Raw genomic sequence first — 70440 nt, 5'->3', positions numbered from 1 at the left:
CACTCACCTCAGCCTCCCAAAGGCGCAGGATTACAGGCTAAGCCACCGAGCCCGGCTATTATGGAAATTTTTAAACATACACAAAAGTAGAAAGGGTACACATTTTTTAAAATGTGCAAGGAACTACAAGCACTATAAAAAACACTGGATTTATCTTCAAGGAATGTCTAGAATGTTTGCTGAAAGAGATGCCGTTTCTTCAGAAGTAACTATAGTATGAGGTGGCCTACGTTTCTTGCCTTTAGCATGTTACCCACAACAAATCCCATAGGAGTGCTAAGCACAGAGAATATTTCAGTCCTGTCAGAGAAGGCTCCATGGAACTGGTAGCATGGAACAAGATTTCAGGAGGGTTAGAAAAATGATGAAATGCTTATTTATAGTGCTCCCCCCCGCACCCCAGCCCATCTGTATTAGCCATCTGTATTTGGTTATATTTGCAGTGCCTAACAATTTGTCATTGGCTGCAATTTCCATGCACATCCTTTCATCTTCTGGATCTTTATTAATTAGGAGTAGGTATAATATGGCCATTCACACCTTTCCACCAGGCTTCAGAACTTCGAGAAGTGTTTTTGCAGCTTTTGACCTAGCTTACGGTATACCCCATTTGATGTGTCCTGCAGCAACTTAGCATTCTTTACTCAAGATACTGTATTTGCTAAGCAAGCTGTATGCATCATCCACCTGTAGTCTGAACAGATAAAGAGTGCCTAGATTGCAGATCCAGACACTTAATTTGCATCAGTTGTGGTAGTGAGGCTAACTCACACAGACTAAACCCAAAGAGACGAGTGTATAAACCAGAATGCCAATTTATTAATTTATAATGGGAGTTATTCATTTTCCAAAGAGAAGAGTGTATAAACCAGAATGCCAATTTATTAATTTATAATGGGAGTTATTCATTTTCCATAACCAAAAATTAAATATATGCTATCAAACACATGTACATTACCCTCACCAAAAAGGCTACTGGTAAGTCATTAAAGCCAAAAAAAAAACCCCGGAAAGACACTCCCTCTCCTAAGAACTGAGAACATTTTGCACAGCTCCTTCATTTTATAAGCAAGGAGATTGGGGCCCAGAGAGATTAAGCGACTTGTTCAAGGTCATTGTGCAAAAAAGGCAGCAGGGGAGCTGGCACTGTTATTACAAGCATTTATTTGAATTTTATGTCACCATTGCTGACACTAATTCTAATCTTTCCACAGAGAACAGAAAAAAAGCAAGTGGCAGAGAACAGGAAAGGGAAATCAAAGAGGCAGAAAGAGACAACAAAATACAGAACTGATGATGGAGCCTCGATCACAGATAGAAAAGGAAATGATGGAGAAAGTACTGGCACCTACAGTGAAAGGAACTGAGCCACCTGGGAGTGTGTCCAAAGGCCTCCCCCAAGAAGTTGTGCCTGAGGAACACTTTTCTGAAATACATCAAGAAAGCATTACACATCAGGAAAATTCTAAGTACCAAGAAACAGCAGTTCAAAAACATTCTTCTGAAACATGCCAACATATGGCAGAATCTGAAGACTTCTCTTCCAATATGTGCCAAGAAATAGCTGTACTTCAAGACCACTCTTCCAAAATGTGCCGAGATATGGTTGAACCTGAGGATCTCTCTTCTAACGTGTGCCAAGAAATAACTGTACTTCAAGATCCTTCTTCTAAAATGTGCCAAGATATGGTTGAACCTGAAGACCTCTCTCCTAACGTGTGCCAAGAAATAGCTGTACCTCAAAACCATCCTTCCAAAATGTACCGAGATATGGCTGAACCTGAGGACCTCTCTCCTAACATGTGCCAAGAAGCAGCTGTACCCAAAGCTCTTCCTTACTCAACATCTGAAGACATAGCTGGCCTGGGAGGATGCTCTTCAGAAGTATACCCCAAACCAGATGTACTTAAAGGCTATAATCTTGACACATACCAAAAAAGAGCTGAACCAGAGGAATACAATGCTGAACCAGATCAAGGAACAGCTGAGACTGAAGGCTTTCCTAAAACACAACAAGAAATAGCTGAGCCTAAAGACCTTTCTACAAAAACATGCCAAGAAACAATTGAACCTAAACACTTTTCTCATAAAATATATAGTAAAGAAATGACCGTGTCTAAAGGCGCCTCTCATAAAACAATCCAAGAAACAGCTCAGCCTGAAGAGTATCCAACTGAAATATACCAAGAAACACCTGGGCCTGAAAAATATTCACCTGAAATATGCCAAGAAACACCTGGACTTGAAAAATATTCATCTGAAATATACCAAGAAACACCTGGGCTTGAAGAATATTCACCTGAAATAAACCAAGAAACACCTGAGCCTGAAGACCTCTCTACTAAAACAAATAAAAATAAGGATATACCTAAAGGATTCTTTCCAGAACCACACCAAGAAACAAGTGAGCCTCAAGACCAGAATCCTAAAGCACACCAGGAAGATGCTAAGGATGTTTATACTTTTCCTAAAGGTAAGGGCTGTTTATAGCACCAAGGTAGGTATATTGCCCTCAGAATAGTGATTTTTACAGCCTTCTTTGACAGTCCTAGGCTACCCCCAGTCATCTCAATGGGTACTATAAATATCATTTGTGAATTTCAAGTAAAAAATATCTTCATACAATCAGTGTCTATCTTGGCACGTTTCCAAAGAATTTTAAAATATGGAAAAAGCAAGCATGTACGGTAGGTACTTACAAATACTATTTTAAGAAGCTATAGCTAGTGAAATGAGCCCAATATAGAATGAATTATGTGCAAAATATTTTAAAGGACGATTAGGTCTAGACTAACAAGAAAGCTTGATGAAAGAAGGTTTTCTAGGAAACTTAATTTTTCTGATAAGCTAAAGGCAAGTGAATTCTTACTACAAGGTACTGAGAGAGATATGAAAGTGCAAAATATGAACCTGTTACTAGGAAACTCATTATTGTAGGATTTATTGGATTTACCAAAAACCCTTTCTATTTCAGTATTTGTTCCTGAAAAGATTTTTCCTAAGTGCAGCATTTTGAAAATAATGTGAGCTTTCTTTAATTTGACTTGCCTCAGAGACATAACTGAGAACCTCGATTCTCTTTATACAATACTGTAGCCAGTATAAGAAATGGGATGAGTCTATCAGACCATCCTTATCTCCAGGAAACCATTTTCTAAAGAAATCCCTTTGGCAGTTTACACTCTTTCTCCGAAAAGACGAATGCAACAAAAAACATGGCATTAGTTGGCTTCCAAGTAATACAGGTTTTTGAGGAACTACTTTAAAGAAATAAATTACAGTAAAAATCAGACATATAAAATACTACTTGCACTGACAGGGTCCCCCGCTGAGAAGTAGCTCTAATCAACCCAGTGCTCTGATTTTGAAAGTTTCATTACTTAATTATGGTCAATTAATTAATGCTTATTTTATTTTTTTAACAAAAATGGGAATATCTAGTTTTTGCTGATTATAGAAGAAATACATGTTCATTATAATAAATTAAAGCACTATGCAAGTGACTGTAAGTAAAAGTCCACTGTAACACCATCTCCTACTTCCAATCCCCAATGTTTAGTTTTGTTTCAACAAATGAGATAGTATACATCCTATTCTGTAACTTGTTTTTGTTTTCATTTACAATGTATATGGTAGCCAAATGACATATTTTGTAACAACTGCGTAGTATTATACTATGTGCATTTGCAATATATATAGGGATTCAACCAATCCATACAAAAATGAACATAGGTTACTGTCAACTTTTACTATCATAACAATGTTCAATGAACATAATTGGGAATAACATTTATTTAGCTAGCATTTATCATTAATTTGGCACTTATCTATGTGCCAAACACTGTATTAAATATTTTTTGTGAGTTATTTTATTCAATGTTAAAACCCTTATTGGATAAATAATATCCCCATTTTAAACATAAGGAAACTGAGGCACTGGAAGTTTAAGTTCATCTGATTATTTCTTTTGTTGTTAAGAGACAGGCTCTTGCTCAGTAGCCTAGGCTGGAGTACAGTGGCTCAATTACAGCTTACTGCAGCCTCCAATCCCTGGGCTCAAGCAGTCCTTCCACTTCAGCCTCATGAGTAGCTGGGACTACAGGCGTGTATCACCATGCCCTGAGAATCATTTTATTTTTGTAGAAACTGGGTGTGTGTGTGTGGATCTCTATGTTGCCCAGGCTGGTCTCAAACTCCTGACCTCAAAGGATCCTCCCGCCTTGGTCTCCCAAAGTGCTGAGGTTATAGATGAAAGTCACCACACTGGGCCTTCGGATAAATTCCTAGAAGTGTAATTGCTGGGCCAAAGGGTACCCACATTTAAAGTTTGGATATACTAAGTCAGACTAGCCTCCAGAAATGTTGTAGTAATTTACACAAGACAAATGCCTTTCTCCACACCCTTGTCAGCCTTGCACATGATGACATTTTAAAAACCTTTGCTTATCTGCTAGGTTAAAAAAAAACAACTCACATAATGATCTTAATTATCCCCTTTTGATGATTAATGCTACTGGGCATCTTTTCATGATCATTATAAAATAAGGTTTTTTTTCTTTTTCTTTTTTGAGAATTACCTGTTTGAATCTTTGTCTCATTTTAAATTTGTGATATCTGTCTTCTCTTGATTGATTAAAAGTTTCTTTAAATAATAGCTATTAAAGCTTTACTAACCTACATATCTGTTGTCAATAATTTTTCCCAGTTGTTTGTGATTTAATTTTTTACAGTACTTTTTGTCAAATAGAGTTTTAGTTTTTAGGTATTCAAACGGTCAGTCTTTCTTTATGGTTTCTAGTCTCTGTGACCTGCTTAGAATCCTAGGATTATTAAAAACACTATTATTTTTATAGCTTTATGGTATTTTAATATTTAAATCTTTAATCATGTGAAATTTGGTTTTGTGCATGTTGTAAGGTAGGGTTTTTTTTCAATTGGATTGTCAATTGTCCCAATATCTTCTATTGAATCTATTTTTGTATTTTATTTTTACAGAAATGAAAGAAAAACCCAAAGCAGAAGAACCAGAAATGCCAGCAATTCTGAACATTCCTGAAGACATCCAACCAGAAAATGATGTTTACAGTTATGTTTTGTTTTAACAATACTTGACCATAAATCTGTATTCCAATGGAATCTTAATATTTTATGTGTGATTTTCCTCTAAATATTGTAGACATTTCTAGACTGTTCATTAATATTTTAACTTAGCCTTTTTACTATTTATAGACCATATCCAAAAAAGAAAACTAACATTTTTTTCCTGCTACTACCACATAGACAGTTTCCTGCTAGTGTGTGAGTGTGCGTGTATATGTGTACGTTTGTTGGGAGGATAGCGTTGGGACGAAACAAATAAGGAAAGGGGGAGGACTGAATAATTGATCTTTCCTTCTAGGAACAAGCATTTATTTAATTCTTCAGAGCAGATAAGTGATGAAGTCTGAACACTTAAAATTTAGGGGAGTACATAGCTTTCTTATAAATGCTATTCAACTATTAATGTAACAATAGCATCAAAATTTCATTTAGGTTTCCATTAACTCTTTTAGTTAATTTTAACAACTTTCCTTAAAGGTATTTTGGAGTGGTGAATGTAGCTTCCTTTTGTATTTGAGTTTTGATTTTCCATTTTTACTTTTTATATATTGTATTCATGCAAAATGTATATTAAATCATTTTTACACACTTAACTGTGCAGATGACATCATGTTAAGCACTGTGGGGCTTAGAAGAGCTATGTAACACATAGCCCTTCCCCACTGGGGGTTTATTCTAGTCTCATGGTGGAAATAAAACACCAAAACAAAAAATTACAAAGGAAAATAATAAATGCTAGTGCTATCTGAATAGTAGATACAATAGAGGGGAGACTCACTTTTTGCTGAAGTGACCTGAAAAAATTACACGAGTGAAGTCTTGAAAGATGGGGAGAGGATTTGTATAGACGAGGATAGCCACATTGCTGTATGTGACACTGGGAAGGGAGAGTTCCAGACCTGCTTAAGAGAACTGCATGTAGACTATTGTTAATGTAGGGTTCACATGGAAATAGCAGGCTTACATGCTAAAAAGCTCATATTATTAGCTATATCGAGTGTAGAGAATTTTGTATACCTTACTAAGAAGTTTATCACTTATTAGGTAATGAGGAATGATGTAAGGTTTTTAAGCAATAGATTGGAAATTTCAGCACTTTAGGAATATTTAAAATAGGATGATAATGGTAAAGATTAACAGGAAATGATATGAAACAAGGGATGCAGGAATAGAAACTATTCTAGATGGGAAGATGTCTGAAAATCTCCCCTGTTATTTTGTGTTTGTTTTCAATTTTCCTTCTGTTATTCCAGAAGACTAAAAACAGATTTTGGCAAATAAAGGTTCATTCAGCAAGGACACAATTGCACAAGATCTCCATATTAGGCACTGTGCTTGGTACTAGGCTACCTCAAAGAACAAGACAGGATCCCAGTCCCTCAGGCACTCATGGTATAGAGGAGTGGTTCTCTCAACCCTCATGGTACATTGAATTCATTGGGGGAAGATTTAAAAACTACAGATGCCCAAACTCCTCTCCCAGGGATTCTGATTCACCTGTTCAGAGTGATGTTCAGGCACTGGTACATTTATTTTTTGTTTTATGCTTTAAATAATATTTTTGGAAAAATAATTTTAGAATGATAGATGGATTGTAAAGATAGTACAGAAGTTCCTGTATATCTTTTACCTAGTTTACTCATAACCATGGTCCATTTGCCAAACTAAGAAATTAAGATAGTTACATTGCCATTGACTAAACTACAAACATTATTTGGTTTTCATTAGTTTTTCCACGAATGTCCTTTTTCTGCTTTAGGATTCAATCCAGGATACAGTTTTGCATTCAGGGTGTTTTTAAATTTATTTTATTTGAGATAACATCTCTCTCTGTCATCCAGGCTGGAGTGCAGTGGCACGATCATAACTCATTACAGACTTAAATTCCTGGTCCAGTGAAACTCCCAGCTCAGTCTCTCGAGTAGGTGGGACTAAAAGCACACACTGCCATGCCCAGCTAATTAAAAAAAATTTTTTTTGTAGAGATAGGTTTTCACTATATTGCTCAGGCTAGCCTTGAACTCCTGGCCTCAAGTGATCCCCCTGCCTTGGCCTCCCAAAGTGTTGGGATTACTGGTGTGAGCCACCACACCCAGCCTGTTTTTATTTTAAAAGCTCTCCAGAGAATTCTAATGTGAAGCTAGGGCTGGGAACCACTGGTATAGTGGGAAGTTACAAAGCTGTTCCCACCTGTTTGCTACCTATTAGGATACAACTCACTGTACAATTACTCATGCCTCATTATATTTATTATTCAGTAACACACTGAGGGCCACACAACTATATAATAGTAACTTACGTCTGGACAGCACTTAGGCATTTATTTATATTTTCATATAAACTATTTGATCTGACAAAAGTCTATGAAATAGGCTGGGCAGTGATTATTATTCCCATTTTACTTACATATGAGGGTATAACCTCCGAGAGACTGGGTACTCACCCAAAATCACATCTGACTTTCTCAGTGCCATTCGCAATGATGCTCCTTCTTTGGAATGTTCTTTTGTCTTAATTTCACCTGCCAAAGTAGGTCAAGATCAGAGGAAAAAAAGAGTAAAGTGAAGTCTCAGGGAGAACCTTAAGATGAACCTTAAGAGATTTGTATATGTACAAAGTACAGGGGTACAAAGGTGAAAAAGATGGGGCAGTAGATGGAGAGAGGAATTCGGTATATCAGAAGAAGCAAAATCTCTCTCTACCTGCTAGGACCCTTTCTGCTTGCCCTCTTACACCTTTTCCTAAATATTCTCACAACCTATGCTTTGTTACCATTCTTGTTCAAACACTAGCATGCATCTAAAATTCGTCCATTGTTCTCCTTGGTTTAGAACCTTGAGGTGACAGGCAGAATCAAGGTTTTGCAAGAGTTCATCTAGTCTGATTTTGTGCTGCACTCCTCTCATATTAGGTACAATGGTCGCTATTAGAAATCCATAAACCCTATGATAGTACATCCAAAATTATAGGTGAGAAAGTTCAAAGCTTTAGTTGATTCTCAAAGGGGTCCTTCATCCAAATGAGAGGTTAAGAATCACTACTGAGAAGTGTTTCTCAAAGTACTACAAACCAAGCACCACAAGTATTTAGGTTGCTTTGTTTAAGGCAGATTCCTAGGTCCAACCTCCAAAGAAGAAGTTAAGTTTTACAAGTTAAAAATAATCAAACATAACTCTAGATAGGATAGTAAAAACTTCAACTCACAGAATATGAAAATAAAAGTGCTACATATTTAAGTCCCTGCTTCCAATACAAAGAAATTTTACCTTTAAAACAAGTAGCAATCAAATATGCTAGTGTCCCCAAGGCAGCATGGCATTCAGTAATTGTCACACTTGGTAATTACATATTTTCTGAGTATCAAACGTGTATCATGCCCTCCAGGAGGGCAAATATCCCTCCTGCAACACTAGTCTGTACACAAATTAAGCCAGGCTGTCACTTTCAGCAACACCACCATCTAGTGGCAAGTGCAGTTATTCCCACCTAGTTTTAAAACGTTTATAATACAGTCCCAATGGTTCTCAAAATTGTATCTTCAGCTAGACGAAATGCTCTTTCCAAAAAAAACAGAATAATGTCAGGCAGCCTTTTCCAAATTGTCGTGTAGAAAAGACCCGCCAGAAGATATTATATATATTTGATCAATTTTATTTTATTTATTTTATTTTTGGGGGGGCCACAACGCTTTATTGGGGGGAAGGACGGGGTGACGGGGTGGGAGGCAGGCGAGGGGGTGAAGAGCGTGGACCTCTACCGGGTAGACCTCCTAAGACCTGCCACCATCGCCGAAAGCCAATTTTATTTTTTAAAAACCACAGTCTTCTCTTTAAACCTTTGGCTCCTATTGCTGGTTATTTTCTACTAGCGATGGATGGCAAACAGAAACAAGTTTTCATGTTTGTTAGGCTTTTTCATCTGTGGACTTGTATGCTTCTGAATGTTTTATATTGCAGGTAATATACTTCTTTCCTCCCCCGAACCAACAGCATAAAAAACCCAGAAACATAATCATGTATACAGAGAAACTTGATACAGGTGAGAGATGGCATTACAAGAAAGTGGGTAAAAGACAGGCTTTCATTGTGCAGGGACAACGGACCAGCGCATGGTGCGCAAACATGACTCTTGGGGGCCCTCCACTTTTCCAGAGCTGCCCGGAAACCACAAGAAATTCCCCCCATGCACATGGCATGTTCACTCCCATAATCTCACTCTCACTTCGGTTTCGGGGAGGCACAGAGCACAAGGAACAGTCCCCATTGCTTAACCCCTATCACGGTGTGGCGCTCCCTTGACATCCATTACACCTGAGATAGGGAGGACTTGGGGTTCTTTTCTGACAAATCAACATTTTTATTTTGGAAAAACGGGAGCATCCAGAGTATAATCATCTCTGTACTCCCATCACCCAAGGAGAATTCCTAACATTTCTTAACGCCCAGTCCTTCCACTCTGTTGTAATTACATATTAACATCCTTCTTCTTTAAAAGCTAGGATCACTGGCTGGACTTGTGGGCTGCTTATTAATAACGTTTCGGGAGTGACATCTTGGCGCGTCATTCTTCATCCATGTGTGCCGCCCTCGGAAAGGGCGGAACTCGGAGCCGTGGGCTTCCCCGAGAGGGCGGGGAACGGCAGCGGCTCCGAGCAAGAAACCGAGATCAAGATGCACAAGGGGAACAGAGCTGGGGTAGGGACTCGCAGCCCCAGAGAAGACCTCCCGGCGTCCAGCGTCGCCACCCTCTGCGCGCGCACTCTCTAGGGCCCACCGGCGCGGCTACTGCGCAGGCGTCAGGCACGGAGAGCGGAAGCGGAAGGCTTGACGCGTCGGTTGGGCGCCTCAGGGACTAGTAACCATGCGCGGCTTGGAGGAGTCGGGATGTGGGTCTACAGCGACCCCGTGCGGCTGCGTGAAGCCATCCTTGGAGACAGGTAATGTCTGAGAGTGGCAGTGCCGCTCAGGAGAGGCCTGGGCTCAGGCAGCCGACTTCACTGCCCTCGGGTTGTGAAATGCGAGATCTTAAACTAATATGCGTCATTCTATCTACGACAAAGGCGCGGGTCACGTGCCCCGGCGACCACGTGATGGGTCCGCGGCGAACGGGATGACGTCACCTCGCATATTGGGCTGTTGATACAAAGCACGTACTGTCTGCCTTGTCTTGGCACAATGGCCGGAACAGCCACGTGCGGCATAAGAGCCTTTCTCTTAGGAGCTTCTCCCCGCCGTAAAGGAGATGGGATGTTTTCAGCTGGCGTTAGCCGGTTAGGAGTTAGTAAATGCCTAAGAAAGGCATCTTGGCGCCTTGGGAAATGAGGAGGGGGAAGAGAGAAAGTTTAGCGGGAAGAAATAGTTTAAAATTGGGCTGGACCTGGACTGATAGGCATAGGTTTGTTTCTCTTTATTCACACCTGTTTACAGAGAGCAGAATATATTAGTTTTAGAAACAAAAAAGAAGCAAATGGAAGCAAATTAAAATAGCCTGCTCTCACCTGGAGAAAACCACTGTCAGTATCTTGGTGTCGACCTTCCATACTTGTTTCGAAGTATGAGGTGCTATGCGACCCCGTTGTTCTATAACTTTTTTAAAAGTTTAAATTTTGTGAAAATCTTTCCATAGTTATTTCTTTTAATTTTAAGGAGTTGCCCGCTATTTTGTTTTAGACATGTGCTCTACTTTTTTAAACCAGCTCCCTATTGGGCATTTAAGTATTGCCAGTTCTTGTTGTAAATGAAAGTCCTTGAAACAGAAATCTTTGTGTACATTCTAAATGTTGAACTTTGTTAAATTTAAGTGCTATTACCTGGTCAGACACTGTGCTGATTTAGAAAATGTGTTGCACATTGCCAGACTATGGGTCTGATATTTTGGTGGAGAGGAAAGAGCAGAACCCAGGGCTTGGAGGTTTGCAGAGCTATTGGGTTAAAGTGTTGGATAGAACAGGGAGGTGGGAACCTTTGATTGGATTTAGATTGTGGAGAACTTTGAATACCAGGCTCAGAAGTATAAAGTCTGTTAACAGTGGGGGACATGGAAAGTTTAAAGCATAACATAACACAAGAAACAGTGTTGAGGAGGTTGGTCTAAAGCAGGAGTCCCCAACCCTCAGGCCACAGACTGGTTAAGAACCAGGCTCCAGCCGGATGTGGTTGCTCAAGCCTATAATCCCAGCACTTTGGGAGGTTGAGGCTAGAGGATTGCCTGAACTCGGGGTTAGAGATCAGCCTGGGCACTTTGGTGAGACCTTGTCTCTATAATAAGTGACAAAATTACTTGATAGTGCCGGTTCCGGCTACTTGGAAGGCTGAGGTGTAAGGATCGCCTGAACCCAGCAGGTGATGTTGGAGTGGCAAGGAGCATGTCACTGCACTCCAGCCTGGGTGACCAAGTGAAATGCTGATTAAAAAAAAAAAAAAAGAGCTAGACTACACAGCAAGAGGTTAGCCACTGGCAAGCAGTGAGGTTTCATCTGTATTTACTGCTGTTCTGCATTGCTGCCTGAGTTCTGTCTGCATCCAGTCAGATCAGTGGAGGCATTAGATTCTCATAAATGCTAACCCTTTTTTGAACTGTTCATGCGAGGGATCTAGGTTGCTCACTCCTTATGAGAACCCAATGCCTGATAATCTGAGGTGGAGCTGAGGCGATGATGCTAGCGCTGGCTCCGGCCACCACAGGTGGGACTGTCTAGTTGCAGGAAAACAAGCTCAGGGCTCCCACTGAGTCTGCAGTATGGGGAGTTGTATAATTATTTCATTATATATTACAATGTAATAATAGAAATAGAGTACACAACAAATGTAATATGCTTGAATCATTCCAAGACCATCCTGCCTCCACAATCTGTAGAAAAATTGTCTTCTAAGAAACCAGTCCCTTGGCATCAGGGACCAGTTTTGTGGAAGACAGTTTTTCACAGATGGGGGGATCATCAGACATTAAACTCCCATGAGGACTGTGCATCGTAGATCACAATAGGGTTCATGTTCCTGTGAGAATCTAGTGCTGCGGATCTGACAGGAGGCGGAGCTCTGATGGCTGTTGCTCACCTTCTGCTGTGCAGCCTGATTTCTAACAGGCCATGGACAGTACGTTCATCATATTTAAATGAGGAAAAAGCTGAACCTGTCTGTGGCCTGGGGATTGACCTCTGCTCTAGAGTGTTTTGAAAAGGTGAGGGACTTGCATTGGGGAGAGGATGTATAACAAGGGTAATTTTATTGTTCAGGCAGAGATGAAAAGGACCTGAACTTTGTTTCAGAGCAAGACCCATAGACAAGCCTTGTGTACCAAAAAAACCACTGCATTATTAACTTGCTGGCTTTTTACTTATTATATAGTTATAATGTTCAAATGAGGAAAAAACCTGGGCAGGGACTTTAAAAAGCTCTCTTTACTGGGTACTTTCTATTGCACTAGGTGCTTTACGTGTTTAATTAGTACTCTCCTAGCTTTCAAAAGTAGGTGGTATTATCCTTGTTTTATAGTCAAGAAAACCAATTCAGAGGTGTTAGCTAGTTTTGCTCAAGGTAGTGTAGTAGGGTCTTCTGTTGTTTTTATCCTTTTTCTCTTCTGATGCCAGTAATAAATCTCCCATGTTCCTTTGGAGAACCACTTCTCTCCCTTTCCAGGTGGTTCTTTGGCTAGTATTACTGTGTACCTCTGTTAGTCTCTGTCTCTGCATATAAGGTATCTACAAGAATTGTTGATTTACTTGTTCAACTCTGTCAATATACAGTATTGGAAACCCTTAGGGGTGAGAACTAGTTCTTGTTTGTACACCAAGCACTTAGCACCTTGTTAGTTTTTTTGTTTTTGTTTTTGTTTTTTTTTTTGAGATATGAGGCAAGAGATCAGAAAATCAGAATTTCCCTGGGTAAACATTCTCAGGGTTCTGCTTCAGGTAGGATTTATACTTCATAGCACTTATCCCAAGAAGGAGTGCACAGAAAATATATAAATAGGTTCCAGAAGAGTTCAGACATATTAGAGGATGAATATTTAATGTTTTGAGAGTGGTCCCAAACATTTGAGTAGCGTAGTTGGAAGAACTCCTACAAAGTAGTTCCTGAGTTTGCTTTCAGTTCATTGCTAACCCAGTTTATCTTGCTTATGCTCTTATAGAGATGCACAAAGAATATTGGAGTAAATCTAATTGGTGGCTACTTGTATTTATCATGGCATATGTATAATCAATCTGTGAAAAGCAGGCGTAGACTGATTCAATGAAGTGGTAGACCAGTTATCAATTTTTAGGCCTCACATCAGAGAGTCAAGGGCAGAAGTCTTTGATAATATGGCTGCTGTTGTGACATTTCTCATGATATTAAAACAGTGTAAAATTTTCCCCAAATGTTAATTCCACTATGGTAAGTGTTCTTTCCCCCCTCCTCCAAACTTAGCCCAATGTCTGGCAATTGTAGATACTTGGAAAATGTTTCTTGAATAAATGAAAACAGGACACAGGGATCCTGTGATTAGGTTAGGAATCCTCTTTGGGCCATTTTTCTTGACAATTTAAAAACACCAGATCATTTGGCCTCAGTTTCTTCATCTTATCCTAAGATGTTTACTATATCTGTTCCATAGAAGCATGGACGAGGATTTTTTTTAATGCCCATAAACATACTTGGAAAAAACTTAAGGTTGTCGAAAACATACACAGTACAGATGGATCTTAGACTAATAATATTGGAAGAGAAAAAACAAGTCTTAGAAGAAAACTTAAAGTTTGACACCAGTTTTTACAGATATTAAAGACAAAATAAATGAAACATTGTTTAGGCATGCATATGCATGTGATAAATCATATTAAAAAATAAAATGATAAAGACTAAATTTAGGCTTCTGTTTATTTCAAAGGAAAAGGAAGCATATGGGATAGGAGAAAAGCAACCTAAAAAGATGTAAATTGTTGGTAAAGCTCTAGTTCTTGATAGATGGTATGTACATAGGGTTTTGTTATAATATTATGCTTTATGACTTATATGTTGCATATAATCTTTTATATATGTGTTAGATAATATTGGGGTTTTTTTTAGTCGAGGATATCACTGTACACGGGCTCGAGCACAGTGGTGATCCTAGCTCACTGCAACCTTGATCTCCTGGGCTCAGGTGATTCTTCCACCTTAGTCTCCCAAGTAGCTGGGACTACAGTTATGTGCCATCATGCCTGGCTAATTTCTTGATTTTAATTTTGCTTTTTTTAGAGACACAGTTTTGCTACATTGCCAGTCTGGTCTTGAATTCCTCAGCTCAAGCAGTCCCTCCACCTTGGCCTCCCAAAGTGCTGGAGTTACAGGCATTAGCCACTGTGCCCAGTGGTGTTTTGAATTTTTTTGTAGAAACAAGGTCTCCTTATGTTACCCAGGCTAGTATCGAACTCCTGGGCTCAAATATTGCTCCCACCTGTGCCTCCCAAAATGCTGGAATACAGACATGAGCCACTGTGCTGACCAAAATACCACTGTTTTTATGTGAAAGTAATGAAGGTTACTATAAGAGACAACTCCAAAACTATTGTCTCACTGCTTGTCCTGGTAGGGTAGATTTAATGGAAATGGGAAATAAAAAGAAGATCTTTATATCATCTCTTTTTTTTTTTTTTGAGTTGGAGTCTCACTCTGTCGCCCAGACTGGAGTGCAGTGGCTGGTCCCAGCCACCGCAGCCTCGACCACCTGGGCTCCAGCGATCCTTCTGCCTCATCCTTCCAAGTAGCTGGAACTACAGGCACGCGCTACCACGCCTGGCTAATTTTTTTGATTTATTGTAGAGATGAGGTCTCGCCAAGTTGCCCAGGCGGGTCCTGAACCCGCAGGCTCAGGCAGTCTACTCACCTTGGCCTCCCAAAGCGCGGGACTACAGGCTGAGCCACCGAACCCGGCCTATATCATCTCTTAAAAGAAGTTAATAAAGTTCTAATGAAGGGAGGACAAAAAGTTGTAAATTCAAAATGGTAGTCATGAAGACTGTGGACTTTATATTAATATGTCTGGCTAATTTTGTCTTTCAAAAGTTATTATTTTTAAAAGATAATTTGTGTTTATTGCAAAAATTTCAAATTTTATAGAAATTACAAATTAAACATAAAGATAATTTAAAAACTCACCATACAGGTTAACCACTGTTAACATTTTGGTGAATATCCTTCCAGATAGTTTTCCAGACATACAAGGAGGACAGAAAAAAAAACCCAGAATTATCTTTTAGGGGGCAGGAACACTCGGAACTTGTTCCTCCAGATAAAATGGTCAACAGAAGTTTTTATCTGGAAGTTTTGAGACGGTTGTGTCACGATTTAAGGAAGAAATGCCCCAAGTTGTAGCAAACAGTTGACTGGTTCTTCCACCATGACAACACACCTGCTCACACCTGCTGAATGTTCAGGAGTTTTTGACCTGGCATGACCCCAGGCCCCCCCTCCCTATTAACCTGATCTTGCCCTGAGCAACTTTTTTTTTATCCTGGATGAAAAAAAGTCTCAAAGGGAAACATTTTGCTGATGTGGAAGAGGTGAAGCAAAAAATGGCAGGGGCACTAAAAGTCATCAAAATGGATGAGTTCAAAAACTGTTTTGCGGAGTGGAAAAAGTATCTTGATAGGTATATTGCACTTTGAAGGTGGCTGAAATTTAACATGTAAGAATAAATATACAGTTTAAAAAATAAATTCCAGTTTTTGGGGGGTTCCTTCTCAAATATATGTATTTATTTATTTATTTATTTTTGAGTCAGAGTCTCACTTGTCGCCCAGGCTGGAGTACAGTGGCATGCTCATGGCCACTGCACTCTCCCCCTCCTGGGCTCAGAGAATCCTTCCACCCCAGCCTTCCAAGTAGCTGGAACCACGGGTGTGCGCCACCACACCCAGTTAATTTGATTTATTGTGAAGACAAGGTGTCACTAAGCTGTCCAGGCTGGTCTTGAACCCCTTGGCTCAGGCAATCCTCTTGCCTCGGCCTCCCAAAGTGCTGGGATTACAGGCTACAGGCATGAACCACTGCACCCCGCCTTGTACATATTGAAATAGATAAATATATAAGCAGATTTTCATAAATGGGATTATGTTATACATATTGTTCCTTTTCATTTTCCATTTTAATCAGTTTAGACTTATCTTTTTTTCCATACAACATGAATTTTTTGAGTACCTACCCCCTTACAAGCAATGCACTAGACAATGGGAACACAGCAGTAAACAAGACCAAAAAGCAACTGCCTACATGGAGCTTACATTCTAGAGGGGCAGCGGGCTACTGTACTGAGCCTAACTTGAAATCTACCCTGCCACTCGATATTTCAGCAGTATGAGCCTGTGAACTCCCTTCATTGCTTAAACTACTTTGTTTCATATGTTCCGTTGCTTTCAATTGAAGGCATCTTTGCTTCTATGTAATCACTGTCTCCTCATCTTTCATTATTCTCTGCCTTGTATTTCACACTCCAGCCAATCAAAAATAGCTTGTTCACTACATATGCTATGACATGTCTCATTTATTTTTATGCTTACTGTCTCCTCTATTTGAAATACCCTTTAAACCGACCAAAAAGTCACATAACTTAGTAATGGTAGCATAGAATTTGAATTACGGTCATAGTAGTTCTTCTAAAAATGCCCCTTTCATTATTTCTTTCTTAGACTCCTAGTGTATCTGAAGCAATATATATTATGCATGTAATGATACTAAAGTGTTCTTTCTAGTGTATCTAAACAGATAGTATGATGTATATATAATGATGAGGATATTTGTATGTATTTCTGAATACTATAAAAATAATTTTTTATGGTTGCATAACACCTAGTACATTTTTAAACTATGATCCAGTGCATTAGAGAAAACATGTTTTCTTACAGCTTGGTTTGACCTTTGGACTAATGGTTTCTTCTCCAATTTTGTCCTGTAGGGAATCTTTTAACTGAGCCTATAGGCTACTTGGAATCCTGTTTCTTGGCCAAGAATGGTACTCCAAGACAGCCATCCATTTGTAGCCATTCGCGGGCCTGTTTGAGGATTAGAAAGAGCATCTTTAATAATCCTGAACATTCCTTGATGGGCTTAGAGCAGTTTTCTCATGTTTGGTAAGTTGGTTTAAAGTTAGAAGTGGCACTTTGGGCCAGAACTTGCCCCTGAGTAAAGCACTCCAGTTGCAACAACCTTAGAGTCTACCATCCAGACCACCCTTATCTCTTGTGTGGAATTTCCATACTGCGTTCCTGCATGTGTTGTCTGCATCATTTAGGTATCTCAGGGAAGTTTGGGATCCACTGAGGGAGCACATTCCATTTGCAGTTGGTTCTAATTGTGGTTAGCAGCCTCTGTTAAGCTGAAACTATATACCTCCTTAATTCTGCCCATGGGTCTTTATTCTCTAGACCAGGGGTCAGTAAACTGCAGCCTGTGGATCAGATGTGACCCACTGCCTGTTTTTGTAGGCTAGTTTTATAGGAACCCAGCCATGTCCATTTGTTTATGTATTGTCTCTGACTGCTTTTGTGCTGCAGTGGCAGAGTTGAATAGTTGCAGCAGTGACTGGTTGGCCTGCACATCTAAAATATTTTCTCTCTGATCCTTTACAGAAAAAGTTTGCAGACCTTGCTTTAGACCCATGCAGAATTAAATCTCTTCCTAAAAAAGATAAGAGACCTTAGAAATCTGGATACTTTAAAGTGTTACCTATATTAAGGCCTGTGTTATGCTAGTTTACTCACTGTCATTTGGAATTCTTTCTCTGTACATTCTTCCTCACCCCAACATCAGCAGCCTAAATAGGTGGAGACCTAAAATTGTTTATAATTAAATAGTTTATTTTTCATGTTAATTTGGGGACATGGGTAAAAAAGAAGTTGGATGTTCTGACCTAGTCTGTGTCTTGATTGAGTTAAATTTAAATATTGACTATGTAAAAAATGGTTTCAGAAGTATATAAAGAGATTTTTCCCTTATCCCTCCTATTTTTCTCCTTTCTTGCCTCCAACCCTAACCGCTCCTCAGAAGTGATCACTGTAAATGCTTGGCATAGATCCTGCCAGACCTTTTCATGTTTTCTTTTTTAATACACTAGAAACAACTTTATACATACAGAGTGGGTATTTGTTTAAGCAAAACCAAATGTTTCTTTACTTAACAGTATATATCAGAGAGAACCTTCATGTCAGCACATATAGATTTACCTTTTTTGCTTCAATAGCTGTCTATTATTAGAAAATATAAACGTATCATACATGTTCTTGTTAACGGAGAACTATTTTGCTGTTATGATAAGTTTGTCACAAATCCCCTTGGGTACATATTCTTGGCCACTTGTGTATTTTTATAGATAGGATATCAGATTTTGATATAGTAGAGGGTATGCATATTTGTAATTTTGGAAAATTACTTCCAAATTACCGTCAAAAATTAAGCAACTTCAATAGTGTATGCAAATCACCTTTTTCCTGCGTTCTCCCCAACACATTATCAGTGTTTTACATTTTTGTCTCTTGGAGGAAAATGGTATTTTGATTTTTAGTTCAATTTTTAAAAGTCGGTGAGGCTCAACATCTTTTCATATAGTTGTTAGCTATTTGTAATTTTTTCTGTGAATTGCCTATTCATGTTCTTTGCTTAGGCTAACGTTTTGTAGTACATCAATGTAATGATTTAATGAATTAAAATTTGTTATTGTTTTTCTTCATGGCTTCTTGGTTTTGTATCTTGTTTAGGAAGGCATGGTTAAGTTATTAAACATTTCTAAGCTTTAATTTTCTCATCCCTAAAATGGAGGATAAATTATACTATTAAGAAGATTACATGAAATGAATATAAAAATATCTAGCATACTGCCTGGTAAATAGCAGACACTTAGTAAATAAGGTTTATTCAGGCATTTGTCGAATGTTTGCTAAACTTCTGCTGTGTGCCAGTCATTATGTTAGGTGTGAATGAATGTGGAGATAAGAGTGTCTTCCTTCAAGGAAGGGGAATGGTGTTATTTTCTTCCCTACTAATAATAGTTCAACACCACTAAAAACATTCTTTCTGTTCATTTGTGGGAGAGTACCTTTTCCCCTACAAAGCTTATGCTCTTTTCTTACTCAGTGGTTTGGTTTATTTTCAATAGGATTTTGTTTGTTTTTCACAAAAATGGCCATTTGAGCTGTAAGGCAAAAGTGCAACCTCCTAGGCTGAATGGTGCAAAGACTGGAGTTTTTTCCACAAGGAGCCCTCATCGTCCCAATGCTATAGGACTGACCCTGGCCAAGCTGGAAAAGGTAGAAGGTAACCCATTGCATTTCTACTTTTGCTTTTCTTTTTCTTACTCTCCAAAATTCATATAAAATTAACATAGTGTTTATTACTGGCAGTTATATAGACAGGTACCAGCACTGTTGACTCCTGAGAGCTACCAGACACTGAAGAAAATGCAATGATTAAAAGAATGTTAGCAATGAAAGCACTTTGAAATAAACTCTCATAGGATGTTCAGTTTATTTATATCATTGCATATATCAAAAGCTGTTACATTATTTTGAAATAACTCAGATGTCGTAATCATTAAATTAGTAACAAAATTTTCTTTGGCTTGGAATTCAATGAATACAAAATGATTAAAAAATGGCTGTGTATGGCAACTCATGCCTGTAATCCCAGCAATTAGGAGGCTAGAGTGGGAGAATTGCTTGAGGCTGGAGATTTGAGACCAACCTAGGCAACATAGCAAGATCTTGACTCTACAGACAATAAAAAAGTTAACCAGGCATGGTAGCTCATGCCTGTAAACCCAAGCACTTTGGGAGACCAAGACAGAAGGATTGCTTGAGGCCAGGAATTTGAGATCAGCTTAGGCAATCTAGCAAGACTTCGGCTCTACAAAAAAATAAAAAAAATTAGCCAGGCATGATGGTGTGCACCTATAGTCCCAGCTACTCAGAAGACTGAGACAGAAGGACTCCTTGAGCCTAGGAGGTTGAGGGTACAGTGAGCCATGATCATGCTACTGCACTCTAGCCTTGGAAACAGAGTGAGACCCCCTAACTCGAAAAAAAAAAAATCGGACTCTTTCAAATTTAACATACAGCAGTTAGTTGTACATGCACATATGGTAAACACATAGGGTGGTGATTTGTCATTCCCTCCTTGCAGCCTTGAGGAAATGGACAAACATCATGGCTGCAGTGTAACTGTCAGCTGTTGGATGTGGCAGAATTCTGGGATGAGTCACACTACAGAACTGAACGTTGGTTATAGAAGTACTTGTGTAGAGTTCCAGATTGTGTTAATATGTTGCTACACATTTTTGAAAAGCATTCCATTTTTTTTTTTTGAGTTGGAGTCTCACTCTGTCACCCAGACTGGAGTGCAGTGGCCGCTCCCGGCCACTGCAGCCTCGACCTGCTGGGCTCAGGTGATCCTTCCGCCCCAGCCTTCTGAGTAACCGGAATTACAGGCACTCGCTACCACGCCCGACTGAGTTTTTGATTTATTGTAGAGATGAGGTCTCACCAAGTTGCCCAGGCGGGTCTCGAACCCGCGGGCTCAGGCAATCCACTCACCTCAGCCTCAGCGGGCTGAGCCACCTAGCCCGGCAGCATTCCATTCTGACCCAGTAAGTACATGTGTTAGAGAGGCAGAAGATGATGCAGTGGGTAGACTAGGAGTTGGAAGACCATTCTAGGCTTTGACTTGTTTGTAAAGTGGGCAGAGGAGAAGGACCTGCCCACTCTGTGATTCCAAGGATTCTTTTTTTTTTTTTTTTAAGGATCTCATAAGAATAAAGCTCTAAGAGTACTTTTCAGGCTACTGGACACTAAATAGATGAAAATGGTTTTTTGGGCCAGGAGCAGTGGCTCATACCTGTAATCCCAGCACTTTAGGAGGTGGAGGCAAGAGGATTGCCTGAGCTCAGGGGTTAGAGACCAACCTGAGCAACATGGCAAGACCTCATCTCTACAATAAATAGATAAAGAATTAGCCAGGCGTGGTGGTGTGCGCCTGTGGTTCCAGCTACTTGGAAGGGTGAGGCAGAAGGATCACCTGAGCTCAGCAGGTCAAGGCTGCAGTGGTGCCACTGCACTCCAGTCTGGGCGACAGAGTGAGACTCCAACTCAAAACAAACAAAAAAAGAAAATGGTTATTTTGCTTGTACTTTCCCAGAACTTGGACTTCCTTACTAGACTGAACTCAAGTGGGCCTTAGGTAATTTTCCACAAAAGTTCAATAGTTGACCCACCTTGAGTTTTATCAATTTGTAATTGCTAACCAGCTTGGGTAAAAGTATTGGAGCATTTTATGATCATTCATGCAACCCACACATATTTTCTAGTACTGAATACATGCCAGGCATTGTTCTAGGTGCTAGAGATATAGTGGTAAACAAATCAGATAAAAATCCCTGCCCTAAAGGACTTAATGTTCCAGTGGGGGAGGCCAGATCAGAAAGGTTAAAAGGCAAACATATTAATAGTTGCACTGTACACATTCTATGTAAGCTTTATGGCAACTACTAGTGTTTGAATGGTGCTTTATAGTTAGTGAGTGCATTACTGTATATTATCTCACAGTGGCTTTGTGGGTTTGATAGGGTAGCAATGCCCAGTTCATGGATGAAGAAACTGAGACTTTTTAAGGTTAATTTGTCTAATAGCATCCAGCCACATGTTTGACTCTAAATCCAAAGAACTTTTACCTATGCTACAGTGCCTTTCTTTCTCCTGCAGACTTTGTTAGGGATAATACATCATTTGGAAAACCCAGAATCATCTTTCCCAAGTTCCAGGCTCATTCACAGTAAGCATATTTTAGAAATCAAGGTCCTGTGTTAGTCATGTTTTTCTTAAATGGAGATGGAATCCAATGTGACTGCATGCAGTTTTTTGGTTCTTGTTAGACCACTTTCCCAAGGGTCATGTTAGTAGATCCTGTACCGGTAGCCGCTGTCCAAGTGGGACAACCTCAGGATGTTGGGCAAATTCATTTCTTTGTTGTTGTGGAACTGAAGGCCCCAGCTTCTTGCTGATTTTTGGCTAGAGGTCACCTTCAGCTTCTAGAGACCACTTGTAGTGCCTTGCTACATGGGCTTTCCAATATGCCTGCCTACTTTGTCAAGCCTGCATGGAAGGTCGCTTGAGTGAGTCCACCAGCAAGCAGGAATCTTATATAAAAACATAATCACTGGAGGGATATCACATTTCTTTGGTTATATTCTCTTGGCTATAAGCAAGTCACACTCAAGTGGAGGGATTATTCAAGAGCGTGAATATCAGGAGCGTAGGGGGCTTGGGAACTATTCTTGTCACCGTAGAAACCCTCACTGGTTCCACAGAGATATAATGAGGACTTTATGTGCCTGGAACAGAGTTAGAAGCACCACTGATACAAAGATGTTGACCCTAGCCCATGCTCAAGGCATCTGCCTGCTGTCTAGGGAAGGAAACTCTGAGCAGGTGCCTGATTATGGGCAAGGGCTCCAGCAGAGGTTTGTGCACAGACTTTTCTTTGGGGACAGGAAAGAATACCTATGTCTGGAAGAGCCCTTTGTAGATGTGTCCTATGAGGACCTTGAAGAGCAAGTAGGAGTTTGATGGGTCAAGAAGTGGATGGGTTTCCAGGTAGAAAGAAAAGTGTAGTTGGCACCAGGTGTATGAAGAGAATCATGAGTAAGCTCGATGGGACATAAACAGATAGTGTTGCAGAGATGATTTGGGGGTATAACTGTATTCTCCAGTTTGCACTATCCTTCATTGTTTTTATATCATAGGTGGAGCTATATACCTTTCTGGAATTGATATGATACATGGCACACCCGTACTAGACATTAAACCCTACATAGCTGATTATGACTCACCACAAAATTTGATGGAGCCTTTAGGGGACTTTAATTTACAGAATAACCAGCAGAAACCAAAAGCCACGTTCCATTCTGATGGCGAGACCAATAGCTGTTACCAGCGACAGTGCCCAGGGTGCGGTGAGCCAGAACCCTACCACAGCACTAAGGGGAAGCCTAAATATCCTGAAGGCAGAACTTCAGAAGAAAACTGCCTGAAACACAGAGACAGAGCAGAACTCCAGCGGATCTTGCCTATGCACAGGGAGGTAGCAGCAGATTTTGGTTTGGAATCAAGAAGTGATCAGAGACTGAGTGTGGCAGAAAAACAAGCTGGCCCACATTGCCTGGAGAAGAGCTTTTCAGAGGGAGGTACAGATAAGAAGCTAAGGAGCGTGGAAGGAGCAGCAGTTCTACCAGGAAGCAGTACAGAGGTGCGGCCTGCAGCTCGCTACTGCCCTGCCAGGGTGGCTGATGGATCCCCCTGCAGCCTGGTTCCTGCCTGGGTGAGAGAGGCCCCCGTGGCCACTTTAGAAGTGCGATTTACTCCTCATGCTGAAATGGACCTTGTACAGCTCAGTTCAGCAGGTAAATCGGGTACCTTGGGTTTCTCAGTTCTGAATGAGATGAGCTTTTACTATGAGATTTAGCTAAGCTTGGTATTTCTGAGAGCATTATGTGGAATATGTGTCAGTGTGATTGGTTTTAAGAAACATAGGAATATAAAATGATATTTGGGCAACACCATCATATGACAACTTTCATTCGATAACTGTGTATTAGCACAGTTAGCTTCACGAGGTGACCTATGATGTACTTGTACGGTAGCCTGTGTCTACCTGGTTCAATAGTTCTTGGAGTCTACTGACAGCATTCAGAAACTAACTTGTGCTTGTTCTGTTTTGTTTTTTTGTTTGTTTGTTTGTTTTTTTGAGTTGGGGTCTCTCTGTACTCAGTCTTCACCCAGACTGTAATGCAGTGGTATGATCGCAACTCACTGTAGCCCTGCCCTCCTGGGCTCAGGCGATCCTCCTCAGCCTCCTGAGTAGCTGGGACTATAGGCATGTGCCACTACGCCTGGCTGACTTTTGGATTTTTTTCTAGAGACGAGGTCTCGCTATGTTGTGCAGGCTGGACTCGAACTCTTAGACTCAAGCAATCCTCTTGACTTGGCCTCTTCAAGTGCTGGGATTACAGGCATGAGCCACCACACCCAGCCTATTCTATTCTTTTTTTAAGATTAGAAAGGAAAGTTTATTTAGAAAGTAGATCAGAGATCAGAGGGTGGATCCACCTCTTTAAGATTAGAGAGGGGCCAGAGGCTTAAAGAAAGCATAGCCTTTTAAGTTTTCTCATCTCTTTTACTATTGGACTAGAGAAATGTTGCATTTTATCCTGACAGGTAACTGATAACTTAGCTTCTGGCACAGAGACCTCTAGGAGCCCAGAGTAAGAGGGAGGTGTCTTAGCACAGAAGTTCCCCCACAAAGCCCCAGCACTAGAGTCATGCACTTTCCTGCAGAAGAGAGGCCACAGGGCTCTTACTTGGAGCCGGTTTACTTTAACACATGGTTCTTAGCACATGTAAAGAGGTGAAAGGTGTTGAAATGGGAGGAAATTGGTGATGGAGCAGAGGTCTGGGCAGTGTGTTGTGGGCATGCCAGAGAATTCTGACTTGGGTTGGAGGAGGGAATGTGGGAAGGCTTCCTGGAGGAAATAGCATGTGAGCTGAGCCCAGAAGAATGAGTATGCAAGGAATCGGGAGTAGGGCACTTACACGTGGTGACTGGCCAAGCAAAGGCTTAGAGCCTGTACCAGAAACACTGTCACCGAGGAGTGTGATAAATCTTTTTAAATTGGCTTTTAGAGCTGTTTCCTATGAGCCATGCAGTAAAGAACTCCTAATGCGATATAATTGATTTTTGACCAAAAATTGTACTTCATGATTTCATTTACCCAACCTGATCGTTAGATATGGCCTAGGGTAATTTTGGCTGTTTGTTGAAATCAAATCCTCTCTAAGAAGGATAAAGATTCACCACCACTCTAGATATTTTGAGCAGGGACAACATTTTTAAGTGTATACCTTCCTGGAAGGAGCTGGGCATCCTTTGGATGTATCCGATGTTGCAATTATTAAAAACTCGGTCACAGTTACTTTTAACCATTTGTTCTGTACATACTGTATTTTTAAAAATTAAATACATTAAAAATGATAAAAATATAGGAAGTTTTGCCACCAGACTGGGTAAGTACCTGTTTACCTGAAATATGCACTTGAGTGGAGCAGAGTGGTCAGTTCCTGGTGGTGACACAGAACTTTCTCAGCATATCTGTTTCACTTTTGTCCTGGCACTCTCTCATGTCCTTGTTTCTTCGGGACATAGTGTTACTTATAACACCAGCCTTCTGGTGCAGCCTCTCTTGCCTATAGCTAGTGTTCTGGTATGTGTGGGTTTAGATCTTGTGGCTTTTGAGGATGCTGGGACTGCCATGCATTTCCTTGTCTGTGTTCTGAGAACAAAACGACAAGGAATTGCATTCAAGACTGCATTGAGTACAGAAAAGTGACATTTTGGTTGACAGAAAATGAAAGCTCACCTCTCCTGGTTAGGAAACTAAGGGAAAATGCCACCATGATGTTTTTGTTCAGTAAAACAAAAATTTGGGGTTACATAGTTAAATCTAATGACAGTAAATACCACTTGAAGGTAACCTTCTCTATAATGACCAAATAGACTTCCAAACACTTTTGATTTCAAATGATGTTTAAGGAACCAACCAAAATCCATATTGGCATTCATTCATTGTGATGAAATTTGACGTGTGTAATACTGAGCATTAAGTTGTGGTCTTCTCATTGCAGAGGTTGGTCATTCCTCATTTAAATATTTTCAGTCAGCAGAGGAAGCAAAGCGGGCCATCGAGGCTGTGCTGTCAGCAGATCCTCGGTCTGTTTACCGTCGGAAGCTCTGCCAGGACCGCCTTTTCTACTTCACTGTAGACATAGCACATGTCACTTGCTGGTTTGGTGATGGCTTTGCAGAGGTTCTGAGGATCCAGTTGGCATCTGAACCTGCTCAGATAACTGATTCTGTGGAGTCCTTGTTGTCTTGAGGAGCCTCCATCATGTCTTCAAGGTGGCCTCGCTGACCTCTGAATGTGGCTTTTGGATTTTCTGGACAAGCTAATGATGTGCCGAGAAGCAACACTTTGAGATCCACTGCTTTGATTGACTTGGGCTGTTGAGAATATGTATTTTAATAAACTTAACTGAACAGTATAAAAAAATACACTGTATACTTTTGGACCTGTTGATATTAAAGAATCCAAAGCTGATGCTTTCTTGACGATTTCTGAAAGAAACTGATTGTTCTTGGTGCACCTAATAAAATTAGTCTGAGACCATCCTAGCAGAAACTTTCAGGTTGAGGGGATCTGTTCAACAGCTCACATTGGTTTTCCGGTCTGGGAAAGCCTGACCTCTCTATTACTGTATCTCAGGAAACTAACACATAACAAATTAGTGGATATTGTGGATATCTTTAGAGATTAATCTACTGTGTTTCAGAGACTTTGTGACACACACGTGTATATATAGAATTCTTATTCTAAAAAAGCAATTCTGAGATTTTGGATGTCTTTGTATCAGAAAACAAAATCACCCCTCAAAAGTTCAAAAAATAATTACTGTTTTTTTTGTTTACTCACTCAGTGACTATTTATTGAGAACCTACTATAGGTTAGGTTTTGGTGACAAAATGAGATGAGCAAGATGTAGTTCTTGCTGCAAGTCATGGTTAGTGGAAGAAGTAAGACAGAAGCAAGTTATTGCAGTTTGATGAATGTGGCAGTTAAGTCTGTCTATGGTTAGTGTGTAGTACCTAATAGGAAGCATTTGTAGGAATGCATTGCCTATAGGTGATTTCAGTGATGTAATCCCAGATAACAGGATTTACGATCAACGTAGCCAAATTAGACACCTGTCAACATGACACAGGCTTTCCTAATCACAGCTGTAAATCTTCAGAATTGATTGATCATGGTTTTGAAATGAGCCACACTGCCTGTGGATACTTGTGCAGTCTTTTGTGGCTGATGACACAGTACTCCTGCACCAAACTGGTTTGTGGTAGTTGTCTTTGATGTCACTTGGAGTTCCTTGGGAAAGCATCTCTAATTTGACTCTTTAAGCTTTCTATTTTGAAATAATTATAGACTCACAGGAAGTTGCAGAAATAGTAGTGGTCCCATGTACCCTTCACCCAACTTCTTTGACTGGTTACATCTTACATAGCTATGGTATAATGTTAAAGGTAGCAAGTTGACATTGGTACAGTCTGCCCTTTAGTTTGATTTCTATGTCTTTTCTCATGAAATGTTATTTTGAAGCTGTATCAGGGCTTGAAGCACAAAATGTCAATGTTTAATATGTAAATGACTCTGGAGACAGTAATCAACCAGCCTTCTCACAAGAGTACTTGTAAATTGTTTGGTGTTTTAGTGTACATTCTCAGGATTTTAGAGCTGAAAAGGATCTTAGATATAATCTAGCTCAATTTTCTACCAGTTCCTGAGTCTCTTTAATATTCCCAGTGTTTGGCCTCCCGGGTCCTGTCTGAGCACCCTCTGAGGTGAGGTCTTCACCCCTGACCTATGCAGTTCATTCTATATGGGTGATGCTTGTTATTTTATTTTTTACAGCAGGATTTATTGAGAGGACAGAAAAGCTCCCACAGTGGAAGGGGACCCCAGGGGGTTACCTGGTGCTTGTTATTAAAATATTCTTCCTGTATTTGAGATCAACTCCTGTCATCCGTTAGCTCCCCAACTAGGGAACCACACAGTGAGGAGGCTGTTGCCCTCCCAAGCTAGTCTATCAGACCACTCCTTGGTCTTTCTCTAGGCTGAGCACCCCTACTTTCCTCAGCTGTTTCTTCTGCAGGGCGTCCCCATCTGTGACCCTCCACTTTTTGTGGGGATCCTGCCAATGAACTGTTTCTCATATAACATGATCTCAAGCCCCTTCCCACTCCAATCCTTCTTGGGTCCCCATGTGAGCATTTCTGGATACATATTTCAAGAGGCCTTTGTGGTCTTGAGATTGTGAACCTCCATCTCTTAGAAATAGTTTGAAGCACAACTTTGGAACAAGCTGTTCCTTTTTATCTTGGAAACTTTTTCTTTTTTTGTAAGATGATTTATTTTCATTCTCTACTGTTTGCTTCTTCTATCCAAGCTTATTCCACAAACACAGAGAATTAAATATACTTGACAAAAGATATCAAAGACAAAAGTTTGCTCAAATCTTCCATTAAGTGGTTTAAAAATTGTCACTGATTTTATGTCTTGAATCAAGGTTCTTTTGGTGTACGTAGGTACATTGTACATCGGTGTTTATGTGCCCGTACACCTGCAAACACAAATGCTAATCCTAAGAATGAGATGGAAATGAGCAACAAGAAGATAACTCGGAAATGCTGTAATTATGACTACCAAATACAGTGTTGCCGCTGAGGAGTACTTTTGTGTTCTGTTTGCATGAGAATCACATTTGGGAGGCCCTTTTTACTTGGAGGTGGTGTATCAAAAGGAAGAGGTTGCTTGATTCTTGGTTCCTTAGGCTGTTAGACTCTTTGATCAGAGTTCTGGAAAAGGGATTATGTCACAAGTAAAGTTACGGTTCAGGACTGCTTTAGAAACTTTTTCAAAAAAAAGGGAAACAATTCTCTGCTGGGCATAAATGACACCTACTTAATTTTTAGCTTTTGCTTTTTGGTACCTGCAGGGGGAGCCCTTGGTAGCAGACTTTTTTTTTTCCCCTCCCTCACTAGCTTGGAGGAAAAATTAGGACTTGCAGCCCTGATTTTGACTTTTGGCCCACCTGCCCCAGTGTTGAAGAACAGTAACTTCTACAAGATATGCTGGTGCTTATCAGTCCCATATGGGAAAAGGCTAGGAGGATGAGTAGCATTTATGGAATTTTTTTTCAATTGTAAGTTTGGCTTAATGGGTGGGATTGATTATTCCAGCAGGTAGCTCTGTGTATAACCAGGTAGACTCATTAGCTAAACCCATGAGCACACACGGGACAAGGCATTCACTGTGTTTATGTGTCTGACTTTTTTTTCTTGACTTCACTTCTTATTGGTAGTTTTCTTTTTTCTTTTTCTTTTTTTTTTTGAGTTGGAGTCTCACTCTGTCGCCCAGACTGGAGTGCAGTGGCCGCTCCTGGCCACCACAGCCTCTGCCTGCTGGGCTCCGGCGATCCTTCCACCTCAGCCTTCCGAGTAGCCGGAATTATAGGCATGTGCCACCATGCCCGGCTGGTTTTTTTATTTATTGTAGAGATGAGGTCTCACTGCCCAGGCGGGTCTCAAACCTGCGGGCTCAGGCAATTCACTCACCTCAGCCTCCCAAAGGCGCGGGATTACAGGCTGAGCCACCGAGCCTGGCTTCTTTTTCTTTTTTGAGATGGAGTCTCACTATGTCACCCAGGCTGGAGTGCAGTGGTACACTTGGCCACCGTAGCCTTAGCTACCACGCCTGGCTAATTTTTTTTTGAGGTCTCACCAAGTTGCCCGGACTGGTCTCAAACCCGCAGGCTCAGGCAATCTACTCACCTCAGCCTCCCAAAGTGCTGGGATTACAGGCTGAGCCACTGAGCCCAGCATGGTAGTTTTCTTTTTATGACGTGGCCCCAAAGAAGGCAGAGGAAAACTCAGTAATAATGAAAGTCTTCATCAGTTACTGAACTTTTATCATTCCCTTGGCACTGAACTTAGTGCTCTTTGTTCATTGGCTGGAAGTTAGGTGACAGCTCAAGCTCCCATGGCTGGTCAGCCATGCAGCGAGGACCTCAACCCCCCAGGCTGGCCCGAGTCTGCTCCCTTCTCAGCCTGGCTCTACCACCCTTCCTAGTACAGATGCGGGTGCTTAACAAACCCTGCCGGCTTATTTGAGGGTCAGCAGTTTCCTATGCTTAAGCACAGGACACTGGCAAAGTGAAGGGCATGAAAATCCAACCTCTAACTGAAGAATGCACAGAGGAATAAGGACAGAAGCACCCATTCCCACCAGATCTGCATGGTACCTCCTGGGAGGTGAGATGGGATATGTGAAGAGCACTGGGTTTGGCCTCAGAAACTTCAAGTGCTGTTTGCTGTCCTGCAGGGTGGTAGCTGCGTGACCATGGGGAAGTTGCCGCTCCCCACTCCAACTCCATGATTTTACAGATTTGTTACCAGGATAATACTTGGGGAAGGAAGTATTTTTGATACCATGGTCTGTACACTTAGGTAATATTTTTATTGTACCTGTTTTCATGGACACCCTTTTTTTGTCTCTCTCTCTGAGTCAAGGTTTCACTCTGTTGCTCAGGCTGGAGTGCAGTGGCACACTTACCACAGCCTCCGCCTCTTGGGCTCAGGCGAGCCTTCTGCCTCAGCCTCCCAAGTAGCTGGGACTACAGGCACACACCATCATGACCAGTCAATTTTAAAAATTATTTGTAGAGGTCTTTCTGTGTTGCCCGGGCTGGTCTCGAATTCCTGGGCTCAAGCAATCCTTCTGTCTCATCCTCCTGCAGTGCTGGGATTACAGGTGTGGGCCACCTTGCCAGGCTGCACATGATGCTCTTTAGCATCTTGTCTCTTTCACCTCATTTCCTGACTCTAGCTCAGGTACTGCATGAAAGTCTCCATATTTCTTTTATAAGAAATTGTGGCTGGGCGTGGTGGCTCATGCCTATAATCCCAGCACTTTGGGAGGCTGAGGTGAGAGGATTGCCTGACCCCAGGGGATCGAGACCAGCCTGGGCAATGTGGCGAGACCTCATCTCTACAATAAATCAAAAATTAGCTGGGCATGGTGGTGCGTGCCAGTAGGTCCAACTACTTGGAAGGCTGAGGTAGAAGGATCGCCAGAGCCCAGTAGGTCGAGGCTGGAGTGGCCGTGAGCATGCCACTGCATTCCAGCTTGGGCGATAGATAGATTCCAACTCAAAAAAAGAAAAGAAATTGTAATCATGGTTTGAGGTTATTAAAGCGAGCTCCACTTACTTCCATTACAGAGAATAGGCAAGTCGTAAGTTTTAAAGCCTAGTTAAATACAACAGGGAAGTTTTTGTTGTTAAAGATGTTTCCTGGCCGGGCTCAGTGGCTCAGCCTGTAATCCCGCGTTCTGGGAGGCTAGGTGAGTGGATTGCCTGAGCCCACGGGTTTGAGACCCACCTGGGCAACTTGGCGAGACCTCATCTCTACAATAAATAATAAAAAAAAAAATTAGCTGGGCGTGGTAGCACGTGCCTGTAGTTCCAGCTACTTGGAAGGCTGAGGCGGAAGGATCGCTGAAGCACAGCAGGTCAAGGCTGTGGTGGCCAGGAGCGGCCACTGCGCTCCAGTCTGAGCGACAGAGTGAGACTCCAACTCAAAAAAAAAAAATGTTTCCTGATCTAGATATGTCATTAAACGACTCTCCAGCATCTATCCTATTCTTATACTCTGCTCTTCTCTGCCTTTGTAGGTTTCAGCAGGTGCAGTTCACAGAAGAGTCAAGGTTTAGTTAGGCCAGTGCACGTGGCAAGCAGAAGAAACACTGAAAAGGTCTATGGTGCAAAAACTGAAAAGTGTCTATGGTGCAAAAACTCAGCCATATACTCTCTGTTTTTCAGTGGAGGGGGCCTCAGTGGTGGAACTCACACCATGAGAACCAAGCACATGTGGGTTAATGTGTTTGCACTGTGCTGACAGAAAAGGTAGGAAGCCAGGCATAGTGGTGCATACCTATAGTCCCAGTAGGAAGATCGCTTAAGCCCAGGAACTATGAGTGTGTCACTACACTCCAACCTGGGCAACAGAAGACCCCATCTCCAAAAAATAAATACATAAGAAGGTAGAATTGGATGTAATGCAGTGTTATTTTTCTGCCTTATAGATAACTGATAATTCTACTTAGATTCTTCACTAATATATCTAATTCTTCATCCAATTCAAGAATATATAACATTTTAAAAATTCCATGTTAACTTTTATTTTTAAAAAATTCCTGTTAGCCAGGCATGGTGACTCACGCCTGTAATCCCAGCACTTTGAGAGGCTGAGATGGGAGGATTGCTGGAGGTCAGGAGCTCAAGATGAGTCTGGGCAACATAAAGAGACCCCACCTCTACAAAAATAAAAATAAAAAATTAGCTGAGCATGGTGGCACACACCCATAGTCCTAGCTACTTAGGAAACTGAGGCGGGAGGATTGTTTGAGCCCAGGAGTTTGAGCTTGCAGTGAATTTATGATTGTGCCACTGCACTCAAGCCTGGGTGACAGAGCTAGACCCTGTTTAGAAAAAAAAACTACCCACATGCTAAACACAGAAAACCTACATAATGTTTCTTCATATTGGTAGAGATTTCACAGTTTCTAAAACAATTTTATATATATTTTCTTATTTGGTATTTCAGCAATGTTATGGATTAACTGTGTTTCTGGGAGCAAAGAAAACCTACATAATGTTTCTTCATATTGGTAGAGATTTCACAGTTTCTAAAACAATTTTATATATATTTTCTTATTTGGTATTTCAGCAGTGTTATGGATTAACTGTGTTTCTGGGAGCAAAGCCATGGGCCTAACCACCATTTAAAAGATGATCAACAAACTGGAGTCCAAGGGCTAAATCTGGCCGGATATTGTACCACCTGAAAGCTGAGATTGGGCTTCACATTTTAAAGAACTGTTAACGAAACAAAGCAAAAACACTGTTAACGAAACAAAGCAAAAGCACCCAGAAAAGAACACATGACAGAGACTGGCTGGCAAAGCTGAACATATTTACCATCTGGCCCTTGATGAAAAAAAAAGTCCTTGAGCCCTGACTCCTAACCCTTGGTTTAAAACATTATTTCTCTGAAACAGTGTTTTGGGTTTCAAAAAGATTATTTATAGATTAAGTTTTGGAAATATCACATGCTTCTAAGTCAGGGGCTATCTGTATTTTAAAAGGATTTATTTATGTAACCATGTGAGAAAATCCATAAAAGGGATAGAAATGGTAAGCATATGGTATAATATCCCAATCGTGTGTGAAAAATGAGGAGAGGTTATACAAATCCATGTTGGCACATATGTAGAAAATTTCTTGAAAGAAAAATACACTAACAATGGCTACCTCTGGGAAGGGTTCTCTGGGGACTCATTGGGGAAGGGGACTTTTTGCTTTATTGTCTTCCTTATACTGTGAGTTTGTTTTTTTTTCCTAATTGCAAGCACATATTATTTTATATCTGGAACATAGGAAAAGTAAATTGTCTAGAACTTAAACTGAAATGGACCTAATATGTTACTGTAACTTAACAAATAAGTTAGATTTATGTATTTAAATATGTAACTATATTTCCTGTCTCTCTCCCACCCCCACCCTCTCCCCCCAAAAAAGCTTTGGTAAATGTGGTTTGAGACATTTTACTTTTTCCTGGAGCATCACATGTGGTTCACAAGAACAAATACTAGCCAGGTCACACATTGGAGCAGGCAAACTGCCTGAGCCTGGGCAGCTTTGTACCTGAGGGTGCACTGACGTTTTCTGCTCTCCCAGTGATGAGGATTTTGGGCGAGGCGCTGTGCCTCCAGACAGAAGGCAGGCGCCCACGTGGATGGTGTTGCTGGCAGAGGGCCGAGCTGCCAGAGAGCTCCTTAGCCCCATACTTGCCAAAGCCATGCAGTTCATCCTATCTGGACTAAGGAATAGGCCTCTGCAGGCCGGATCCCCCTCACTCATCAGCTCCACCCACTGGCTTGCTGTCTGCTTGCATGCAGTGAGCTCACAGGGGATGTGACAGGTGAGAATTGCTCTTGCTACATCCCTGGGGCTGGATCTCACCCCTTTCAGAATGGGATGTCTGAGCTCAATCATTTGAATCAGCAGGAAAGGAGATGCTTGGAGTTCAAGATTGGCTGTGTCCACTGGGTAGGGCTGTGCTGAGGTGGAGATCGAGCAGACCTGGGAGGAAGACCAGGTGGCAGAGCCTGTGTCTGGGGTGGAGTAGGGCTGTCAATTGACTTGAGAGCTCAGGCTCTGCCTGGGTTGGTCTCAGATCTCAGTCGAGCTCTGAGAGAAATGGTGGAGCCAAGGGAGGACCTGAGTCCCAGAAGGGTTAGATAGATTATCCAGGGGGCCTCAGGGATCTCAAGTTGAGGACCTCCTCATCATCATTGGAGCTGGAGATTTTTTTTTCTCAGCACTTTGCCTAACATTCTATTTTTGCCAAGATACAGAGTCACATATAAACATACCTTCAGTATGGTAAGATAACAGAAATAATGAGTGCTTATAAATAATGAAGTAAGGGGAAACAAGTGACATTAAATGGATCAACTAGTGAAGCCACACACAGTGTGTCCACTGGAGGACATAAGGTGGGAAAAGCTTGGTCATAAGAGCTTGTCCTCTTCTCCTGTTGGAATCCTTCCACCACCACATGAACAAGCCTGGGCTAGCCTGCTGAATGATGAGAGATCCATGGCTGACTCTCAACTGCATCGAGCCAGTCTCCATACATATAAATGAGGCCATCCTAGATTATCCAGCTCTATCTGAGCTGGTCTAGACTAGAAAAACTGCCCAGCCAATGTACAGTACTATAAGGGGGAAAAAATCATTATTTTAAGCCACTGCATTTTAGAGTGGTTATAAAGAAAAGCTAGCCTGTACAATTAGCTATCACATTGTTGAGAGGAGCAGTGGAAAGTTGGAGTTTATCTAACAGGAATGGTTAACATAAAAAATCCTTAAACTGGGTATGGTGGCTCACACCTGTAATCTCAGTGCTTTGGGAGGCCGAGGCAGGAGGATTACTTGAGACCAGGCATTTGAGACCAGCCTAGGCAACATAATGAAAGCCCCATCTTTAAAAAAAAAAAAAATTTTTTTTTAATTAGCCAGGCATGGTGGCGAGCACCTGTAGTTCCAGCTACTCTGGAGGTTGAAGCTTGAGAATTGCCTGAGCCCAGGAGGTTGAGGCTATAGTGAGCCATGATCCTGCTACTGCACTCCAACCTTGTCGACAGAGTGAGACGCTGTCTAAAAAAAAAAAACACAAAAATCTTTAGATGACAGGGGTGAGAGTTTTTAGAGCAGAATGAATTTTTGTGATGAAAGTCATGAAAGAGTAATAATAAATTATAACTAACATGTATGGATAAGGTATACATAGGAGTTTTACATGGATGATCTCATGTAAATCTTCACAGCAAACCTGTGAAGAAAGACATTATCATTATTTACGTTGTACAGATAAACTGAGGCTCAGGGTCATTAAGTTACTTTATAAGATCACATAGCTAGGGAGGGGAAAGACTTAGAATGTAAATTCCAAGTCTGTTAAGCTGTAAAATCAATGCTTCAAGGTTTCTAGCCTTGGAGAATCTTCTAATGACAATTCCATTATCACAAATGAAGAACCAGAAAGGGGAACTAAAACTCACTTCATCACCTCTTTCTCTCAAATAACATCTATGACGTCTGGGTAACCATAGAGCGAACCCATGCATCTGTTTCTACTGCCTGCTAAAACCTCAATAGATGGCAGCAAAAAAGAGCAAATTAAACCCAAAGTAAGCAGAAGAAAGAAAATACAAATCAAAACAGAAATCAGTGAAGTAAAAAAATTAAAAATAGCAGAAATCAATAAAACCAAAAGCTGGTTCTCTCAGATCAGCAAAATTGATAAACTTCTGGCCAGAACCTCCATAGACACTATAGACATTTAAAATGAATATTGTCAACAACTTTATGCTGGCAAATTTTAAAATTTAGATAAAATGAATAAATCACGTGAAAGAGCCGGGCTTGGTGGCTCAGCCTGTAATCCCGCGCCTTTGGGAGGCTGAGGTGAGCGGATTGCCTGAGCCCGCGGGTTCGAGACCCGCCTGGGCAACTTGGTGAGACCTCATCTCTACAATAAATCAAAAAATCAGCCAGGCGTGGTAGCACATGCCTGTAATTCCGGCTACTTGGAAGGCTGAGGCGGAAGGATCGCCGGAGCCCAGCAGGTCGAAGCTGCGGTGGCCGGGAGCGGCCACTGCACTCCAGTCTGGGCGACAGAGTGAGACTTGATAAAGGGCATCTACAAAACCTACAGTCAACATCATACATGTTGGTGAGCGATTGAATCTTTTCTACCCTATGATCAAGAACAAGTCAAGGTTGTCCATACACAGCGTTTCCATTCACTATTGTACTGGAGGTGCTAGCTAGTGAAAAAAAGGCAAGAAGAAAAGTCATACGGATCAGAAAGCAAGAAATATAATCTTTATTCATAGATTAGATGATCCTAAACAGATTAGATGCAAGTCCTAAACAATCAACAGAAAAAGCTACTTGAACTACTAATAAGTGAGCTGAGCAAAGCCATGGAATATAAGGTCAAAAAACAAAAGTCAACTTTTATATTTTAGCAATGAACAATTGGACATTTAAATAAAATTCCATTTGCATTAAAATCTTTTCTACTGGCCTGGTGTGGTGGCTCACACCTATAATTCCAGCATTTTGGGAGGCCGATGTGAGAGGATTGCCTGAACTACAGGTTGGAGACCAACCTGGGCAACTTGGTGAGACCTCATCTCTACAATAAAATTAAAAAAATTAGTCAGATGTGGTGGCATATGCCTGTAGTTCCAGCTACTCGGAAGGCTGAGGCGGAAGGATCCCCTGAGCCCAGCAGGTTGAGGCTGTGGTGGCCTTGAGCGTGCCACTGCACTCCAGCCTGGGCGACAGAGTGAGACCCAGTTCACAAAAAAGAAAAGAAAAAAAAAGTATCTACTTAAGAATAACTTTGCCAAAATATGTATAATATCTGTACATGGAAAATTATAGAACATTGCTGAGGGAAATTAAAGAAGACCTAAATCATGAAGAGATCCATAGTGTTCATGAATTGGAGGACATGGCATCATTAAGATATCACTTCCCTTCAAATTGGGTCCAGTGAAATCCCACTCAAAATTCCAGCAGGAATTTTATAGAAATGGAAAATTTGATTATTAAATTTATAAAGAAAATATACCTAGAGCATACCTAGAATGGCCAACAATTTTTGAAAAGGAAAAATAAAGTTGAAGGACTCACCCTGCCTGATAGCAAGACTCTACAGTCTTGTAATAAATATAATGTTGGTGAAAGACTAGGTACCAGATCAATAAAATGTAATAGAAGTTCCAGAATTAGACTCACACATATATGGTCAACTGATTTTGTACCAAGATGTCAAGATAATTCAGTGGGAGAAAGAATAGTCTTTTCAATAAATGGTGCTGGAGCACTTTAATAGCTACATGGAAAAAATTGCATGTCAGCCCATGCATCACACCATATATGAAAATTAACTCAATATGGATCATAAAGGTACCAACGATCAATTTACTGCCTCTCAACTCCAACTCATGCTTGAATATAGGCTTTGTAAAACTGGACAGAATTCCTGTAAGCATTTCCTGTTTACACAAGTATGATAGGTTCTCTCAGTAACAGGGCATTTCAAGAGGAAGAAATACCCTCCTGTTTTTCAGGAGCTGCACAGATAGTCAACAGTGTGGATGTGAGGATATCCACTGTTTCTTTGCCTAGCCACATGCCCAGAACACACGTGTGGTTTCTTTGTGACCTTACAGCCCTGTCCTGGACTAGTGATAACCTTCCTGCATCTTCCTCACAATGGACAATGGTATGTTTTAGACCTCCTGCTGGTATCGGCTACCTGATTCACTCTGCTTTTCCACTCCCCATATCCAAATGAGTTTTTGTCTCTCACAGCCCTCTTAACACTGCAACGCTTTCATGTGGGGCACTGTGAACTCCAGACTCCTGCATACATCAACATCCCCACCCCCTCTGCTTGCCCATACCCTGACCACCGGTTGCAGATTACCTGTGCCCCACTTAGGTTCATGGCAGTTGGTCCCACTTGCCCAGTGACTGAATAATAAAAATACTTGCTCTGACCTGGAAAATATGGTGAACTTCTTTGCCATCTGAAGGTTACCTTCTCTAGTGAAGCCTGAACCCAGCTTTGGGGAGGAGGCCCTCTCTAGGTGTTTTTCCCTCAACCATACAGCATTATAAATAGCTCATTAAAACATCATATTATTACTTTTAAAATTATAGTTTAATAATTTTTATATTAATCTTCCCTTGTCTAAATCACTCGACTCCAACTCATGCTTGAATATAGGCTTTGTAAAACTAGACAGAATTCCTGTAAGCATTTCTTGTTTACAGCAGGTATGATAGGCTCTCTGTTTGTCTTCTAAGTATACCTGAACTGATACAATAGACCTAATATGAGAGTTAAAACAAAAAATTAAGAGAAACACAAGAGAAAATATTTGTGACATTTGATTAAGTAAATATTTTCTTTTATAGGGGAACTTAACAGGGACTCAGCAAACATACTGAAAGAAACCTGTCTTTCTGATCAGAGTACTGGAAAAAAGAACCCTTGGAGCTTGAGAGTGTCATGGGAATCTCCTGTGACAGTTAATTTTAGGTGTCATCTTGACTGGATTAAGGGATACCCAGATAGCTGGTAAACATTATTTCTGGGTATGTTTGTGAGAGTATTTCCAAAAGAGATTGACATTTGAATCAATGGATTGATGAGGAAGATCTGCCCACTGTGAGCGGGCACCATCCAATCAGCTGAGAGCCCAGATAGAATATGAGGCAGAGGAAAGGCAAATTTTTTCTTTTTGGTAACAGATACACCCTCTTCTCTTGTCTTTGGGTATAAGAACTCCAGGCTATCTGTCTGGTCTTTGGACTCTGGGACTTACATTAGCCACCCACCCCCCTCCACGCATGTTCTTAGGCCTTTGACCTTGAACCAAGGGTTACATCATTGGCTTCCCTGGTTCTGAGGCCTTCAGACTTAGACTTATCCATGTTACCAAATTCCTTGTTTCACCAGCTTGTAGGAGGCATGTTGTGAGACTTCTCAACCTCCATAAATGTGTGAGCCAATTCCCCTAATAAATCCTCTTTCACACACACACACATGCACAAGTACACACACACTCACACGCACATACATATATATGTGTATGTGTATAATCTCCTATCTGTTCTCTCTGGAGAATACTAATACATCCCCCTTTATTTTTATTCTCCATCTATCTTTTGATTCTGGTGAGTGCAGTTCCGGTTGCAGAACTATACTGCTGTAGTGGTGCTGGCAGTAGTTCTGACACCTAAAACCCAGACAAAACCTCTCTGGATGGAGGAACCAGGAAAAAGTACCTCTGCTGTAGGAAGAGTGTGGGGGAGATTCTCTAATAGTTTTTCTCTCACAACTTTGTGCTAAGGCAAGTCCAGTTGTGCAGAACTGTACAACAGGTGGGGAAGCTAAATTCTGAGAGAACATCTTTCTGTTCAGAAGAATTGGGTAAAGGGACCCCTGAACTGAAGAATATGAGGAAAATTCCAGTGAGGAAAGAGTCCTGGAGAAGTAAATTCTCTAATTCTGTGTATGAACTCATCTCTAAGCTTCACATGTACAAAACAGACTAAGCTTCACATGTAAAAAACTATGGCAAGACTTTGAAAACTGAAATACAATATAAACCAGGGAAAAATTCAGGCTAGGGACTGAATTTTTTTGTGATCAGTTTGTCTCTCAATCTGCTTAGGCGTTTCTTTCTCTCTTTCTCTCTCTCTCTCTCTCTCTCTCTCTCTCTTTCTCTTTCTCTCTTTCTCTCTTTCTTTCTCTTTCTTTCTTTCTTTCTTTCTCTCTTTCTCTTTCTTTCTCTCTCTCTTTCTTTCTCTCTTTCTTTCTCTTTCTCTCTCTCTTTCTCTCTTTCTCTCTCTTTCTTTCTCTTTCTTTCTCTCTCTCTCTCTCTTTCTCTCTCTCTTTCTTTCTTTCTCTCTCTCTTTCTCTCTCTTTCTCTCTTTCTCTTTCTCTCTTTCTTTCTTTCTTTCTTTCTTTCTCTCTCTTTCTCTCTCTCTCTTTCTTTCTTTCTCTTTCTTTCTCTCTCTCTTTCTTTCTTTCTCTCTCTCTTTCTCTCTCTCTTTCTCGCTCTCTTTCTTTCTTTCTTTTTCTCTTTCTCTCTTTCTTTCTCTCTCTCTTTCTCTCTCTTTCTCTCTCTTTCGTTCTTTCTCTCTCTTTCTTTCTTTCTTTCTCTCTTTCTTTCTCTCTTTCTCTTTCTTTCTCTCTCTCTCTTTCTTTCTTTCTCTTTCTCTCTCTCTTTCTCTCTCTCTTTCTCTCTCTCTTTCTTTCTTTCTCTCTTTCTCTCTCTCTTTCTTTCTTTCTCTCTCTCTTTTTCTTTCTCTCTCTCTTTCTTTCTCTCTTTCTTTCTTTCTCTCTCTTTCTTTCTCTCTCTTTCTTTCTCTCTTTCTTTCTCTCTTTCTCTCTTTCTTTCTTTCTCTCTCTTTCTCTCTCTCTCTCTCTTTCTTTCTTTCTCTCTTTCTCTCTTTCTTTCTTTCTTTCTTTCTCTCTCTCTCTCTCTTTCTCTCTTTCTCTCTTTCTTTCTTTCGAGTCTCACTCCATCACCCAGACTGGGGATGCAGTGCAGAGTCCTCAGTCTGGATTTAGCTTGGGGGCTATTAGCAGATTCATTGAATAAGACAAAGAGAGAGTCTAGTGGGGGTCAACTACCAGAGACTCAGACTGGGAGTTGCTGTAGAGAGGGCAGACCCCAGAAGAACTGGCTTCATTCCTATTACAAATGCCACCACCCCCCACCCCCCGATTTGGGATTTGGCAGCTGTGGAGGGCTGTCCAGCTGATCTGGTTTTTCCTCTGTATTCCACAAGGGTTGGGAGATAGTGGTGTTTTCCATGTCACAAGAAACTCTAAAGTAGACCCAGAAGATTTCAGTTGGTAATCTGTCTTCCTTGTTTGGGAAATAGTCTTCATGCGGAATACAGTCTCTTTGTGACTTGATTTCCAAGCACTTCTGGGTATTTGGGCTGAGGAGAGAGGCTATCGCCTCAACATACCTCTGACAGGCCTCTGACAGAGGAAGGGCCCAGGCAGAGGAGCTGTGGAAGCCAAAGGGGACACAGGGAGACAGCATCTTCCCCAATCTCCCCAGACAGCAGAAAGTCGGCTTCTACAGCTGCTCCATCTTGACCATCCCAGCAAGAATCTTGCTGCAAGCTGCCGTCATCAATTAGCTTGCCCAGATGGCTACCAAAGGGCAGAAGATACAGGCTGCAGGCAGAGCAGAATGGGGACAGGAAGGCACAGCAGCCTGGCAGGAGTCACATTCCCCCACATCAGTGCATCATGATACTTCTTTTATTCCTCATGCTGGGCTTTCTTTCATGTTCTCTTCCTGTAGATTTCTCTTTCCATGTCAACCCCAGCAGCACAAGGGCTCTGGAGTCACATGGGCCAGGCTAGGAAGATGGGTACAGGAAGGAAGAAGAGATGAATGGATGCCTGCTTTTCCAAAGAGCAAGCAAGTCCAGGGTCACATGAGCTCCTTTTTGACAAGCTCTCCAAGCTGGGAAAACAGGGGACTCAGTCACACATGGTGAAGGTAGGAGTAAAGGGAACACAGAGGAGGCGGGAGAGGCTCTTGGGAGATTAGACTCTGAGAGCCCCAAGCATTAGAACACAAGATCAAGTGGTCAATGACAACGAATGGCAGGCTCAGGTTTGTTCTAACGTTTTATACTTGAAAGTGCTTTCTTATGCATTATCCTATATGATCCTCATAACCATGTTATGGGGGATGCAGGCCAACTATATCTCAAGGAGGATTCTGAAGCCCAGAGAAGTTACACCATTGGTCCAAAATCAGGATGCAAAAGGTCCACCTACAGACATTCGTTCTACTACATCTTACCCACCACCTAGTAGGCAAGACCTACCAGTCTTGCCTACATCATTCTTTTATTCCCGTGGGTAGGCAAAGCAGGAAATCTGAGAAGCACTCTAGGTTCTGATTCCTTGCTAGAAGTTCCTCAACTGGCAACTTTGTTTTTGGAGACACATAGGCCCTAACAGCAGATATCCTCAGAGATTGGACATAGGACCTCACGGAAAGGTGAGATTAGGGTTAACTCTCAAGAGTTCTGGCTGAATAAGCAGAATGTTACTGCTTTGGACTGACTGTTTATGTCCCTCCTAAATTAACATGTTGAAATCCTAATTCCCAGTGTGACAATATTAGAAAATGGGGTAATTACAAAGGTAATTAGGTCATGAGGGAGGAGCCCTCATGAATGGATTAATACCCTTATAAAAGAGACTCCCAGGAGCTTCTTGTCCCCTCCACCATGTGAGGCCACAGCAGGCTTCCCCAGATACTGAATCTGCTATGCCTTGATTTTGACCTTCCCAGCCTTCAGAACTGTGAGAAATAAATTGCTGTTGTTTACAGCTACCCAGTCTATGGTATTCTGTTACAGCAGTCAAGTGGACTGTGACACTTACCTCCCTTTTTGCTCCTCCTCTTTGTAAAGGCTCCCTCTTTGCTCCTCCTCTTCCTTCTGCCTTGAGGCCAGAAGACAAGAAAGGAAGGAGAGCCAAGATCCAATCCTCTCTCTCCTCTCTAGACACTTTCCTTTCATTAGTTTCTATAGTGGGTAAAAGTATTTTTCTATTTTTTTCTTTTAAAAACCTCAAAGAAGAATTTTTTGTGTGGGGTCCGCTACTGATTTTCTTCAGTCAGTAGATCTCTCCTGAGCAAGGGCATACAATCTCAGGTAGGGGTTGTTCCGTGAGATAGGATTTGACTAGAAGCTTTCAGAGGCTGAGCATTACTCTTCAGATCAGTTCTAACATGGAGGAAAAGCATGGCTAACATACCTAGGTGGAGGAGACCGATGAACAGGGTGAGAACTCTGCTCGCTTTCAGCTATTCTTTTTAATTTTTTTTTTTGAGTTGGAGTCTCACTCTGTCACCCAGACTGGAGTGCAGTGGCCGCTCCCGGCCACCGCAGCCTCAACCTGCTGGGCTCCGGCAATCCTTCCACCTCAACCTTCCAAGTAGCTGGAACTACAGGCACACGCTACCACGCCTAGCTGATTTTTTGATTTATTGTAGAGATGAGGTCTCGCCAAGTTGCCCAGGCGGGTCTCGAACCCATGGGCTCAGGCAATCCACTCACCTCAGCCTTCCAAGTAGCTGGAACTACAGGCACACGCTACCATGCCTAGCTGATTTTTTGATTTATTGTAGAGATGAGGTCTTGCCAAGTTGCCCAGGCGGGTCTCGAACCCGTGGGCTCAGGAAATCCACTCACCTCAGCCTCCCAAGGCATGGGATTACAGGCTGAGCCACCGAGCCCGGCTCCTTTCAACTATTCTCAACTCTCTGAGTAACCCAATCCCTGGTCCCTCAATTGCACAGTTGGGAATGTTCCCACATCCACACAGATGGTCTGTGAGTATTGGATAGAAGTCCTAGTCTCGATTCTATCCTCTCCCTGTCCACAAGGATGATATTCTATTCTTTCCTGAGAGCTCCCATCTCAGTTTTCTCTCTGGTCTAACATAAACGATTTACAAAAGTGGCAAGGGGAACAAGAAAAGAAAGAGAGCCCACTTGTAAGACCCCACTTTCAATATCTGCTGGGTGCTGGTCCTCAGTTTCTCTAGGGGTGGAAAGGACAAAGAGTGCAAGGCAAACACATGGCCTTTCCCAACCATTTAACTTAGCAGCTTTCACCATGTTCCCCCTTCTAGATCCCTCCACTCTTCTCTGGGCCTTTCTATGCCCAATTCCATCTTTTGTTCATGTCAGACATATCCTTTATGCTATTACCTATTTCTTCCGCTTAGAACCTAGATATTAATGGGGTCTTTTACCCCTTGAGATCTCAGCTTGGACTCCACCAATTCTACCACCTTTGAATGTCTTGCTCATTCTAGGGATTTACACAGGCGTCTTTAGCTTCAGCTTCCTCACATAATCTATTGCATCAGCACAGACATGCAACTCATCCCTGCACCCTTCAGTACTCCCAGAAGAACTCACTTTCCCCACAAAAAAAGAATTTGTGATCCATGCAGCAAGAGTGATAGGGGGAAGGCAGGCCCACACTATGGCAAACAACTTAGAAGTCCCTTTCTGATTCATTCTTTTTCTCCCAAGGTCCCTTTTGTGCTCCTGTGCCCTCAGGGCTCTCCACCTTTCTCCTTCTTCCATACAGTGTCCCACCCTCCTGCGGTCCCTCAGTCTTCTTTCCCACATCTCTCTTCTTTCCTCAGCATAATTCTCCTTCATTGTACAAAACAATTCACCTTCCTGGGTGTTGCTTCGAAATGGTACATCAGTTGTGTCTTTCGAAATGCCTTTCAGCAGACCGGGCCTGGTGGCTCAAGTCTGTGGTCCCAGCATTTTGGGAGGCCGAGGTGAGGATTGCCTGAGCCCATGGGTTTGAGAACAGCCTGGGCAACTTGACAATACCTCATCTCTACAATAAATTAAAAAATTAGCCGGACATGGTAGTGCGTGTAGTTCAGCTACTTGGAAGACTGAAGCAGAAGGATCGCCTGAACCCAGCAGATCAACGCTGGGGCGGTCGTGAGCGTGCCACAGCACTCCAGCCTGGGTGACAGAGTGAGACTCTGACTCAAAAAAAAAAAACAAAACGAAAGGCCTTTCAGCAATCAATAAGGCTGGCTTCTCTGGTGCAATGGGCAAGGCCAAGAAGCGCATCCCAGCATCATGGGCTCATTCCTGCAGCCTGTTCACTGAGAAGTGGGTCCCTTAGAGAGATGCTGTGCTCTGTGGGATTTTGTGCCTGTAGATCAGGCAATCCTTAAGCCCATAGGTGATCAAAAGTAACAGGATGAAGGTAGTGGAAATCACAGTGAGAAAATAGAGGGTGCCAGTGAACAATAATAGACAGGATGAGTGGTAAAGCAAAGGGCAGGGAAAGGTTGTAGAATCAGAAAGTTAATCTTGTTCTGTCATCTTGGCTGGAAGTTACCCACTTCCAAAGTCTGCAGATTAAGAATTCTTAAGAATCCTCAGTCTGAGGTCTTCCAGTGGAATGAACATCTTAGAGTTAGGAGAAAAGGATGCGTGTCTTTGCCAACTGAATAGCAATGGATCAACACTTTGGAGTTTTACTGCTGTCAGTTGTTAACAGTGGCTGATAACGTCCTTTCCACTGAGGCTCAAGGACAGTCTTCCTCTAATGTCTTTTTTGGAAATAAAATCTCCACATTTCAGGTCATGCAGAGTCTACTTAGGGGGTTGTTTTGGGAATGCAGCTTCCTATAGGTGACCAAGTTAGAGGTACTGTATGACTCCCCTGTAGTAAATAGTCATATCCACCTGTAATCAGGTAGAATGTAGGATTGGAAGCAATTCCCAAATACATGTGGCTGTAATTAATTCAGAAGGATACAACTTGTGGGTCTTAAAGGGGATTGCTTTTACTGCTGTCAAGGCCTGGAAGCGTTAAATGGACTTTGAGGCTTTGGTTTCTGCCCAGGGTCTGTCTCTTCTGTGCTGCGAGGATTGTGTAGGGTAGGCGCTGGAAATAGCTCAGCAATACCCTTAAAACTACCCCACTCTCTAGTGTTGGTTCAATATCACTGCCGATTTATCTCTACTATTGTGGGTTGGTTCATGAGTATTTTTGCTAGACTCTATTTTCATTATGACTTTCTCCTTAGGTAATAGTAAAACATCTCAAAGTTCTTTAACTTGTCATCTATTTATAGGGTTTCCTTTAAGGCTCAGAAAGTCTTTTTGTTTGGAAAACATTTTTTTTAAACCACTTAATTTTGTATACAGACTTTTTTTTTTTTTTGAGTTGGAGTCTCACTCTGTCGCTCAGACTGGAGTGCAGGGGCCGCTCCCGGCCACCGCAACCTCGACCTGCTGGGCTCAAGTGATCCTTCTGCCTCAGCCTTCCAAGTAACTGGAACTACAGGCACGCACTAACACTCCCAGCTAATTTTTTATTTATTGTAGAGATGAGGTCTCGCCAAGTTGCCCAGGCGGGTCTCGAACCCGCGGGCTCAGGCAATCCACTCACCTCAGCCTCCCAAAAGCACGAGATTACAGGCTGAGACACTGAGCTCGGCCAGACTATTTTTATATATAGACTTTTATAAAGAAAAACAAAATGATAAATGAAGAGTTTAGACATCTTAGGCAAGACTTGATTTCTGGGCTTCAGAAAGCGGTGGAAACTTTTCCTGAATAAATCTTTCTTTTTCTCTAAATTTTTCTTTCTTGCTGTGGTGGGGGCTTGTTTCTCACATCTCAGTCTGAAAAAAATGTTCTACATAAGGCACTGCAAGGAATAGTTTTCTATTGTATTCTGTTTAGGTACCAAGGTAGAGGCCATTGCTTGAATTTGTGCCAGATGGTTCTTCCAAAGATGTCTACTCTCCAGGACCCGGGTTCAACTTTTTGTTGACCAGTCTGAAGGAGCCTTTAGGCATCTTCTCCTTCCTGAGCAATTTATCTAATGCATCCATGGAATCTACTACCTTCTCCAACCCCTCTGGACTGGCATTGGCAACCTCCTGCTCCAGGGTGAGGAGCATGTTTCTCTCTTTCAGTAGGACATACCAATGTTTATGTAAATTCTTCATTACTTTTGCTTCTCTTAGTTGCTGACAAGTCCATGCTGCTCCAAATTTTACTTTTTCTTCCCCCCATTTCTTTGGGTCATCAAAGAATTCTTCTAATCCTTTCCTTGACAAAGTATGAAGTAATCTTCACTACTGAAGGATGTGTCTGAAGGACCTGAGGAGTTAGTAGACCTGGAAGCCTTCAGGGTGGTTGAGACTCTTCTACAAAGAATGACAAAACTGGTCTCAGCCATTTTTTCACACACCTGAGCAAACCTTCAAAAGCATTTTAATGTCTTGTTTTTTGGGGGTTGGGGAGTTTGAGTTGGAATCTCACTCTGTTTCCCAGGCTGGAGTGCAGTTGGGATGCTCACGGCCACCGCAGCCTCAACCCGCTGGGCTCAGGTGATCCTTTCTCCTCAGCCTTTCAGGTAGCTGGAACTACAGGCACATGCCACCATGCCCAGGTAATTATTTTTTTGATGTATTGTAGAGATGAGGTCTTACCAAGTTGTCCAGGCTGGTCTCAAACCCCTGGTCTCAGACAATCCTTTCACCTTAGCCTCCCAAAGTGCTGGGATTACAGGCGTGACCCACCGCACCTGACTTTTTTTTAATGTCTTGGGTTAACCCAAAATTGTATCCGTGATTGATATAAATATTTGTTCCTTTATTTGCTTCTAATAGATCTAAGAGTGGGCAATTAATTTAGCCATCTGAGCTGATTTAGTTTCTGTGAGAAGGTTATATTTCAAGTCTGTGATGGCATAGCCTGCCTGGCAACTTTTAAGTATCATCAACAAACACAATTAAATTAAGGCTACCTAGGGGAGTCTTTAGGAATCCATGCAGGGTCTGGATAGTTCCATAAGGGAAGTAAGCAGTCATGGACTTCTCCTTCTTACCTGAGAGAAGGCAGGAGCTAGGTTTAGAATGTTACAGCAAGGACAATGATGTGTGTGTGTGTGTGTGTGTGTGTGTGTGTGTGTGTGTGTATAATAGGAGTTAGACAACTAGCTGAAGAGTGCCAAGTATTTGTCAATACCAAAGTCTGTACAGCATGAGGAACCATTACATTTAGTGGAGACCTAAGAGCAAGTTTTCAATGTTTTGCCATTGGTTCTATAGCTCTCAGACAAGGTGGCTAAGCCTGGGCTGCTGAATCTAATGAAAGACTGAAATAAGCAATTGTACTTTGGTGATTCCCCTGTCATTGAATCATATCCCTAGTGCTTGTTCAGACTTTTCATGAACAAAAAGGAAAAAGGATTTGTAAATCTAGAATCTTGAGAAAAATGCAGTCTTTTTGTAGGTAGTTCTGGTGCCTGTCTTCATGTTTCAACATAAATATTTAACTTGAAGTATATGATCATCTAAAAATATTTAAATTAATATATTTACTTATATACCTAGGGAGATAAATTATCATTTAAATTTGTTATTTCTATACTAAGTTTGGCGTCCAAAACATTCTCATAATAGTTATGAATATAATTTGAAATATTCTAGACAAACCTAATTATTCCTTTTGTCTTTCCTTTTACAGGTGGCTTGGGAGTAAGTCTTTGTGCTACTTTCTGACTATTTTAGAAAATTGAGTTACTGTTTAGACATAAAAAATATCTTCACACTTTTGTTATTTTGAATTTGGGAAAGAGAAAAATCAAGAAAAGATCATGAGAGGAGAAAAGTACGGGTATATCTCAGAGATATTGAGAGTTCAATTCTAGACCACTGCAATAAAGCAGATCAAACACACTTTTTTGGTTTTCCTGTGTATATGAAAGTTATATGTACACTATGATGTCATCTATTAAGTGTTCAATAGTATTATGTCTAAAAAAAAGTACATGCCTTAATGAAAACAAACTTTATTGCTAAAAAAAATGCTGACACAGACATGAAGTGAGCACATGTTGTTGAAAAAATGGCACTGATAGCCCTGTTTGATACAGGGGTGCCACAGACTTGCAATTTGTAAAAAATGCAGTATCTGCAAAGCACAACAAAACACTATATGCCAGTATGAGTCATGAGTCTCTAAACACAAGATAGGCAATATTGTAACAACATAGAAATAAGGAACAGTGATTATTAGAAACGTAACTAAGTATGTTAGGAAGCACCAGGCCAGGCTCTGTGGCACAGCCTGTAATCCCAGCACTTTGGGAGGCCGAGGAGAGTGGATTGCCTCAGCCCACGGTTTGAGACCAGCCTGGCCAACTTGCAAGACCTCGTCTCTACACTAAATCAAAAATTAGTTGGGCATAGTAGCATGCGCCTGTAGTTCTGGCTACTTGGAAGGCTGAGGTGGAAGGATCGCCGGAGCCTGGCAGGTCGGCACTGGGGTAGCCGTGAGAGTGCCACTGCACTCCAGCCTGGGCAACAGAGTGAGACTCCAACTCAAAAAAGAAAAAAGAAAGCACCAGGAGTTAAATAATATTTTAGTGAGTTAAAATAATATTTTAGTGACCAAAAAACCAAAGCCTTTACTATGGGCATGAAATATTTTAGTAGTTTTACATAAAAATTACATACTGATGTGTGAGAAAGGATTTATTAGTATCCTTTTATAATATATATCTAGATATATGTTGTTATATAAATATACAAATGACTAATAAACCTAAAGCTTATGTCCATAGCTTCAAAACACAATTAAAATGTTAGTATATTAAATAAAGCAAGATATGTTATATTACGTTTACTAACTGAATAAATTGAAACAACGTTTAAAAATATTTTTTTATTTTTCTTTATTTTAAAAATGAAGAGATAATCATATCCATTACATCGCATACATGTTTGTATTTTTTTGGTGATTATTAGTAGAGATGAGGTCTCTCTGTGTTACCCAGGCTGGTCTCGAACTCCTGGGCTCAAGCAGTCCTTCCACCTTGACCTCCCAAAGTGCTGGGATTACGGGTATGAGCCACTGCTCCCGGCTCATGTTTGTGTTTATCTATAATTATTTTCCTTAGAATAGTCAACCATTTATAGTAATTATCACCTTTAACCAAAGTCGAGTCATCTGCTGCATAATGATGTTTCCATGGTGGTCCCATAAGATTGTATCGAAGCTGAAAATTCCTATCACCCAGTGAGGTCTAGCTGTTGTAACATCATAGCACAATGCATTACTCACATGTTTGTGGTGAGGAGCCTGGGGTAAACAAATCTACTGTGCTACCAGTCTTATAAAAGTATAGCACATACAATTATGTACAGTACATAATACTTGATAATGGTCATAAATGACTATGTTACTGGTTTATACTATACTTTTTATTCTTATTTTAGAGTGTACTCTTTCTTATATGAAAACATTAAGTATAAAACAGCCTCAGGCAGGTCCTTTCAGAGGTATTCCAGAAGATGGCATTACTGTCATAAGAGATGACAGCTCCATGCCTATTATTGCCTGGAAGACCTTCCAGTGAGACAAGATGTGGAGGTAAAAGACAGTGATATGGATGGTCCTGATCTTGTGTAGCCCTAGGTTAGTGTGTGTGCCTCACTGTCACCCAGGCTGGAGTGCAGTGGCATGCTCACGGCCACCCCAGCATCGACCTGCTGGGTTCAGGCAATCCTTCCGCCTCAGCCTTCCAAGTAGCTGGAACTACAGGTACATGCCACCATGCCTGGCTAATTTCTTTTATTTGTTTTAGAGACGAGGTCTCACCAAGTTGTCCAGGCTGGTCTCAAACCCTTGGGTTTAGATAATCCTCTCTCCTCTACCTCCCAAAGTGCTGGGATTACAGGCGTGAGCCACTGCGTTTGGCTTGTGTGCCCTAAAAAATAAAATCATGAAAGTAAAATATTTTAAAAATAGAAAAGTTTGCAGAATAAGGATATAAAGGAAGCAAATATTTTTGTATAGCTATACCATGTGTTTGTGTTTTAAGGTGTGTAGTTATGAGTCCAGGATTTTTTTTTTTTTATTTAAAAGTTTATAAAATAAAAAATTTCAGTAAGCTAAGGTTAATTTATTACTGAAGAAAAAAGATTAATAAATGTAGTGTGGCCTAAGTGTACAGTGTTCATGAAATCTACAGTAGTGTATAGTAATGTCATTGACCTTCACATTCACTCTCCACTCACTCAGTGACTCACCCAGAGCAACCTCTAGCCCTGCAAACTTCCTTTTTGGTAAGTGCCCTAAACAGGTGTACCACTTAAAAAAACTTTTATCCTGTATTTTTACTATACTTTTTCTATGTTTAGATATACAAATACCATTGTTGCCAACAGTATTCATTACAGTAACATACCATTCAGGTTTGCAGCCCAGGAGCAATGGGCTATACCAGGTAGCTTAGGTGTGTAGTAGGTTGTATCATCTAGGTTTGTGTAAGTACAGTCTATGATGTTCACACAACGATGAAATCACACATTTCTCAGAACATATCTCCATTATCAAAGTGATGCATGATTGTGACTGACTTTTTTCCAGACATAAGAAAAAATTAGATGACAGAAAACCAAGAATTGTTTAGCTATTTTTTTCTACATGCATTCAGCACTTCTTTCATTTTATTTTAACAATTTTGAGGTGGCAGTTATACACACACACACATATATATGTGTGTGTTTACTCTGCTGATAGTTTCTTTTGCTGTGCAGAAGCTCTTTAGTTTAGTTAGGTCTCACTTGTCAGTTTTTGTTTTTGCTGCATGTGCTTTGGAGGACTTGGTTGTAAATTTGTTGCCTAGGTCAATGTCCAGAAGAGTGTTCCCTACGATTTCTTCAGGTATTTTTATAGTTTGAGGTCTTACACTTGATTTGTGTATGTGGTGAGAAGAAGGGGTCCAGCTTCATTCTTCTGCATATAGTTAGCCAGTTTTCCCAGCACTGTTTTACTGAATAAGATGTTCTTTCCCAGCCGGGCTCGGTGGCTCAGCCTGTAATCCCATGCCTTGGGAGGCTGAGGTGAGTGGATTGCCTGAGCCCGTGGGTTCGAGACCCGCCTAGGCAACTTGGTGAGACCTCATCTCTACAATAAATAAAAAAAAAAATTAGCCGGCTGTGGTAGCGCGTGCCTGTAGTTCCAGCTACTTGGAAGGCTGAGGCGGAAGTATCGCTGGAGCCCAGCAGGTCGAGGCTGTGGTGGCCGGGAGCGGCCACTGCACTCCAGTCTGGGCGACAGAGTGAGACTCCAACTCAAAAAAAAAGATGTTCTTTCCCCAGTGTTTATTTTTTGTTGACTTTGTGAAAGATCACTTGGTTGCAGGTGAATGGCTTTATCTCTGAGTTCTCTATGCTGTTACATTGGTCTGTGTGTCTATTCTTGTACCAGTACCATGATGTTTTGGTTATAGTAGCCTTGTAGTAAAGTTTTTTTGTTTGTTTGTTTTTTGAGTTGGAGTCTCACTCTGTCACCCAGACTGGAGTGCAGTGGCCGCTCCCGGCCACTGCAGCCCCGACCTGCTGGGCTCTGGCGATCCTTCCACCTCAGCCTTCCGAGTAGCCGGAATTACAGGCATGCGCTACCATGCCTGGCTGATTTTTTTATTTATTGTAGAGATGAGATCTCGCCAAGCTGTCCAGGCAGGTAGTAAAGTTTAAAGTCCAGTAATGTGATGCCTCCAGCTTTGTTCTTTTACTTAGGATTTATTTGGTTATTCAGGCTCTTTTTTGTTTCGTTATGAATTTAAGAATTGTTTTTTCTAGTTCTGCGAAAAATGATGCTGCATTGAGATTCATTGAATTTTTGGATTGCTTTGGGCAGTATGGACATTTTAACAATATTTATTCTTCCGATTCATGAGCATAGAGTGTTTTTCCATAGGTTCATGTCATCTTTGATTTCTTTCAGCAGCATTTTGTAGTTCTCATTGTAGAGATCTTTCACTTCCTTCATTAAATGTATTCCCCAGAATCTTAATCTTTTTGTAGCTATTGTAAGTGGAATTGTGTTCTTGATTTGGTTCTCAGCTTGAATGTTGTTGGTATATAGACATGCTATTGATTTTTGAGCATTGATTTTATAACCCGAGACTTTACTGAAGTTGTTTATGAGGCTTAGGAGTCTTTTGGCAGGATATTTAGGATTTTCTAGATATAGAATAATAATGTCTGTGAAGAGAGATAATTTGGCTTCCTCTTTTTGTATTTGGATACTGTTTATTTGTTTCTCTTGTCTGATTGCTCTGGCTAGAACTTCTAGTACTATGTTAACTAAGAGTGGTGAGAATGGACATACTTGTCTAGTTTCAGTTCTAAGGCGGAATGCTTCCAACCTATCCAATATAATGTTGTCATAAATGGCTCTTAATATTTTGAGGTGTGTTCTTTCTATGCCTCGATGGTTGAGGGTTTTTTTTTGTCATGAAAGGATGTTGGATTTTTTTTTTTTTTTTGAGTTAGAATCTCGCTCTGTCACCCCGACTGGAGTGCAATGGCCGCTCCCAGCCACCGCAGCCTCGACCTGCTGGGCTCTGGCGATCCTTCTGCCTCAGCCTTCCAAGTAGCTGGAACTACAGGCGTGCACTACCACGCCCGGCAAATTTTTGATTTATTGTAGAGATGAGATCTCGCCAAGTTGCCCAGGCGGGTCTCGAACCCGCAGGCTCAGGCAATCCACTCACCTCAGCCTCCCAAGCGTGGGATTACAGGCTGAGCCACCGAGCCAGGCTGAGATGTTGGATTTGATCAAATGCTTTTGTGGATCATGTTTATTGATTTGGGTATGTTGAACCAAACTTGAATCCCAGGAATAAAGCCCACCTGATCATGGTGAACGATCTTTTTGATGTGCTGTTGGATATGGTTTGCTAGTATACAAAAGGTTCTTAGAGGTTACTATAGACATCTGTATGTATGTAAACTAGATAATCTAGAGGAAATGGATACATTTCTAGAAACACACAACTGCCCAACATTGAAACAGGAAGAAACTAAAACCCTGAACAGACCAGTAATGAGCCATGAAATTGAATCAATAATAAAAGACTTACCTACTAAAAAAGTCTTGAATCAGAAAGATTCACAATCAAATTTTACTAAATGTACAAGTTAGAGCTGGTAACAGTCCTACTGAAACTATTTCAAACAATTGAGGAAGAGGGATTCCTTCCTAACTCATACTACAAAGCCCATATCGTCCTGATACCAAAATTTGGCAAAGACACAACCAAGAAAGAAAACCACAGACTGAAAACCCTGATGAACATAGATGCAAAAATCTTTAACAAAATATGAATAATGTTTTATATCTACTTCTTAGTTAGAAACTGGGCATCCAGTGATTATTAATTAACTTAATTATTTGTCTATGTGTTTAAAATTCATCAAAGATCTAGAAATTGCAATTTTAGCTAATTCATTAATTCCTTTGAATTTTAGCATTGTAAGAATATAATTATACTAAACCCTTGGGAAAAAAATCCATTGTTACCATTCCATCTAGTTGAATGCAACGATATATAAATTTGTAAGTAATTCTACACAAGTTTTGGAGACAGTTGTAACTTAACTCATAAAACCAATGTAGGTCATTTGGAATGTCTAGCTCATGAGAAATTTAATCCAGGTTTTTAGGCACACCAAAATTTGTGCTGACATTTTTATATGGTAAACTAATTCTTAAGGACCTGAATCATACTGAAACTCTTCTTTATCTTGGAATTAAGGCCCTTTTTTCTTATCCTGTAACCATAGGAAGAAAGACTATCATATAACTATACTTTTCAGTGTTTACAAAAAATACAATTTAATGACATTTTCTCTTTTTAAACATCTGAACTTGATATTCCTAGAATGTGGATGTAGTGACTAAATGTCTTTTTGATCATTTAATCTTTAAAATGTTTTAAGAAAGGGAAAAACACAGAGAGAGGAACAGGAATAAAAGAGAGACAGAGTTAGCTTCAGATCATTAGATAAATAAATTATTACAGTAAACCTAATTATGTTTTCTTTTCAAGGAGAGGGAAGAAAGCATATCTGTAAAAAACCCATTTTGACATATGCACACATTAAAGAGAGGATTACACCTGGTTTATACAGTAGTCAGATCTTTGACAATATTTTCAAGCACTACAATCAAAAGCTAACACTATTAATCTCTAAGAATAAAAAGGAAAAAGGTACCTCCCATATTATATGAAATAATCTTTTAAAAATAAACAAGACAATCTCCTCATGAGGATTTCTTTCCTATTTCTTCAAAGTTACCTCTTAAATGAACAATCTTGTTCATATAAAAAAGTTCCCCAAAGCAAGCCAGGCATGGTGGTACACACCTGCAATCCCAGCAACTTGGGAGACTAAGGTGGGAGGATTGATTGAGGCCAGGAGTTCAAGGTTGCTGTAAGCTATGATTGCACCTGTAGATAGCCGCTACATTCCAACTTGGGCAATGTGGTGAGACACTCTAAAAAGAAAAGAAAGAAAGAAAGTGGAAAAAAAGTTCCCCAAAGTGCCTATTGCAATTGCAAATTGTCCCTGCAAATTGTGCCAGTTAGTGAGAAATACATACAAATTAATGTTTCAGTGAGAAACTGCAAAAAGCAAGTATTTGACCTGGAGAAGGTATAGTTTTGGATGAAGAAGACACCATGAGAATGCCAGTGATCTGTAAGGATGGTACAGTGTTAACTTGCATCCCAGAACTTGGCCTAAGGCCAACTGTCACTAACTAGGAGCTGGAAAGACCTCTGGATTCTGGGTAGACAAAGGGAAACCAGCTGGTCCTCAAGGTTGCAATGATATGGTTGAGAAAGAAGTCCTTATAAGATTTTACAATGGTAACCCAAGGCAAGGATGACCCAAAGGATGCCATCTGAAGATACCTTCTGAACTCCTCAGCCTCCAGTGCTGGCTTAAGGAAGTAGTTGCTGGGTCTTTGCTTATTCTCTTTCTGTAGAAGTTACTTCTTTTAGACAAACACTCAAGGCTCCAGACAGACAGTCGTGGAAGCAGATGTTATAGACCAGATAGCAAATTCATCAATAAATAATACAAAACTGTTTTGATTACCAAAAAAATCTCAGAGGATCATCTAAATAGCATTCATTGTTGTGACAAGGAGATCACACTTTGCTCTTGTGCCACTTTGTGTTTCTTTGCTGTCAATAACTTTCTCCTTTTTTATTTACTTGGTTTTCCATAAACCTACAGTCTCTCAAGGTCGGTTAGAACATGGTCAAAATCATCACACAACCATTTATATTTTTTCCCCAGAAATCTATGCCAAAAACAAGCAGCAACAAAACATAAGGAAACAACTATACAAGCTGTTAAAAACTTGAGACCTGAATGTAAGTGCTTTTCAATGTTGAGGAGAAAGCAGATCTTATCTTGTCACCCATTTAAAATAAATGTTTGGGATTCTAGTTAAACATGATGATCAAACACACTTGTTTCTCTCCTCTCTGTTCCAACTTTCCACTATAAGTTAAAAAAAAAAAAAGCATAAATCCTGAGGATAATGAGAAGGGCAGAGAGTACAGTGACACAGTGAGATGTCAACAAACCTTTGGAAGGTGGGAATGAGATGGAGTAGAGGTAGCTACCTACCTTAGCAGAGCTTTGGGTGCTATAATACCAACCTAAGTGCCTGCAGAGGGGGCTAGGAAAGGTGAGACAATTCATGTCGCAGACGCCAGAAGACTCAGGACTGGACACACCAAATTCACAAGAAAGTGAAGATGAGCTATGGAGCTAACAACTGGAGTATTGGCTAAAAGTCTGGGCCTTTCCCACCCCCCTTCAATTACCTTCCTCCTCTGTACCTCATCCCAGCCCTCGGTCACTGACGGAAAAAATCAAGCTCAAGAGCTGCTGAGTCCAGGGATCCAAGTGCAGAAGAGTGGGGATGAAATACTGGAATGAACTGGAAGTCTGCACAAAAAGCTTTAGAACTTCTCTTTAAGGGCCCTGGCCCCAGCAACCACTATTGTCGCTTCTTGTGCCAGGAATTACATCAGCTAGACACGTCACTCCAGGTAGGAGAGTGCAGTGTACAGCTCTAGGAAAGGTGAAGGGTTCTGGCGCAAAGACCTCCAAAGTCTAACACGTGAAAGTCTCCCTACAAGATTCAGCTCACTGTGCAGTGAAATGCCTCCCACCAATAGAGTCTCTCATTTGAGGCCTTACTCTTAAATATAACCAGAAAGCCAAAGATCACCAGGCATTTAAGAAGAGCATTAGAAGCCGGGCTCGGTGGCTCGGCCCGTAATCTCGCGCTTTGGGAGGCTGAGGTGAGTGGATTGCCTGAGCCCGCTGTCTCGAGACCCGCCTGGGCAACTTGGCGAGACCTCATCTCTACGATAAATAAAAAAATCAACCGGGCGTGGTAGTGCATACCTGTAGTTCCAGCTACTCGGAAGGCTGAGGCGGAAGGATCGCCGGAGCCCAGCAGGTCGAGGCTGCGGTGGCCGGGAGCGGCCACTGCACTCCAGTCTGGGCGACAGAGTGAGACTCCATCTCAAAAAAAAAAAAAAAGGAAAAAAAAGCATTAGATACACATACTAATATAGACACTGAACACCAATTTAAGCAAACATTATGATATGACTCTATTAGGAAAGTGGGGTTAACGGTGAAATCCAAACTTTCATTGTCCATATTAAGGAGTCAATATATAATGTCTAAAACCAATAAATCAAGAAATATTAAAGAAAGAATTTTGCTTAAAAATATGGAGGTGAACAGTATAAGAAATAGCTAAAAGGGTTTGAAATGACAGCTTCTGAGAAGGAAACTTGTGGTAGAAGAAGGGGGGCAAGGGATTGCTGTTTTTTGTTGAAAGTTATATTGTTTTAATTGACTTTAAAAGTTGAGATCTAATTCACACACCATAACATTCACCATTTTAGAGTGTGCAATTTGGTGGGTTTTAGAATGCTTTCAGAGTTGTGCAATCATCGCCACTATTTCATTCCAGAAGATTTTCATCATCCATTCGGGGAATCTTGAACCCATTAGCAGTCAATCCTTAATTTACCCTCTCCAAAGCCCCTAATAACCATTAATCTTTGTCTCTGTGGATTTGCCTATTTTGGATATTTCATATAAATGGAATGATACAATAATTGTCTTTGTGTGACTGGCTTCTTTCATTTACCCCGATGTTTTCAAAGTTCTTGCATGCTGTAGTATATATCAATACTCCATTCTTTCTTATGATTGAATAATATTCCATTTATAGGTATTCCACATTTTGTTTATGCATTCATCAGTTGATAGGCATTTGGGTTTTTACTTTTTGGCTGTTATGATTAAAGCTACTGTAAACATGCATGTATAAGTTTTTGATGTGCCTATGCTTTTATTTCTCTTGAGTGTATAACTTGGAGTAGAGTTTCTGAGTAATTTCCTAATTTTTTTAGTCTTGCTCTCTTGTTTAGGTTGGTGTCCAGTGGCACAATCACAGCTCACGGCAGCCTCAACCTCGTGGGCTCAGGCAATCCTTTCACCTCAGCCTCCTGAGTAGCTGGTACTATAGGCATGTGCTGGTACTATAGGTTGATTTTTTTTATTTTTTATTTTATTTTATTTTTTTGAGTTGAAGTCTCACCCTGTTGCCCAGACTGGTGTGCAGTGGCCGCTCCCAGCCACCGCAGCCTCGACCTGCTGGGCTCTGGCGATCCTTCCGCCTCAGCCTTCCAAGTAGCTGGAACTACAGGTACGCCCTACCACACCTGGCTAATTTTTGATTTATTGTAGAGATGAGGTCTCGCCAAGTTGCCCAGGCAGGTCTCGAACCCGCGGACTCAGGCAATCCACTCACCTCAGCCTCCAAAAGCACTGGGATTTTTAAAATTTTTCTGTTAGAGATGAGGTCTCACTGTGTTGCCTAGACTGGTCTTGAGCTCCTGAATTCAAGCAATTCTCTTGTCTCGACCTCCCAAAGTGCTGGGATTACAGGCATGAGACATCATGCTTGGCCCATTTGATAAGTTTATGTTTAACTTTTTGAGGAATTGCCAAACTGTTTTCCACAGTGGCTGCACCATTTTACATTACCACTAGCAACGCACAAGGGTTCCACATTCTCATTGTGGTTTTAACTTGCATTTCCCTAAAGACTAGTGTATGTTGGACATCTTTTCATTTGCTTACTGGTCATTTATTTTGTAATTGGGTTGTATTTTTATTGTTGAGTTGTACATTTTTTAAAAAAATATGTATTCTGTATTAACCCTCATAAGATACCCCATTCTGTGGGTTGTCTTTTTACTTTCTTGATAGTGTCCTTTGGCACACAAAAGATTTTCACTTTGATAAAGTCCAGTTTATCTATTTTTTCTTTTGTCATTGTGCTCTTGGTGTTATGCCTAACAAACTATTAACTAATCTAACACCACAAAGATGTACATCTATGTTTTCTTCTATAAGTTCTACAGCATTGGTATTTACATTTAGGTCTATTCCACTTTGAGTTTTTAGTGAATGGTGTGAAGTATAGGTCTAAATTAATTCTTTTGCACGTGTATAACCAGTTGTCTCAGCACTATTTGTTGAAAAGGCAATTCTTTTTCCATTGAAGGCACATTTGCTGAAAAATCAGTGACTATAGATGTATTTTCCCCCTCTGAATGCTCAATTATAGTAAGTCCCATTGACCTATACATCTGTCCTTTTGCTACACTGTTTCATCATTGTAGCTTTGCAGTAGGTTTCAAAATTGGAAAGTGTGAGCTTTGTTCTTTTCAAGATCCTTTTAGCTATTTGGATCTCTTGCAATTTGCATGAATTTAAGGATTGTGCATACATTACTTATGTACCGAATCCTGACTTGTACCCCACATCTTTATAATAAAATAAAGTAAAAAAAAAAGAATTTGAGGATTGGATTTTCTGTTTCTGATATGGCAGTTGGAAATTTAATAGGGCTTGTATTGAATCTGTAGATCAATTTGGATGGTATTGCTATCTTAACAATATTAAGCCTTTGAATATACAAACATGGGTTGTCTTTCCATTGATTTCGGTCTTTTTAATTTCTTTCAACAACATTTTATAGGTTTCAGAGTACAAGTCTTGCATTTCTTTGCTTAAATTTATTCCTAGTATTTTATTCTTTAATTTTTTAAATTAGGAAGCATAGATTTATTAAAGGAAAGATACATTATAAGCAGTATGCCAGCGAGAGTGTGTGCTTCCTAATTTTTTTTTAAGAGACAGACTCTTGCTCTGTCACTCAGCCTGGAGTGCAGTGGCATGATCATGGCTCTCATTACAGTCTCAAAGTCCTGAGCTCAAGGGATCCGCCTGCCTCAGCCTACTGAGTAGCTAGGACTACAGGCATGTGCTACCATGCCTGGATAATTTTTAAACTATTTTTGTGTAGTTGTACTTGCATAAATTATTAAATATAAGATAGCTAAGGTAGGCTAACTGCTGTAGCAACTAGATGCCAACATGTATACTGGTTCAAACATAATAGAAGTTCATTTCTTTTTTCATAATGGTACGGGGTGGGTAGGAACAGACTGGTGGGTCAGTCCTCCTTCTCTCCCGCATCCAGACAGTCTGACTGAAGTATGCTCTTTCATCTTTAGCATGTGGCTACCAGAGCCTACCTGGGCATCATCTCCATTCCAGATAGTCAAAAGGAGGAAGATTCTAGAGGAGCACATGGTGGTTTTAGAGGCTAGGCTTAGAAGTGGTAATAAATAGTACTTCGGTTCACATTTCATTGGCTACAGGTCAGTCGCATGCTTGGCATTCAACTCAAGGGCTGGGGGACTGACAGAGGGAAGAGAGACAGAGGGTGAGGAAAGAAGTCTACCTGTGCCCAGGAAAAAGAGAGCATGGATTGTGGAAGGCTGCCATTAGTGCCTGACACAGCATATGATTTAGAAATATGGAGGTAACCAACATAAGAGGTAGCTTACCCCTAGAGAACAGCACTCTGGTAGAACAGTCAAGGCCAAGGGACCATTGGTTTTTGTTAAAATAAACCTTTTAATACTATCTTATTTATTTATTCTTTAGACAGAGTCTCACTCTGTCACCCAGGCTGGAGTGCAGTGGCATAGCTCATGGCCACCACAGCCTTGACCTGCTGGGCTCAGGTGATCCTTCCTCTTCAGCCTTCCAAGTAGCTGGAACTACAGTCGTGTGCCACCACACCCAGCTAATTTTTTGATTTATTGTAGAAACAAGGTCTCTCCATGTTGCTCAGGCTGGTCTAAAACCCATGGGCTCAGGCAATCCTCTTACTTCTACCTCCCAAAGTGCTGGGATTACAGGTGTGAGACACCATGCCTGACAGACAATACTATTTTATTTTAAAAACTGTAAATATCACCTTGCAAAAAACAAACAAAATCCCTGCCAAATCAATTTAGAAAAATAAGACAAAAAAAGTTTCAGCCATATTCTCCTTTGCATGCCAGTCTCTTCCATAAGTTTCCCCAAGGACTCAGATCTGCCTTCCCTGTTCTCCTCCAGAGACCCACACAGGACCACATGCTGGTAAACACTCAGAAAGAAGTGTCAAACACAATGGCGTCACGCCTATTCTGCTTGATGGGCTCACTCTCACCTGACCGCCACCTTTTTCCCACGTGTCCAGCCTGGCGGATCTGTGCTGTAGCATGCACTGCTTCAGTCCTGAGAGACTGGCCCCATTCCAGAGCCCTTGTACTCCCTGCTTGATGAAGCCAGAGGAATGCCTACAGCGGATGAGCACATTCCCATCCCGTGTGCACATGGTAATGAAATCACTGCAGCTTCCTGTGGTGAGTAAAACACCACAACCTCAACCCCAGCAAGAAGATGCACATTCGTAGAAATGAATTTTCTGGAATGCAGAGTGCTTGCATGGTACCCTATTCCCAGGGTCATTACCATTGGAATATAACTTTATCTTTTCCTTTGACTTCCAACATCATGAGGTTGCATTTGTAAGAAACGATTTTCTTGTATCTGCCCTTGCTCAACATGGAATGGGCTGTCGTGGGAAGTTATGAGTTCCCTGCCTGGGGTGCTGGATAACTAGTTGGCAGAGATGCTGTGGAGGTGGAGGGGGGAGACTCCAGCCCCAAGATGCTATGAGTCTTTAGTGCCCATTGTCTCTAGGACGCTGCCAGAGGTACGCAATCTGATGCGGATTTCGCAACGTGACTTCTGAGGTTAGTGATGTAAGTTCAGTCAGGAGAAAATTGTGGCTGGTGAAGTGGACCCTGGGCGGCTGAGGATGCTGCTGGGGCTGGGAGAGCCTGACTCACGCTTCACAGCCCCTGCCAGCATTTCAGAGGGAAGCGATGTTGTCTGTCGTTCTTCTTCCTCCGCTCATCCCCTAAAGGCAGGCGTCTGGTCTTGAGCCCTTCTTTCTTTCATTGTACACAACCCCCTGAGAAATCTCAACCACATCCCTGGCTCTGGGATGGCTCCTAACTCTGTGTCTGTAGCATTGACTTCATTCCTAAAAAACAGACCCATATAGCCAACAGTCTATTGGACATCTCCATCTCGTTGTCCTACATTTTGTGATGTGATGATATGTCCCAAAGTGAATGTTTCTTACTGCCTTCAAATCTGACATTCCTCACTCAACCAGCAACCCCATTCAGAAACCCTCCTCCATCTCCCTCTTAAGTCCACTTGCACCTTGTGTGCAAGTCCTGCATATTCCACCCCTATGGCAACTCTTTTTTATGGGCCCTTTCCTTTCCTTTTCCCTTTCCCTTTCTCTCCCTCCCTCTCTCCTTCTCTCTCTCTCTCTCTCTCTCTCTCTCTCTCTCTCTCTCTCTCTCTCTCTCTGTCTCTCTGTCTCTCTTCTCTTTCTGTTAGGGTCTCACTGTCACCCAGGCTGCAGTGTGCTGGCACCATCTCACCTCACTGCAGCCTCAACTTTTTTAAGATTAGGCAACCCTTTGGGAGGCTGAGGTGAGTGGATTGCCTGAGCCCGCGGGTTCGAGACCTGCCTGGGCAACTTGGCAAGACCTCATCTCTACAATAAATCAAAAAATCAGCCGGGTGTGGTAGCGCGCACCTGTAGTTCCAGCTACTCGGAAGGCTGAGGCGGAAGGATCGCCAGAGCCCAGCAAGTCGAGGCTGCGGTGACCGGGAGCGGCCACTGCACTCCAGTCTGGGCGACAGAGTGAGACTCCAACTCAAAAAACAAAAAAGAGATTAGGCAAGCCGGGCTCAGTGGCTCAGCCTGTAATCCCGCGCCGGGCTCAGTGGCTCAGCCTGTAATCCCGCGCCTTTGGGAGGCTGAGGTGAGTGGATTGCCTGAGCCCGCGGGTTCGAGACCCGCCTGGGCAGGCGAGACCTCATCTCTTCAATAAAATCAAAAAATTAGCCGGGCGTGGTAGCGCACGCCTGTCATTCCGGCTACTCGGAAGGCTGAGGTGGAAGGATCACCGGCCCAGAAGGTCGAGGCTGCAGTGGCCGGGAGCGGCCACTGCACTCCAGTCTGGGCGACAGAGTGAGACTCCAACTCAAAAAAAAAAAAAAAAAGATTAGGCAAACCTTCCACCTCAGTCTCCCAAGTAGCTGGCACTACATGCACATGCTACCATTTTTTGTAGAGGTGAAGTCTCGCCCAGGCTGTTCTCAAATTCCTGGGTTCAAGCATTCCTCCCATATTGGCCTCCCAAAGAGCTGGGATTACAGGTTTGAGCCACTGCGCCCAGTCATTATATGCCTTTCTCATTCCAGCTCTATTACCATTGATTCCTTTACTGCCAGAGTGAGAATATTCCAATCCAGGTGGGACTCCACCTCCACCAAACAAGCAGAAAACATAAGAAAGGTCAGCAGCACCAAGTGTTGACAAGGATACAGATCAACTGGAACTCCTGTACATTCCTCTTTGTTTGGGCAAAGCAAATTTGGAAAATTAGTAACATCCACTCAAGTAGGTATATGCATACCCCATGACCCAACAATCCACTCCTAGACGTGTACCCAATAGATTTTCCCCCATCTGAGCACTAAAAGGCACATGCAGGAAGGCTCATACCTCCAAACTAGAAACAATGCAATGCTCATCAACAATTTTATTGGTGTATCCATATCATGGGGATATTATACAGTAACAAAAAAGAACAAACTGCCTTTATGTATGGCAACATGTGCAAGTCTTGCAAACACATGTGTAGCAAAAGAAGCCACAAACAAGAAAATAGGGAAAAATAGCTAGTGGTGTTAGTCAGGATGGTCATTTCTATTGTGTGTAGGTCATTCCTGAAAGGGGGAAAAGGAACCAAAGTAGAACTCTGGAATTTTAGTATTAACTTATTTTAAAAATCGGAGTGCTATTTATATAGGTATGGTCAGTTAGTAAAAAATTTTGCACTTTTCTGTGTGTATGTTATATTTTAATAAAAAGTTTACTAAAACACATACACACCAAAAGACAAAATACATACAATCATAAACACCAAAAGACAAAATCTCTTCCATGGTTCCTGATACTCAGACAACAAAGCTCCAGATCCTAGCAGAACATTCTCAGTTCTCCATGATGTGACTCAGTCCACCCTTTCCCACTTGGGGCATGAGTGTTATCCACAAGGCCACTCCCCATTCTCCTTGCAAGTCTCTGTGCTGTTTCTGCAACCTGGAATTCCTCTGTCCTTCTGGCTTTGTCTGAAAATGTTGCTTCCTCTGTGAGGCCTCCCCTGGTTTCTTACCACTCCAGTGATCTTCCTGTGCATATTTCCATGGCATGCTGCTTTTCCCTCTTTCATGGCTCTGCTTGCGCGTGTTCTCTTGACTGAACGTAAGAGAGGTAGGTAGGAATGGTGTCTCCCTTCATCTTTGTGGAATCTCCCAGGACCAGTGCTGTGCCCAGTGTAGTGCTTGAGCTAACAAACATTTGACAGATGATTGTAAGCTCTGGGTAAGCCGTTGTCCATACCGCCAGAAAGTCAAGACACCCAGTGTGCCTGCAGACAAGATGCAAGCCCCGTTGGAAGTAAACACATCCTGCAATTCTTTATGGGCTGCTGACAGCCAGGTAGATAGAAATGTGTTGTGCAGTATTGTAGGTGTGTCCAATTAGACGCAGTGAGACAGAGCAGCCCCACTAACATGAATAAGCAGTGCAAATATGTGGTTAATGACCATGTCGCTCCGTGTCAATTCTTAATCCCAGATAATTAGCAAATAGATAATTGGTGGAAGAATGGGAGGTGCTGATGGATGGCCCGTCACTTGGGTGAAGCTAATGATCCTCTATGGATTAAGACCCACCCTCCATAAGTGTTGATGGCTCCTATTTGAAATGCTCCTTTTGAAAGGGCCTGGATCCAAGAAGAGGTGTCAGGAACTCCAGAGCCGGGCGTCGGCATCAGGACTAATTCTCTGGGCTGCTTCTGAGAAAGGTGGGTGGATGGGTCCCACTGCTGCCAGCTGTGTGCAGGCAGCCAGAGTCCTGGACTGTTCCTGACACGCTGGGTGATCCCAAGTAGGTTCTTTCTTTTCCCTTGGCTTCACCTAGTGTCTAATGACTAAAGGTAGGAGGGCTGAGATGGGTGTGCTGATTTGAGACTCGTGTGGACAAGAGTTTCCCTCATCTGACCCTGCTGACTATGTGTGAGATGGTCATTTGCTGTCATTGAAATGGTTTGGGTGACTCAGCTGGCCTGGATGACAGGGTGCAGTGGAGCGGACATTCTGGGGGTGAAAGCAGATGCCTGCGACGTGAGCTGGCAGTACCTTATGTGACCTGAGGCAAGGCCAGCTCGCTGTCCACCAGAATGCATATACCTTGGTCACTGTGCTGAGTCATCACTAGGAACAGCTACTCAGTCAGCAACTCCACTTCCCCGGCCCCTGTGCACTGAGTCAGGGCCTCGGGAGAGGCCCTTGCCAATGGCAGGTGAGCGTAAATGTCACGTGTCACACCTGGACCTAACCCTAGGTCCATTCTCTCATGCTCTCATTCTCTTTTGCCATCTGGATTTATAGTAAGATGGGAACCTAGGACATGGTGGAGCCCTGAGTTGGCAAGAGCCCGCATTCCCTGAATTGTCACATAGAGCAAAGTCACCAGCAAGCAGCAACACCCCAGATGACAGTTTTTGAATGGAAAATAAAATCCCATTGCATAAAAATTTTGAAATTCTTGGGTTTATTTTCTATAAAAGTTAAAGTTTCCCTAATTGACTAGATAAGCAGGAATTTGTTCTTTCTATGAAGTCGATGCTGTGAACTGGGAAGGTAAATTCAATTATAATCAGTAATATTTAGTAAGTAGCTACTCTGTACTCTGTACTCCAGTATTATAGGTGGCTAATTTGAAATAAGGTAAGTCAATGTAGGGAGAAATACCAAGTTAATACTAGTATAGGTAGCATGCAGATATGGCAACAGAACAAAACAAGAAGGTGGCTTGTGAATGCCTGAAGGGGATGAATCCTGATATAGATCAGAGCATATTAGCACATTGCCTGGCACATAGTAGGTTCTTAATTGAATTTCATACACTGACAAACCCCTGTGTTTAGACCAATGTTAGAAAGTAGGGAGACAAAATGAATAAGGCACTACCTCCTTCTCAAGGTGCTCATAGGCTAGGGCAGTAATTCTCAGTGAGAAGTAATTTTAACCCTTAGTAGACATTTGACTATGTCTGAAAACATTTTTTGTGTGTCACAACCAGAAGGGGTGGGTATTGGCATCTAGTGGGCAGAGGACAGAGGTGCTGCCAAATACTCTACAAGGCATAGGACAGTCCCCTACAATGAAGAACTCTCTGGCCCCAAATCTCAGTGGTGCCAATGCAAAAAAACACTGGTTTGATGGATTTCTAAGAACTGAGGGCTAAAGAGGTGAATTTACTAGGGCCTCCAAACTCACAGGGAAGACAAACAGCTGTGACTGTGCTGTCAGGAGTGTCACGAGGTAAGGAAGATCCATTTCTCCTAGGGAGTTCTGTAAAGGCCTTGGGGCTGGTTGGATTGTATGGGCTGCAGATTGGACTGCCCCATGGGCCATATGGGGAGAGAGAGACACCCCAGGGGCATCACTGAGCAACTTGCCAAAGCTGGAAGAGATCAGACACAAATCACAGCTGTGAATTCTGTCAGGGCAAACACTGACCGAATGGATCTGGAATCAGAGCTAAGAATATACTCTGTAAAGGCAAGAATCTGGCCTCATAGCAATAGTTATTATAAAAAGGTGAACCAAATATTGGTGGATGGTTTGAATTAGGAAATTTCAACCCTTTAAACTCCCTGAATAATGATTTTGTTGGCATAGAAATCCTTTTGTCCTGAACCCAATAGTAAATTTCTTTTTCATGAGTTCGCCTCAAAGTGTGACCAGGTCACACAACTCCAAGGAGCACACTCACATTTCCCCAGAGGGAGTGCCAATTACACAGCCAGCCATGTACATGGTAACCCTGAAGTTGTGTACCCTGGCAGTCCTGGGTTCAACAGCTTTCACCTGTAACATTTGAAAAGCCATTCATGCTCAAGAGGATGGAACTTAAAGGGTGCTCTGGCATGGAATCAGTTGCAGAGGAAAAAGCATTGGACCGTGAGTCAGGAAACTAAATTTGAGACCCAGTCATCATAGCATTTGGGTCAAATCTCTCTGATCGTCAGTTAGTAAGATGTCCACTCCTCTTTAAAAGAAAAAAAAAAAAAGGAGTGAATAGATACTGCATACGTTATCACCACTACCACCACCATCATCATCTGAGCATTCTTGAATTCATTCTTGAATTCTTAAAGATTGAACACTGCCATAGACCCCTTTGGGCTCTTCTCCCCTATTGTTTCCCAATTTCTCCCTGCCTGAGATAACCACCAATCAGAATTTTGTGCTAATCATTCCCACATATTTCTTTATAGCAATATCACTGTGATATGGAGGACCGATATTCAGCAAATTGTTCAGGTACAGTACAGCATTCCCCATTGTTTACAGGTGGTATCTGTTCTGATTGGCTGTGTCCACTCTGTTTGGTTGGTGCTTGTGAAATATCAGCAAATATTTCTAATATCACTCCTAGAGGTATGGGTTCCTAAACAAGGAAGATATCATTTAGTTTCATCCAGTTTGCACTTTTTTTTTTTTTAATTGGAGTCTTACTCTGTTGCCTAGGCTGGAGGGCAGCGGCAGGCTCACGGTCACCCCAGCCTTGACCTGCTGGGCTCAGGTGATCCTTCTGCCTCAGCCTTTCAACTAGTTGGAACTTCAGACATGCACCTCCACTCCTGGCTAATTTTTTGATTTATTGTAGAGATGAGGTCTCGCCAAGTTGCCCAGGTTGGTCTTGAACCCGTGGACTCAGGCAATCCTCTCACCTCGGCCTTCCAAAGTTCTGGGATTGTAGGTATGAGCCACTGCATCCAGCCCAGTTTACTATTAATGAATGAAATCACAAGACATCATTGACTTTCTTTTTTATGCTCAACATTTATTCTTGAGATGCACACGCACTTGTAAGAAATAATACACAGAGACCCTGTATCGTTTACCCAGTTTCACCCATTGCTAATGTCTTGTAAAACGACAGCATAATATCATAACCAGAATAGTGGCATTTATACAGTTGCGATCAGAACATTTCAACCACTACAAGGATGTCTAGTCTTGCCCTTTCGTATCCACACCTACTTTCCTCTCACCTTCATCCCTTCCTTAGCCCTCGGCAAACACTAAGTTGTCCTCCATTTCTATGATTTTTTTAATTTCATGTCTGTTATATAAATGGAATCATACAGCATGTTACCAATCAGAACTGACTTTTTTTGCTCAGCACAATTTTCTGGAGGTTACGGAGAATTGTTGTGTATATCAATAATTCTTTCCTTTTTGTTCTTGAGTAGTATTCTATGGTACGATGTACCACCATTTAACCATTTATCTGTGGAAAGTCAACTTTTCCCCCCTCCTAGTTTTATTATTTTTGCTATTGCTGTATGAATAAAGCTGCTGTAAACATTTGTGTACAGGTTTTAGTGGGAATGTAAGTCTTCACTTCTCTGAGGTAAATACCTAAGGGTGCAATTGATGAGTTGTATGGTTGTCGCATGTTTAGCTTTATAAGAAACTGTCAACCTGTGTACCAGAGTGGGATATCATTTGACATTCTTGGCAGAATTGTGGGAATGATCCAGTTCCTCTTATTCCTTGTCAGCATTTGGTGTTGTTAGGGTTTTTTGTTGTAACCATTCTGATAGTGTGCAGTGGTTTTGATTTGCATCTCTTTAATGATTAATGATGTTGAACATCATTTTTTGTGCTTTGTGTCATCTGTATATACTGTTTGGTGAAATATTTCTTCACGTCTTTTGCTCACTTTCTACTTGGGGTGTTTGTTTTCTTACTGTTCAATTTTCAGTGTTGTCTGTGTGTTCTAGCTATGCATCTTTTGCCAAATATGTGGTTTTCAGATATTTTCTCTGTACCTTGTCATTTCTCACTCTGAAAATGATATTTCACAACAAATGTTTTTGATTTTTAACATTCCTCTATTGAAGTGATTTTGCAGGTTTTTCAAAAATCAATTGGGTATATTTGTGTGGATCAATTTTGGAGTTCTCTATTCTGTTTCAGCAATCTGTGCCCAATACCACACAGTTGTTTTTTTTTTCCACTCAAAGAAATTTATTTTCTTGTAGTTTTAGAGACTAGAAGTCCCAAATCAAGGTGCCAGCAGGATTGGTTTCTCCTGAGGACTCTCTCCCTGGCTAGTAGAGATGGCCCCTTTCTCACTGTGTCTTCACATGGACTTATCTCTGTGTCCATCCAATACCACACAGTCTTGATTACTGTAGATATAAAACAAGTCTTGAACTTGGGTAAATGATTCCTTTTTATTCTTGTTTAAAAATTGCTTTAACCATTCTAGTCCCATTACCTTTACATGGATTTTATAATAATTTTATCTATATCAACAAAAGCTCTTGCTGAGATTTTGATAGAAATTGTGTTAAACCTGTTTATCAGTTTGGAGAGAACTGACATCTTTATGTATTGAGTCTTCCAATCATAGGCATGGCATATCTTTTCTTTATTGAGATTTTCTTTCATTTATTTCAGTGGCATTTTATAGTTTTCAGCATATACTTCCTGTTTATGTTCTGTTAGATTTATACCTAAGGGGTTTTTTTTGTTTGTTTACGTGATCATAAATGGCATTATATTTTTAATTTTGATGTTCACATGTTAATTGTCAATATATTGAAATATAACTGATTTTTATATGTTTATCTTGTATTCTATGACCTTTCTGGACTCACTTATTCATTTTGGGAGGTTTTTTTTGTTGTTGTTGTTAGAGTCCTTGTAGATAAACATGTCATCTGTAAATAGGGACAGTTTTATTTCTTCCTTTCCAATTTATGTGACTTTTATTTCCTTTTCTTGCCTTTTTCACTGGATAGATTATTTAGCACAATGTTGAATAAGAGTGGTGGGAGTAGATATTTTTTCCTTGATCTCGATCTTAGGTGAAAACATTCTGTTTTTCATTATTGAGTATAATGTTAGCTGTAGATTTTGATAGACAGTCATTATCAAGTTAAGAAAGTTCCTTTCTATTCCTGGTCTTCTGAGGGTTTTTAAAAAATCATGAATGGGTGTGAATCTTGTAAAAATATTTTGCATTAACTGATATGATCATGTGATTTTTCTTTAGCTTGTTAACATGATGGGTTACATTGATCGATTCTTGAATATTCAGCCAGCCTTATGTTTCTGAAATAACTCTGATTGGCCATGGCATATGATTCTTTCCATATATTACTGAATTCTTTTTCCTAATGCAGTGTTAAAGACTTTTCATCTATGCTTATGAGAAACTCTGGTCTATAGCTTTTTGTGTGTGTTATCTTTACCTGGTGTTGAAATCAGGTAACGCTTGCTTCATAAATAAAGACATATTCCTTCCTCTCCTATTTTTTGGAAAAGATTGTGCAAGTGGTGTTAATTCTTTAAAAAATTGGTAGAATTTTTCAGTGAAACCATCTGGGTCTGGAAATTTCTTTTTTTGAGAGTTATAAAAATTATAAATTCAATTTCCTTTGTAGGGCTATTTAAATGATCTACTTCATATTGGGTG

At 41.2% G+C, this 70440-nt stretch overlaps 2 protein-coding genes and 1 pseudogene across 2 annotated transcripts in view; 2 read left to right on the top strand and 1 right to left on the bottom strand.

Annotated features, from left to right (window-relative positions):
* Window positions 1-5136, top strand: part of HEMGN (hemogen) — a 19606-nt gene extending 14470 nt beyond the window's left edge. Inside the window, exons 4-6 of the mRNA XM_008050541.1 lie at window positions 1215-1523; window positions 1608-2473; window positions 4996-5136. Of these exons, the coding sequence (XP_008048732.1) occupies window positions 1215-1523; window positions 1608-2473; window positions 4996-5102 (1282 nt within the window). The 3' untranslated portion in view covers window positions 5103-5136. The remainder of the gene's footprint in view (window positions 1-1214; window positions 1524-1607; window positions 2474-4995) is intronic.
* A 4747-nt stretch (window positions 5137-9883) lies between these two features.
* Window positions 9884-26253, top strand: TRMO (tRNA methyltransferase O). The gene is made up of 5 exons (XM_008050540.1): window positions 9884-10036; window positions 17014-17188; window positions 19210-19367; window positions 22846-23502; window positions 25781-26253. The coding sequence occupies exons 1-5, from the start codon at window positions 9961-9963 to the stop codon at window positions 26029-26031; spliced, it is 1317 nt and encodes a 438-aa protein (XP_008048731.1). The 5' UTR covers window positions 9884-9960; the 3' UTR covers window positions 26032-26253.
* Window positions 26254-46022: 19769 nt separating this feature from the next.
* On the bottom strand, window positions 46023-64708 carry LOC103251926 (annotated as a pseudogene).
* Window positions 64709-70440: the final 5732 nt, after the last annotated feature.

The sequence above is a fragment of the Carlito syrichta genome, unplaced genomic scaffold, assembly GCF_000164805.1.
Source record: "Carlito syrichta isolate Samal-C Ts95f unplaced genomic scaffold, Tarsius_syrichta-2.0.1 Scaffold149186, whole genome shotgun sequence".
Classification (NCBI taxonomy): domain Eukaryota; kingdom Metazoa; phylum Chordata; class Mammalia; order Primates; family Tarsiidae; genus Carlito; species Carlito syrichta.
This window is presented reverse-complemented; position numbering and strand designations above follow the sequence as displayed.

What these genes read in the sequence shown, in the direction of transcription:
- TRMO (XM_008050540.1), top strand. Translation starts at nt 9,961, where the DNA reads ATGCGCGGCTTGGAGGAGTCGGGATGTGGGTCTACAGCGACCCCGTGC. An exon ending in CAAGCTGGAAAAGGTAGAAG is followed by an intron (nt 19,368 to 22,845) that starts GTAACCCATTGC and finishes TTTATATCATAG; the next exon opens with GTGGAGCTATATACCTTTCT. An exon ending in TGTACAGCTCAGTTCAGCAG is followed by an intron (nt 23,503 to 25,780) that starts GTAAATCGGGTA and finishes TTCTCATTGCAG; the next exon opens with AGGTTGGTCATTCCTCATTT.